Below are 61,220 nucleotides of genomic sequence, written 5' to 3' on the forward strand. Positions count from 1 at the left end.
CCTTTAAAATTTTTTTCCAGCCAGTAGTTAAAGAAAATAGCACGGAAACGTTTATGCCTGTTTTTTAAACTCCCAATTATGGGGTAAAACCTGTTTTTTGCCCAAAAGGGCACAATAGCGTTTCCCCTTTTGGTTTTAAACCCAATAAGTTTTTAAACCCACAGTATTCGAGATGCAGGAATGATATTTTTAAATTCAAAATGCATACTACGGGGCCCAACCGATTAAAGTGTCTGCCCGGGAAAACAACAAATGCCATCTCCCTTGTATAAGTTTCCCCAAAAGTTTCATTAAAATTCCACCCAGTAGTTGAGAGAAGTGGGCCGAGAAACAATTTTTTCTCATATGCTCGCATAACTAATTTAAAGGGGCCGTAACCGATTTTAAAGGTCTGGGAAAGGCCAATATGCGATCTCCTTTTGGTATTGAAGATTCCCCATAAATTTTTCATTGTAATTCCAGCCAGTAGGTGAGAAGAAGTTACGCAAAGAAAACAATTTTCTCTATAATGCAAACTGAATAACTAATCAAGGGCCGTAACTCTGAGTTAACAGTGGTCGTACCGGAACCAGGGCAACAATATGCGCCCCTTTGGTATTCGAAGGTCCCATACAGTTTCATGAATTTCCAGCCTTTTAGTTTGCAGAGAGTAGCGCTGAAAACATTTACTCTATATCATACTGCCTAACTTACAAGGCCGTAAATCGAGTTATAAGTGTCTGACCGGGCCCCCCAAGCTACAATTAGCCAATCTCCCTTGGTATTTGGAAGGTTCCCCCAAAAATTTTTGGGTTGAATTCTAGGCAGTAGTTGCAGAGAAAGTAGTGCGGAAACGTTTTTTACTTTATGCAACTACATGAACGAATCAAGTGCCATAACTTTCTGAGTTAAAGGGTCTGACCCTTAATTGATGATTCCCATAAAGTTTCGTTGAATTCCAGCCAGTAGTTGCAGAGAACTACTCCGGAAACGAAATTTGGACGGACGGATGGACAACGCCAAAACTATATCCCCCTCCCGATTCCATCGGTGGGGGATAATAAACATTTTTTTTGTTAAAATCAAGCACACTATGATTTATACATAAAAAATGTAGATTCTTTTTCAAAACCTAGTCAACTACACAAATCAGGTTTCTTGGCCTAAAATGCATGCTTCTTTATCTGTATGGCAATAAGGGGCAGAACATAAGGTTTTTAGACTTATTATACACTGCAAGTGAGCAAAATATCACATAGGCTCTTAATTATTTCTCTTGAGGTAAGTGGCCTTTATATATGGCCACAATAAGATTATTCCGGAAAGCAATTTAAAACCTTAAAAAAATTCCCATTTTGGTTTAAACATAAAACTATTCAAAATATGCAAAGTATTATTTTTAAAAAATAAAGCTTCAAACCGGGTAAAATAGCTAAGGGGCTCTCCTTTTTAATTTTTTTTAATGAAGTTTCATTTTTAAGTTTGCAGGCATTTACTTTTTTCAAGCCAAAAATGAAAACCATTTTATCCCACCCTTTAGAATTTAAAAGGGCAGTAACATATGGGCAATTTGCATATCTTTTTCCAAAAAAAGATGAGGAAAAAAAAAAAAAATAATAAAAAAAATTACCACAAACGGGAAATTTTTTCACTCCACAGTCTTCATTGTACACCCAACCAGTTATCCAACAGAGAATCCCCAAGATCACGGTAAACATGCCTACAATGTACATTACACAAGTAGACAGTACCCATTTTAAAGGGGCTCCCATGTTGGGACAAGTTTCAAAAAAGGAAATGAAATATTTAAATAAGATATACTCCAAAAAAACTTAATATATTTATAATGGTTACGTTTTACATGGCACCAACACAGTAAAGGTCATACTGCAACTTTTCAGCTTTACTGGTGGAGGAAGTCTGCAATGACCCTCTGTGTATAATTTTCGGCAGAAACCGGCACCTGAGTAGAACCACTGACATTCCGTAAGCTAGCTGGAAAGCTTCCTCACATGAAAGAATCCAAAGTTGCTGTCAGGATTTGAACGCACAGTGGTAAGAGGCAAGTGGTTTGAAGTAAACAACCTTAAACTATATGAACATAGATGCCTAAAACTTAATATAGCTTTACACTTACCAGAAAGGAGAAATAAAACATTGATATTTACTGGGTATATCAAATACATATGCTTAGGACTTTAAACACTGTGGGCACTGTAGTAATAGTTATCTAAAATTGTAAATTGTTTATGACCCATGTTTGTATTTTTTTCCCGCATAAGTACGAAAAATGTCTTCTATACTGAAAAATTTCAATGAAACCTAAACAGAATCGAACATCAAGAAGTAATTTGATATTTTCAATACAGAAAATAAAATTGTTAAGTAAAATACAACAAGAGGGCCATGATGGCCCTGAAATCGCTCACCTGTATATAGGCCCCCGGGGAGGGGCCAATTTTAACCCAGGGGCTTTTATTTGAACAAACTTGTTAGACACCCATTTGAAGATGATTCATGATAAATATCTAAGCTCTAGCTCTTAGAAGATTTTTTTAAGTTTTTGCTATACACATATAGGGAAAAAACAATGACCCCCCCCCCCTTTGGCGGGCCAATTTGTCCCCAAGGCTTTTATTTGAACAAACTTTGTAGACACTCACTAGAAGGAAATTCATGCTTGATACCCAAACTTCTAGCTTTTTTGAGTTTTTTTAACAGAACATTTTTTTAAAGTTTTTACTATATACATAAAGGAAAATCAATGATCCCTGGGGCGGGGCCAATTTTAACCCAAGGCCCTTATTTGAACAAAAATGGTAGACACCCATTAGAAGATGTTTCATGCTAAATATCTTAGCTCTAAAGTATTTTTAAAGAAGATTTTTTAAGTTTTTACTATATACATAAAGGGAAAACAATGACCCCCTGGGGGGTGGCCAAATTTGACCCCAGGGCTTTTATTTTGAACAAACTTGGTAGACACCCACTAGAAGGATGTTCTATGCTAAATAGCTAAGCTCGTAGCTATTTGGGTTTTTTAAAAGAAGATTTTTAAGTTTTTACTTTATACAAATAAGGAAAATCAATGACCCCCCCCCCCCTCGGGCAGGGCCAATTTTAACCCCAAGGCATTTACTTGAACAAACTTGGTAAACACTCACTAGAAGATGTTTCATGCCAAATATCTAAGCTCTAGCTCTTTGGGTTTTTAAAAAAAGATATTTTAAGTTTTTTCTTTTGGTTGTCATGGCAACCAGAGTTCTGCTTGGAATTAAATACTTTGAACAATTTTTTAAGTTAACTACCAAAGGAACATTCCTGTGAAATTGGCTTAGTGATTTATGAGGAGATGTTATTTAAAGTAAAAGTTTACGAACGGACGCCGGACGAAAAGCGATCACAAAAGCTCACCATGTCACTTTGCAACAGGTAAGCTAAAAAAAAAAACCCCAGAATTTTATGACTCACCACATGTAACACTGCCTTGAAGTTCCCACTCGCCATTATTTCCACAGGTTATTTCTGCTGTTCCACTGATGGAAGAGCCAAGGTTACATGTTACCGTAACAACTGTTACCTCATTGTCGGTGGAATATGTCACAGATCCATTATCAGGAATGTTGAATGTGTTGCATTGAACTGAAGATCATATGTAGCTCATAAAGTTTAATTACAATTATATGAAAACTAGGCTTCATATTCTACACATCACAAACTGTTTTACTTTAAATAAAATAAAATTGTGTCTGCTTAATAAATATAAAACAGTTAGGTTATAATCAATTATGTATTATAAGCACATTCTAGTATGTATTACTTAGAATTCTTACAATAAATGAAAAGGTAAATAACAAGAGCTGTCTTTAACACACTCAACTATTTTCTATGCTTGACAATAAGAAAAGGGCATAACTCATTATGTTTTAGACATTTTTTTAATTAAGAAAAACTGGCAACATATTGTAAAGACAAAGAAATCAAACATTTGATTAATGAAACTGGCCTTTCATATTTCACTCATAAGCACATATTACAATTTGGACTGCACAATTACGATTTTCTATGGCATAGTGCATTTTAATGTAACAAAATGACAATAACTTTAAATTACTTCTTTTAAGCTCCTGAAATAGGAAACATTTTCTTGAAATTCAGGAAAACAACACACATTTTGGCATTGGATACATGACCAAATATCAGCCATCAAAATGGGCCAGAAAAAACCTTGAATGATATATTTAAAGAGAATATAATTTCAGTTCTCACCACAAGAAGGTACAGTTCCATTCCATCCTGTCCCATCTGTATTACACACGAGAGTAGCACTGCCAACCATAGTAAAACCAACATCACAAGAGAAGATAACTCTATCCCCTTCTGCTGACACTACAGCAGATCCATTTCCAGGCACATCCAAAAGGTCACAAACTATAATAACATATATCAATGACTCTGAAAAGTTACATTTTTATTGCATAGGCTTTGGGAGGTCATATAAGTTAAGGGCAAACAGATCTACCAATGAATGCTAGAAATTTTTTTTATTAAAAAGGGCTATGGGAAGTCATAACAATACATGTAAATCATAAATAGATCTACCAATTAATGCCAGAAATTATATTTTCATTAAAAGCGCTATATTTAGAAGTGGAAGTTCACACACAAAACTTACAAATTACACATTACAAATCCTAAACAATATTTCCTTTCTTGATATTACTTTTGTTGATGTGAATATAATTATTCTTATTATAACAGCACATTCAATAATATTTACTGTGCATTATAGGTCCCATATGATAAAATACATTAATAGCCTCTTAAATTAGATAAATGATCCTTAAATGTTGTGAATAGCAAAATGATAACAATTAAAATCATCAGATATTAATAATATATTGTATTACTCACTGCAAACAGGTTTTGATCCTGACCAGATACCAGCAGTGTCACAAGTTCTATTACTATCACCTACTAAATGATATCCCACAGCACATGTATATTGCACATATGTAGATGTACCACTGGTATCTACTGACATATCGCCACTGTTCATGTTTTTTAACGCCTCGCACGGAACTGAAATACATATATCCCTTTTAACATCTTAATTTATACATAATTCTAGTTTGATTGTATCTGAAGCTAAAACCTTAAAGACACACTCTGTAGTCTGTTCCTGGAACAAACCAGCACTGAGCAATGGGTGTAAAGTTAGCTGCTAAAGGAAACAACAGCTTGCCCCTGACAGAGTTTGAACCAATACAACAAGCCATTCTTAAACTACTTATCTTTAGATTATTTGTCCGATGCACTAACCACTTGGCCATGCTGCCACACTTCTTATTCAATTATCAACTTCTTATTCTTATATTTTAATACATAGTAACTTCTATCATAAAATAATTTCACATATTTAACCATTTAACATTTATCTGATTTTGTGTAATGAACTTAATGTCATACCTTTACTTTTGGAGTAGCTTATTGAGGAATTTTAAATTAAAAGAACTGAAAATGGCAACAGCATATTCTATTAAGTCTGCTAAGGGCAGTACTTTACGATGGATCTTCAAATTGTTGGACAATGTGCTATCAGGGTTGCCAGCATCATAGATAAATAAAATTCCCTGACTTTTCACTGACCAAATTAGGTTTTTCACTGACCAAAACTACCCCAAACTTAAACGGTCTCCACCTCCCCTACAGCCGTCCAATTCATCCCAGGACTTTTTTTTCCTTCTATAGCAGGGGCCATTATAGGACTGTTTCCCCAAAAAGAAATTCTTTAAAATCATGCAGTTTTCCCACAAAATAGAATTTACATCAAGTTTTTTCTTCCCCTTTTGCAAAATATACCATTAATTTATCCCCAACCTGTGAAAAAAAAAGCCCTGCACCCATAAGTTTTTTTATTGTTTTTTTTTAATGCTTTTAACAATATGTCAATAAAACATGCTTTATACATATAAGTTTGGTAGTTTTCTGTTCAGTAAAATGTTTTTTGATAAGATCAAGTCTGAAGCAAAACAATTATCTTGAGCTACAGAATACTGCCATAGCCAATATAATTAATAACAAGAGGGTCATGATGGCCCTGAAATTACTCATCTGAATATATAAAAACTCTCCATGAACAAGAATAATTTTGACCCCAGGGCTTTTATTTGAACAAAGTTGGTTAAAAACCCATTGGAAAATGTTTCATGCCGAATTTTAAGCTCTAGCTCTTTTGTTTTTTAAAAGAAGACTTTTTAGTTTTTACTATATATACATATTAGGAAAATCAATGAACCCCATGACTGGACAAGTTTTGACCCCAGGGCTTTTATTTTAACAAACTTGGTAGACACTTACTAAAAGATGTTTCATGCCAAATATCACAGCTCTACCTCTTTGTGTTTTTCAAAGAAGATTTTTTTTTGTTTTTTACTATGTACATAAAAGGAAAATCAGTAACCCCTGGGGTGGGGCTTATTTTGACCCAAGGACTATTTGAACAAACTTGGTAGACACACACTAAAAAAGGTTTCATGCTTAATATCTAAACTCTAGCTCTTTTGGGTTTGTTACAAGAATTTTTAAGTTTATATAAACATAGAAGGAAAATCAATGACCCCCTTGACTGAGCAAATTTTGACCCAATGGCTTTTATTTGTACAAAATTGGTAGACACTCACTGAAGATGTTACATGCTTAATATCTAAGCTCTAGCTCTTAAAGAGGTGAACATTGTTTTTTTCCAGTTTTTACTTCATACATATAAGGAAAATTCTTCAAAATTATTTTTCCCTGACTTTTCCCTGACTTTTTAGGATTTTTATTCTTCACTGACCAATTTTCAAAATTCCCTGACAATTCCCTGACCTTGAAAAAATATCAGATTTCCCTGACTTTTCAAGTCTGCTGGCAACCCTGGCTATTGTAGGTGCTATTCTTAAATTAAAAAATATTTGATGTCATAAAAGTAGCAATGTATTACTGCCACCCTCAGTTTAAATACAGTTGACAGTAATTTTAGCCTTTTTGAAAACTCTTCAAAGTGGAGGTAATGCATTGGTGGGAGGGGGGGCGCATACCTTAATATGAAAAAGTACAAACCACAAGATGGCTCAGAGAAATCCCAACTTCCAGATGATCTACATGACAACTGTTGAAAACCTTTCAAAGTGTAACCAACATTACATTGAAAATTAGCATATGTTACACTATTCATTGAGCCTAGAGTTACAATGCCATTGTCAGGACTTGAAACTGTCGCACAGGACACTGAAATATTGAAGCAAAAAGTCAGGTACAGGTAATTCATGTAAGAAATTGTTTGCAAAAAAATTTCACAACTAATTTCATTTGCTGTGTTTGATATCCTATTAAGCCTTAAAAGAACTCCACTGAGATCCAAAAACCTAAACATAAAATTTGAATCTCTTGATAGATCAAATTTGACACTTAAAACAGAAAGATTTGCAAAAGTTACTTAAGAAATATGCTCAGAATAAATAAAAAAAATCATATTTTTGTGCTATTTAAGCCGGATTTTAGTGTAACAGCATTGAAAGGCATTTAAATTTTTGATTATTTTTCACAATATGAATAATCAATCATTCTGGAAAATCGGAGGGAGCAAATTATCTGAAATTTTGCACATAAGCTATTGGTCTATACATACATCGAATGGAACAATTATCTTGAAAAATTATATCCAGTTATGTCACGTCAAAAAACCTCAGTAGAGTCCCTTTAATTAATTCAGATAATACAATACAATACATTATAATACAATAATTGAATCTTGTAATTTGTCAAAAAATACCAACAATATAGATTCAAACTTCAGTAACCATAGCTTTTAGCATTTAAGCATAAATCATAAAACAAATATTTCATAAAAAGTAGAAGAAAAAAACAACAACAACAGACTTACATCAATACAACACATGAATATGCATGTATGAATTCTCATTTTTGTTTATAACTAATTATTTTTACCACAAACAGCTGTAGAAAAATCCCATGTTCCATCAGAGCGACATTTCACTGTTCTGGTACCACTGATGGTGTATCCTGTTTCACAAGAAATTACAGCACTTGTTGACAGTCCATCAGTTTCCATAGAAACGTTACCCCCTGGTGGTGAATTTAATGATTCACAAGTAACTGAAAAGTAACAAGAAACATGGCAATGTCATGAAACAGAGCCACTGCAAGCAGGGGTCAAGGGTCATAGCATTTTCTTATTAACAGAATACTTTATTAGATAAATGTTACAAAAGGTCAAGGCAATATATTGGAATTTCTCAATATGATGATGTTTTAGTAACAGTGACCTTGACTCTAGGGTCCAAAAAAGCAATCCAAAGCCAACTGTCTCTGTATAAACTTGCTATACATCAAGTATAACTTTAATATCTCAAAACTAACTAAACTTTAATTATATACTGGAAACCACTAGACCTTGACCCGGAGTCAAAAAGCACTTTACATGAGCTTGCTTTATACCAAGTATGATAAGAACATTTTTTTATAATTCATTTATTGCCCTTTTTTTCATCTGCTGATTGTCATAAATTTTCAGTAATACTACTTTTTATAAAAGGGAAATAAAAGTTTAAAACAAAAATGAGGCTCAGAATGGCTTACCAGTATAATTCTCATTTGAGTACAAAGGATATAGAAGTTTGCCTAAACTGAAAGTTCATTTGTGTTCAAAGGAAATACAAGTCTGTCATAACCAAAAGCTCATTTGAATAAATAGGAGGTAAAAACAGCAATAAATAAGAGCTTCATTCAGTATAAAGGAAGAATACATCTGTAGTAAACAAAAGCTCATTTACAAACAAAGGAATAAGAAATCATCATAACCAAAAGCTCATTTAAGTGCAATGTATAACAAATTGTTATAACCAAGAGCTCATTTCAGTTCAAAGGAAGTACAAGTCTTAAATATTGAAGAGCTCATTGGAGCACAAAGGAAGCAAAAGTCTTTTGTGTCCAAAAGGAAGTCAGGTCCGTAATATTCAAGAGCTCTATGAAGCACAAAATTTGCACAAGTCTGTCATAACAAAGAGCTCATTTGTGAAGGAAGTACATGTGTGCACTAAACTAAATAAGAAGCGTTTCAGCGCAATGTAATGCCTATCTTAGTACAAATACAATATCTCCTATTTATTTTTGTTTAACATACCACATGTAGGGGCAGTCCCATTCCATCCTGTACTGTCATTGTTACACACTCTGATATATTCCCCATACAAGGTATATCCAGTATCACATGTGTATGTTGCTAGGTAACCATTACTAATTACATTACCATCAACAAGATTTGTAGGATCAGCACATACTAAAATAAATCAAAACTGGTACTTTTATAAAATGTTCATATCCAAGTAAGCAGTAAGTTTATATGTAGTTCCTAGTATTTTTTATAGGATATGGATGTCCTCACATTCCATTGTTGTCAGTCCACAAACAGTGTTACATCTAGAGCGATGGACTGACAAGGGCGTTTCTATATTCCCCATCCCAGCATCAAGTTTTAAGAGGGGGCATAAATACCGTGAAATCCATAAAATTGTTTAATTTCTATGTTGGTTTTTACTTCATTTTGAGCTTTTTATCATTCATTTTGTGCTTTGTATCAAAAATGCTTAACACATTATTTCAAAAGTTCTTGATGGTTATATATAGATGTTTAATGAAACAACTATTGTGATGTAAGAGTTAATGGTAGGTAAGTGGCAACACTCACCACATTCAGGTGTATTTGACGTCCATTGACCACTAGAATTACAGCTTCTCACTCCCTCTCCAACAAGAATATAACCTGTATTACAACTATAGGTAACTGTACTTTCTGTACCATTTGAGGAAATGGCGAAACTTCCACTAGAAGGTGCACTGATCTCTTCACAAGAAACTTGAAAAAGAAAGAAAAATTCAATAGGTTTTATGTATAAATGTGTTAAAGATATAAAATTTCTTTTTTCTGCAGTCAAATACCTATTCTATGCAAAGATTACACAAAATCAAAACAGTAAATCTATAAGACCTGCTTTCATTTCCCTTATTAAAATAATATGAAACATTTTTTTGAAGTAAAGAAATACATATCAAAATAATTACAGTATTAAAATTCAACTAAACTTATAACTACCGTGCTCACTATGTATCAACTTTTTTCAGTAAAGTTGTGTATAAAACGTAGGAAAAAAATCTCAAATTTGTGTCTGCAGACAGTGCACTCCACTTTTCTCTTGGATAGTTAAATAAAATCGAATATAGAAAAGGGGGCATATTTTGCAAAAAAAATATTTTATCATATGGCAATAAACATGCATACCAAGTTTGAAGTGAATGACTTTGAGAGTTTCTGAGAAAATGGACCTAAATGAAAAGTTTTCAAAAGCCAATGCCGATGTGAGGTTCAATTTTTAACAATAGATTCATTTTTTTTATTGAAAAGTGGAGCTTAAAAGCAAAAAAGTGTAATGATTACGATACAAATTATTAATTACCACAGGTAGGAACATTATTGCTCCAAACTCCATTCTCATTACAAGTTATCTGACTGTCTCCATTTAACGTGAAACCTGTCCCACATGTAAAATCTACCTGCGATGTTGAACCATTAGTTGAAGAAGAACTATCTCCATCTATAATATTGTCTACATCAATGCATTTCACTAAAAAAAAAAGGACAAAGTTGAAAATACAAATAATGACATAAGCGCATTTCATTCAGGAAGGTTAACATTTTCAAATGGTATTAGACTTTCAAGTCAGAACAACCAACATTTAAAACAAGAGCCATGTCAACATGGCCATCCCCCGCCGAATGTGTTTGCTCATGAAGAATGTATATGTAGTAGAGCAGAATAATTCCATTTTAAGAGGTCTTTTGGAAATGAAAACTGATGGCTATAGTGATTACAGGTTTGAAACCTTTGTGAATACTGATGGCTGAAAATAACAAAAAAATAATGCAGGGTAGGTTATCATTCTTGTGTGCTGCATCCCTCCTCAGTAAAATCTATCCACCTATGAAGTTTCAAGTTGATACCTCAAATACTTTTTGAGAAAAAAATTGAATTGAAAAATTAAGTATGAAAAATAACAAAGGGCAATAACTAAAAAATTATAAAAGGTAGAGTTATCATTCTTGTGCACTGCACACCTCCTGATTTGGATCTATGCACCTATGAAGTTTCATGTTGATATCTCATAAACCTTTTGAAATATGCTCTGGACAAAAATTAATTTTGAAAAATAACAAAGGGCAGTAACTAAACAATTATGCAGGGTAGAGTTATCATTCTTGTGCACAGCACTCCTCCTCAATGAGATCCATCCACCTATGAAGTTTCAAGTTGATACCTAAAATACTTTTGAGATTAGCTTCTTACAAAATAGTATGAAAAAATAACAAAGAGCAATAACACAAAAATTGTATAGGGAAGAGTTATCATTCTTGTGCACAGCATTCCTCCTCAATAAGATCTATCTACCTATGACATTTCATGTTGACATCTCAAACACCTTTGAGTTATGCTCCAATCAGGTGAAAAATTAGGTATGAAAAATAATAAAGGGCAATAACTCAAAAATTATGATAGGTAGAGTTATCAATCTTGTGCACTGCACCCCTCAATGAGATCCATCCACCTATGAAGTTTCATTTTGATATCTCAAAGGCCTTTTGAGTTATGCTCTGGACAAAAATTAATTTTGAAAAATAACAAAGGGCAATAACTCAAAAATTATGCAGGGTAGAGTTATCATTCTTGTGCACTGCACTCTTCCTCAATGAGATCCATCCACCTATGAAGTTTCAAGTTGATACCTCAAATACTTTTTGAGATAAGCTCTGGACAAAATAGCATGAAAAAGAACAAAGGGCAATAACTCAAAAATTGAATAGGGAAGAGTTATCATTCTTGCGCACAACATTCCTCCTCAATAAAATCTATCCACCTATGACATTTCATGTTGATATCTCAAACACTTTTTGAGGTATGCTCAACTCAGGGCAATAACTCAAAAATTATGCAGGGTAGAGTTATCATTCTTGTGCACTGCACTCCTCCTCAATGAGGTCTATCCACCTATGAAGTTTCAAGTTGATAACTCAAATACTTTTAGAGATATGCTCCGGACAAAAATGTGGGACGGAAGGACGGATGGACGAAAGGACGGAAAGTCGGACGGACGGAGACTATTTCTATATCCCCCGCCACCTTTTCGGCGGGGGATAATAAGAGCTGTCAACAGGACAGCAGTCTCAACTATTCTTAGTGCTTTATAGTATATTCTAGCACAACCCTAATTTTTTCCCTATTGAATATAGAAGAACCCAAAGTGTGTCTCATTATGCAACAAAAACACTGTTGACTTTCTATATTAAGACATGTGATGTAATCATTACACATGTGACGTAACCACTGAAAATGTGAAGCACTGAAAAAAAGTGCGGAAACATATCAAGCGCAATTTAGCTTAAATTCAGGTACGGCTGCATTTATTTGTTGATGTTGTGTTAGAATCAAAATTAAATATATCCAAATTGGTGATATATTGCTTGATAAAATCACTGTTTGTCGATCGGATGCGCATCATTACATCACTCGGGCGAGGCTTTCCTGATATGATTCCTCGACTCCAAACTTCAAACAGTGATTTTATTGAGCGATCAAATCACTGTTTGGAATATATTATTTCTTAAACAAGAGCATTGCAATAAATTATGTATAATTTTTTTAGTTCAAAAAGGGCAATAATTCTGTCAAAATCCATGTTAGATTTATGGGCCTTGGACAGTGAGTTTTTTATTATACTTTCGAAAAAGTCTGTGAAGTTTCAACCTATTCCCTTTCAGTAGTTACAGAGATACCAACTTGCATGCACAATCTTAACCAAAGTGATGCCAATGCAGGGTTCAGTTCAATAGCTATCACAATTCTTTGATTAATCGAGCTACCAAAATTGCTGCTCAAAGAATATATAACAAACTGCATAACAGCGTAAAATGGAAGTTTTACCACAAGATGGTTCAGTTCCCAGCCACCCTTGCCCAGTGTTACTACACTGTCTAGATATTTCTCCATCCAGGGAATATCCTACTGAACAGCTATATGTCACAACGGTACCATCAGAGGAAAATGACAGTGCTGCATTCACAGGTGTTGCTGGTGAATCACAAACTAAAAATAATAAAAATATTTGTTTGAATTCTGGAAAGGATAGGTATAAGACTACTGCCAATTGTGTACTTTACTTAATCAAAAGTAATAAAACAAATTTACAATTGATTGTGTTCTGTTTTCAGAATTTGTCTTGAACTGCATTCAATGTTATATTGTTCATTTTGGTCTTATTGACTAATGAAAAGTTTTATACATATTTGTTAGAACAATAATCTTCACAAAATTTACTGATTTTATAATACTGCACACTTTTAAATCACATTATGCCTCACATAAAAATATTATTTTCTTTCCTTCTTTAAAGGCAGATTATGCCTCAGATATGAATATTATTTTCTTTCCTTCTTTAAAGGCACATTATGCCTCAGGTACAAATATTATTTTCTTTCCTTCTATAAAGGCACAAGAATATTATTTTCCTCTTTAAAACTAGAACTATCACTAAATGTGATTAATACCCCCACAAGACTGCTTCGGAAATGAGGATGTTACTAGTAACAGAATACCTTGTAAAAGAATTGAAATATAGAGTTATGGTTGTGGGCAATTAAAGATAGTTGTGGTTCTTGTATATTGCATTTCCTTTCAATGTGGTTGACCATTGAAGAAGTTTTATTGATTTACTCTGTAATAAGTCCAGAAATACAAAGAAAAGGAACAAAGGGCAAAAACTCTATAAATACTGAAGATGGAGTTATAGTTCTTGTGCACTGCACTTCCTCCCTCTTTTTGTGCTTGACCATTGTATGAAGTTGTTTTGAATTTCAACCAGTACGTTTAAAGTTATGCTCCAGACAAGGAAAAGTATCAAAGGGCAGTAACTCTATATTTTGTAAAAATGGAGTTATGGCTCTTATGCACTGCACTTCCTTTTAATGTCCTTGACAACTGTATGAAGTTGAATTGAATTCCAAACAGTAGTTTTCAAGTTATGCTCTGGAAAAGGAAAAGTAACAAAGGGCAATAACTCTGTAATTTGTCAAGATGGAGTTATGGTTCTTGTGCACTCCACTTCCTCTCAATGTGCTTGACCATTGTATGAAGTTATATTGAATTCCAACCCATTAGTCTTCAAGTTATGCTCCGGACAAAAAAAAGCAATGGAAAAGTAACAAAGGGCAGTAACTCTGTAATTAGTCAAGATGGAGTTATGGTTCTTGTGCACTGCACTTCCTCTCAATGTGCTTGACCATTGTATGAAGTTATAATGAATTCCAACAATTAGTCTTCAAGTTATACTCCGGACAAAAGAAAGCAATGGAAAAGTAACAAAGGGCAATAACTCTGTAATTACTTTAGATAGAAATATGGTTCTTATGCACTGCACTTCCCCTTACTGTGTTTGACAATTGTATGAAGTTGTTTTGAATTCCAACCAGTAATTTTCAAGTTATGCCCCGGACAAGGAAAAGTAACAAAGGGCAATAACTCTGTAATTAGTCAAGACAGAGTTATGGTTCTTGTGCACTGCACTTCCTCTCAATGTGCTTGACCATTGTATGTAGTTATATTGAATTCCAACCATTAGTCTTCAAGTTATGGTCCGGACAAAAGAAAGCAATGGAAAAGTAACAAAGGGCAATAACTCTGTAATTACTTTAGATAGAGTTATTGTTCTTGTGCACTGCACTTCCCCTTATTGTGTTTGACAATTGTATGAAGTTGTTTTGAATTCCAACCAGTAGTGTTCAAGTTATGCCCCGGACAAGGAAAAGTAATAAAGGGCAATAACTCTGTAATTAGTCAAGATAGAGTTATGGTTCTTGTGCACTGCACTTCCTCTCAATGTGCTTGACCATTGTATGTAGTTATATTGAATTCCAACCATTAGTCTTCAAGTTATGGTCCGGACAAAAGAAAGCAATGGAAAAGTAACAAAGGGCAATAACTCTGTAATTACTTTAGATAGAGTTATGGTTCTTGTGCACTGCACTTCCCCTTATTGTGTTTGACAATTGTATGAAGTTGTTTTGAATTCCAACCAGTAGTTTTCAAGTTATGCCCCGGACAAGGAAAAGTAACAAAGGGCAATAACTCTGTAATTAGTCAAGATAAAGTTATGGTTCTTGTGCACTGCACTTCCTCTCAATGTGCTTGACCATTGTATGTAGTTATATTGAATTCCAACCATTAGTTTTCAAGTTATGGTCCGGACAAAAGAAAGCAATGGAAAAGTAACAAAGGGCAATAACTCTGTAATTACTTTAGATAGAGTTATGGTTCTTGTGCACAGCACTTCCCCTTATTGTGTTTGACAATTGTATGAAGTTGTTTTGAATTCCAACCAGTAGTGTTCAAGTTATGCCCCGGACAAGGAAAAGTAACAAAGGGCAATAGCTCTGTAATTAGTCAAGATAGAGTTATGGTTCTTGTGCACTGCACTTCCTCTCAATGTGCTTGACCATTGTATGTAGTTATATTGAATTCCAACCATTAGTCTTCAAGTTATGGTCCGGACAAAAGAAAGCAATGGAAAAGTAACAAAGGGCAATAACTCTGTAATTACTTTAGATAGAGTTATGGTTCTTGTGCACTGCACTTCCCCTTATTGTGTTTGACAATTGTATGAAGTTGTTTTGAATTCCAACCAGTAGTTTTCAAGTTATGCCCCGGACAAGGAAAAGTAACAAAGGGCAATAACTCTGTAATTAGTCAAGATAGAGTTATGGTTCTTGTGCACTGCACTTCCTCTCAATGTGCTTGACCATTGTATGTAGTTATATTGAATTCCAACCATTAGTCTTCAAGTTATGGTCCGGACAAGGAAAATGCAACGGACGTCTGGACCGACCGACCGACCGCCCGACCGACCAACCGACCACCGGGTGACTCCTATATACCCCCCCAAACTTCGTTTTTGGGGGTATAAAAAGTAAACATGAGTTTTATAATGTTCAAATAATGGTTTAAGACTAGATGCATATCACCTGGAGAAGAGCTCTAGATGGGAATTTATTTGTCATAAAAGTAGCAAAATGTAAACATAGTAAAATTTTGACTTCCATACAAAATACTACACAACTACATAACTATAATGGTGTTAATTGCTTAAAAGCAACAGAAGCAAAATACCGGTTCCAGTATTTGACCAATGAATATTTTTTTTGAAACTTTAACAGGACACTAAAAACCAATTGATTTTCTAATAAAATGAAAGCATTTCTGGGACAAGATGGGCCTTTAAAATAATAATTATAAAGTTATGTTAATAGTAAACTTAATATTTATGTAAATTTATTATAATTAGTTTTTGTATTTATGTAAATTTATTATAATTATTTCATAACTTACCACATGCTGGCAAAGACCCATTCCAACTTCCATCAGACTGGCACTGAATGACAGAGTTGCCTACAAGATGATAGCCACTGATGCATGAAAACACAACATATGAAAATAATCCATCTGTAAAATTGTGCCTGTTTCCATTAGCTGGTGTCAACACCTCTTCACATGTGACTGAAATAAAGGATACGTCAATAAATATCACTTTATTATTCTTACAATATGCTTGGAATAAAACAGCAATAAACCATCTAGAAATATACAAATATCTGCCAGAAGCGTATTTCAATGTCATTATATTTAAATTCTCACAAGATTTGTTTTCACTGACTTCAATAAACTAAGCTTGAATTAATTTAGTCTGTATAAAATCCGGTTTCTATAAATCATTAGATGAATTAAGGTTAAGGTTATGTCTTAAATTGGGAGCTCTTATCTGGGTTTGAAAACTTTAAAATCTTATAATTATAATAGTATTCATGTTTATATTGTATAAAGGTAACTCAATTAAATATTGCCACATCCTTGCAGTTATAGTATTATGGTGGAGGAAGACCTCAGTTGCCCTTCCGTGCATTATTTCAGGCTTGAACGGGTACCTGCGTAGAACCACCGAAGTTCCGTAAGGTAGCTGGATACTTCCTCACATGAAAGAATTCAAAGTTCCTGTCAGGATTTGAACCCACAGCAGTGAGCGGCATAAATTAATTGTTAAAGCATTATTCATGTTTCTATTGTAAAAAGGTAACCAACTTGATTGAATATTGCCACATCATTGCAGTTAAAGTATAATTCATGTTAAGTGTACCACAGTCTGGTGGGCTTGAACTCCAGCTTCCATCCTCTTGGCATGTCACCTCATTCTGACCACTTAAACTGTAGCCTAGATCACACTCATATGCTTTACTGGTTGTATGTCCATCTGTGCTTGTTGTTGTTGTTCCATTTGCAATATCTGCTATATTTTCACAGGTTACTAAAAATGTATAAAATATTAGGAACTATGAGGACTGTGCAATTGATTACAACAAAATTACCATACAGTGAAACATATCTAACATTATAACTGAATATTATTTCACAAGATATCAACTCAATTTTTTGAAGGGGTTAAAAAATTTGATCAGAACAGAGGAATAAGAGAATTGCTTTGCTGAAGAACTGGTTGAGATCTTCTAGGGACCAATATTCTAAGAAATCGAGTTTTGATAAAATATTGCTGTTTTGAAAACCAGTTATCTTTTACAAGCTGGATCTACCAGATTCTTAAAAGGTGTAGGTTTTGATAAAAGATGTGTTTGCATTTGAAACTTGTTACCATCTCCTAACTTACCACATTCTGGAAATGTAGATAACCATACTCCATCACTACCACACTGGACAGATGTATCTCCCTTAATACTGTATCCAGAATCACATGTAAACTCAACTGTTGATGTGACTCCATCAGTTTCCATAGAAACAGATCCATCTGCAACTGGTGGAACTGAGCCACAACTGACTGCAACACAAAAACAAGAGCTGTCGGTAGGACAGCAACGCTTGACTATTCTTAGTGCTTGATAGTAAAAAAATGCTTGATACAGTTACCACCTCCTGTTTACAGGTTGGGGTCATGATGATGAACAAGTGTGCAAAGTTTCAAAGCCATATGTCAATGGACTTTGAAAATATTTGAACTAGTACAAAAACTTTAACGTAAATTCTATGTCGAAAAAGGGGGATAATTCTGTCAAAATGCAAAGCCATATGTCTATGGACTTTGAAAATATTTATACTATTACAAAAACTTGAACGTAAATTCTAAGTTGATAAAGGGGCATAATTCTGTCAAAATGCTTGATAGAGTTACCTCCTCCTGTCTACAGGTTGGGGTCATGATGGTGAACAAGTGTGCAAAGTTTCAAAGCCATATGTCAATGGACTTTGAAAATATTTGAACTATTACAAAAACTTTAACGTAAATTCTAAGTCGAAAAAGGGGGATAATTCTGTCAAAATTCAAAGCCATATGTCAATGGACTTTGAAAATATTTGAACTATTACAAAAACTTTAACGTAAATTCTAAGTTGATAAAGGGGCATAATTCTGTCAAAATGCTTGATAGAGTTACCTCCTCCTGTCTACAGGTTGGGGTCATGATGGTGAACAAGTGTGCAAAGTTTCAAAGCCATATGTCAATGGACTTTGAAAATATTTGAACTATTACAAAAACTTTAACATAAGTGGTTACGCCGACGCCGACGCTCGGGTGACTACAATAGCTCTACTTATTCTTATCGAATAGTCGAGCTAATAACATTTCATGATGTATAGCAAATGTAATAAAATGGTTTTATATTTTAAAATTCAATACTAGACTCAAATTAAACTATCAAAATTTTAACAAAAGCCACTCCAAGCTTGGGCCACACTCTTTCTTATGTCTAAAGTCCAATACATCGGACCTAAAATATTGTAGTAAAGAACTTATAGAAAACATAATTTTATTGTACAAAATATAACTCAAATTTTATATTTGACCTTGATAATCAAGGTCAAAATTAAATACAATAAGCCAAGTAAGTACATGTACTAAGGAAGCAAGGAGAGGCTTTATTAATCAATGGTTCATATTTTGTTTCCCTATCTTCCATGTGGGCCTCTCAGAAAAAAACAAACATTATTTACAATCTGTAGTAACATAGCCTTGCTGTAGGACAAAGTAGAAAAATGGGTCAAAGACAGAAAAGGCCGGGTTGCATTTGTACACCAAATATCATGAGGCTGTGATGTTACGAAAAAAAATTTCCACTGACCCATTAATGTCGAAAATATAATTCAGTAGGTTAAAAGGAAGTGGATTAGCTACACACCTAAAATCGAATCCCACAGTATGGGACCATGTGTCAATGCTGCATGCCAAATATCAAGAGGCTGTGTTAAGTAGTTGCTGAGAAAACTGTTACGAAAATTTCCTACCATTGACCATTAATGTCGAAAAATCTAACTAATTTAACTAAGTGGATAACAGGAAGTGGATGAGCGACAGACCTGAAATCAAATCCCACAGTATGGGACCATGTGTCAATGCTGTATGCCAAATATCAAGAGGCTGTGATAAGTAGTTGCTGAGGAAACTGTTACGAAAATTTCCTAGCATGGACCATTAATGTCGAAAAATCTAACTAATTGAACTAAGTGGATAAACAGGAAGTGGATGAGCAACAGACCTGAAATCAAATCCCACAGTATGGGACCATGTGTCAATGCTGTATGCCAAATATCAAGAGGCTGTGATAAGTAGTTGCTGAGAAAACTGTTACGAAAATTTCCTACCATTGACCATTAATGTTAAAAATCTAACTAATTTAACTAAGTGGATAAACAAGAAGTGGAATGAGCGACAGACCTGAAATCAAATCCCACAGTATGGGACCATGTGTCAATGCTGTATGCCAAATATCAAGAGGCTGTGATAAGTAGTTGCTGAGGAAACTGTTACGAAAATTTCCTAGCATGGACCATTAATGTCGAAAAATCTAACTAATTGAACTAAGTTGATAAACAGGAAGTGGATGAGCGACAGACCTGAAATCCAATCCCACGGTATGGGACCATGTGTCAATGCTGTATGCCAAATATCAAGAGGCTGTGATAAGTAGTTGCTGAGAAAACTGTTACGAAAATTTCCAAGCATTGACCATTAATGTCAAAAAATCTAACTAATTTAACTAAGTGGATAAACAGGAAGTGGATGAGCGACAGACCTGAAATCAAATCCCACAGTATGGGACCATGTGTCAATGCAGTATGCCAAATATCGAGAGGCTGTGATAAGTAATTGCTGAGAAAACTGTTACGAAAATTTCCTACCATTGACCATTAATGTTGAAAAATCTAACTAATTTAACTAAGTGGATAAACAGGAAGTGGATGAGCGACAGACCTGAAATCAAATCCCACAGTATGGGACCATCTGTCAATGCTGTATGCCAAATATCAAGAGGCTGTGATAAGTAGTTGCTGAGAAAACTGTTACGAAAATTTCCTACCATTGACCATTAATGTCGAAAAATCTAACTAATTTAACTAAGTTGATAAACAGGAAGTGGATGAGCGACAGACCTGAAATCAAATCCCACAGTATGGGACCATCTGTCAATGCTGTATGCCAAATATCAAGAGGCTGTGATAAGTAGTTGCTGAGAAAACTGTTACGAAAATTTCCAAGCATTGACCAAAAATGTTTAAAAATCTAACTAATTGAACTAAGTGGATAAACAGGAAGTGGATGAGCGACAGACCTGAAATCCAATCCCACAGTATGGGACCATGTGTCAATGCTGTATGCCAAATATCAAGAGGCTGTGATAAGTAGTTGCTGAGAAAACTGTTACGAAAATTTCCAAGCATTGACCATTAATGTCAAAAAATCTAACTAATTTAACTAAGTGGATAAACAGGAAGTGGATGAGCGACAGACCTGAAATCGAATACCAGGGTATGGGACCATGTGTCAATGCTGTTTGCCAAATATCAAGAGGCTGTGATAAGTAGTTGCTGAGAAAACTGTTACGAAAGTTTTTCCGCCGCCCGCCCGGACGCCCGCCCGCCGCCCAACATTCACCATCAGGGTTTTACATCTCTTTGAAATTTTAGGGGTCCAGTGGATGCACAGCCTAGAAAAGTAGGGGTCCAGGCCTGAATTTTAGGGGTCCAAAATTATATTCACTATAAAAGACTATGAAGACCTCTCTATTTAGCTTAAAATCATTTATTTACCCTGTGAGAAATATGCATGTATATTGTACTGTTTTCATAAGAAGTATATGATTTCAATATCTTTTATCACTAGGTTTTTTTTAGAGCCCTTTACAAATAATATCATGTGCTATTTCCAAGGCTTATTAGTCTTTGTGTGCTGGAATGTCAAGTTTTAGTGCATATTTTGTTATTGATAAGGTGATTACACCAACAGACTGAAAATTTGCATTGATCTATTTGTAAATATTTTAGCTGAACTAGTGAACACACAATAGGTATCTTTACAGACCAGTCAGCTAAATATGTTGCGTTTTTAAAAAATATCATATAACAAAAGGGCCGACGAAACCGCTTTTGCACCTCCTCATAAGTTAAGTTCGCCAAAACAATTATATTTATAACACCAATGATAATAACATACCCAGTGACTTAATTTCTTTAACACTGATAAAGTTTGCAAAAAACACTGCTTTTTTTTCATTATTGCCGTTCATGTACAAAATACATTCGCCGAACTGGTAGATCGACATTGGATACGCTAACCAATAGTAATTGCTTGTTATAAATAGTCCGTCTAAATAAAGCAACAGAAAAACCAAAAACAGCTACCTAAAATAGATTTTACGGTAAACGTCATCAGTTACTGTTAGCTTGCACGATAAACGTCATTAGTTTCCTGCAGCGGGCACTTGCAAAGAGCATGCGCAGTAGATTTCAATTATGTTAAACTTCCGAAATAAACAAATGCAAGCATTTTCTGCATGCTGTATTAGATTTTAAATGGAATTTTGTGATCTTCGAGAAGAAAGAGATAAAATCATGTCGGGTCAGAAACAATAATTTCTATTGTCTGAGGATTATTTTTGTGCGTACACTTGGACGCAATTGGATAACGTATATGCGTACATGTCAAAATTTATGCGTATAGGGACGCAGAATTCTGCGTCCCGTAAAACCCTGCACCATACTATAACCCGGGTTTGCACCAGTGCAACCCGGCCAAAAATGGGTCAAAGACAGAAAAGGCCAGGTTGCATTTGTACACCAAATATCATGAGGCTGTGATGTTACGAAAAAAAATTTTCCATTGACCCATTAATGTCGAAAATTTCATTCAGTAGGTAAACAGAAAGTGGATTAGCTACACACCTAAAATCAAATCCACAGTATGGGACCATGTGTCAATGCTGTATGCCAAATATCAAGAGGCTGTGATTAGTAGTTTCTGGGAAAAATGTTAACGAAAATTTCCTACCATTGACCATTAATGTGAACAGGAAGTGGATGAGCTGCAGACTTGAAATTCGAATCCCACAGTATGGGACCATGTGTCAATGCTGCATGCCAAATATCAAAGGCTGTGATAAGTAGTTGCTGAGAAAACTGTTACGAAAATTTCCTACCATTGACCATTAATGTCAAAAAATCTAACTAATTTAACTAAGTGGATAAACAGGAAGTGGATGAGCGACAGACTTGAAATCGAATCACACAGTATGGGACCATGTGTCAATGCTGCATGCCAAATATCAAGAGGCTGTGATAAGTAGTTGCTGAGAAAACTGTTACAAAAACTTCCTACCATTGACCATTAATGTCAAAAATTCTAACTAATTTAACTAAGTTGATAAACAGGAAGTGGATAGGCGACAGACCTGAAATCAAATCCCACAGTATGGGACCATGTGTCAATGCTGTATGCCAAATATCAAGAGGCTGTGATAAGTAGTTGCTGAGAAAACTGTTACGAAAGTTTTTTTCCCCGCCCGCCCACCGCCCGCCCGCCGCCCAACATTCACCATACAAACCCGGGTTTGCACCAGTGCAACCCGGCCAAAAATCTATTTTAGCCCTCAGGGACCTTGCCTTCAACAAATCAACCTAAACACAAACATCTTTCCTTCAATGATAGAAAACCATGCAAGATACCAAACACTCAAAAACAGGAAGTACACATGTTTATGGCAACAGAGCAGATTGAAGGAAAACAAAGCAACTGAGTGATCCTTGAAAACATTTTTTGGGGAAGCATTATTACTTACCACAAGTTGTGTCATTAATTTGACCAGCCTTTATAGTCATTTTGACAGGTGATATTGGCTGTACCATACAAATGTATAACCTGGGGAGCATGTGTACATTCCATCATACCATCAACCAGACAACAAGAACATCACCATCACTTGATTGAAGCGGGAAAATTTGCAAACTGTAAATGCGGATATTCAAATAATTACAACGAACTTCAATGTAATCCCTGTGAAGAAAAAACGTCCCTGTGGATTAAATAGGCCTGGGTTTTTTTAAACATCGTTTCAGACCCCCTTGTTTTTCATTTTCAATTACATTAACATTAGTTATGGGTTTGAGCTTTAAATAACTAACAATAGGTAACTTAAATACTGGTAACAATATGGCAAACTTAAATAACTAAAAAAAGGTAAGCTTAAATATGATTACATATATGGGGAAAGGCTTAAACACTGAACAATATTGGTAAGCTTAAATAACTGAACAAAGAACTTTAAATACGATATAATAAAGGTAAGCTTAAAATACTGGTACAAAATATGGAAAGCTTAAAAAAACTAATACAATAGGGTTTTCTTAAACACGGGTCAAAATGGTAAAAAAACGAATCAATGGGAAAATTAAAAAACTATATAATATGGTATGCTTTAATACTGATACAATATGGTAAGATTAAATGCTGATACAATATGATAAGCTTAAATACTGATACAATATGGAAAGCTTAAACACTGATACAATATGGAAACCTTAAACACTGAAACAATATGGTAAGCTTAAACACTTATACAATATGGTAAGATTAAATGCTGATACAATATGGTAAGCTTAAATACTGATACAATATGGTAAGCTTAAATACTGATACAATATGGGAAGCTTAAACACTGATACAATATGGTAAGCTTAAACACTTATACAATATGGTAAGATTAAATGCTGATACAATATGGTAAGCTTAAATGCTGATACAATATGGTAAGCTTAAATACTGATACAATATGGAAACCTTAAACACTGAAACAATATGGTAAGCTTAAACACTTATACAATATGGTAAGATTAAATGCTGATACAATATGGGAAGTTAAACACTGATACAATATGGTAAGCTTAAACACTTATACAATATGGTAAAGATTAAATGCTGATACAATATGGTAAGCTTAAATACTGATACAATATGGTAAGCTTAAATACTCATACAAGCTTGTCATAATTTCTTATTTTAGCATTCAATTTCTTTTGTTAGCAATCAACAATTTTTCTTGCAGTTTCCAAATTTATGACATATATGTTGCTGAAGAAAAAGAGTAAAAAAATATTGTTCATACTACAAATAGGTACTGGATTACTCCATGCCCCAAATGAACTGCAAGCTGATGAGCTAGACCCGTCTAAGTAATAGTCTGTGTGGCATGAAAATGTGGCACTACTTGTTGATCCATCAGATGTTATGGTAAACATATCCATTTGTTGGTGAAGTTATAACCCCGCATTGCACTGAAATATGATAATTGTTACATTACCCAACAAATGTTTTCATTTAAGAGAAGTCATGTAAAAATAATTTCCATGTGGGCACATGATCAAGTGGTTCAAGCGTCAGACTTGTCGTCTAAGAATCGCTAGCCGTGTGGGTTTAAAACCCAATCAGGGGCAAGTCGTTGTTCCCTTGAGCAAGAAACTTTTCAAGCATTGCTTAGTACTGGTTGGTCCAGTAAAAAGTTCTATAGCGCGAATGAAGAATAATTTTAAATATTTATCACTAACAAATAATAACCTATTTTCCTCTATTAATTATGAGAAGTACAAAAGTCTCACCACAAGTTGGTTCTAAGAAATCCCATGACCCGTCACTTCTACAGGTTAACTGTGATGGTCCATTAAGCGTGTAATTTGTGTAACACTCATACACAGCTGTAGTAGTTGATCCATCTGACTGTACAGTCACATGACCACCGGTTGGTGAACCAAGAGCTGAGCATGGAACTTGTAAAAACAAAAAGACAAAAGGTAAGAAAACAGAAATCACCACAAAGTACTTTTTTACCTCAATTTTGAATTACCTCAATTTTGAATATCAAAAATCCTTCAGAAACAAGTTTACCAACTGCATTGGTGACAAGGGAAAATTTTACACATAAAGCCATATTGGATATAGCCATAGATGTTCATATTTTGAGTATAAAATAAATAAAACTGAAGACTATGTAATAATGCAACCATGAGCAAAATACCTAAAAATTACATTTTTTTACAGGCAGATACAACAATAACCAGTGCAGCTGTTGTATTCAAAAGCATACATTTAAATTCTCTAAACGATTTGGCTGTACCATTTTTTAAACCAGTCTTACAAATGATATAAAAACAACAAATTCTTGAACTTTTTAATACAATGCTAAAATGACCATCCTTACCTCCACAAGAGGGTGTTTGTATATCCCAAGAGCCATCAGAACCACATGTTAATGTAGATATCCCAGACATTGTGTATCCAGTCATACACGAGATTGAGGCTTTAGTGACAGAACCATCAGTTGATATTGTTACATTACCACCAGTTGGTACTGACAACAAATCACATTTTTCTGAAACAATAAACAAAATTAATGTATTGTTGTTTAAAAATAAAGTTAACACTTAAAAAAATAAAGTTAATGCTGTTAAAAATCACATTTTTCTGAAACAACAAAAAGTTTGTTTTCAAAATAAAGTTTTCACGATTTTATCATCAGTGCAACTGAACCCTACCTGTACCAGTTTAAAAGCTTGTACACAATGGATTGCAGACAAATACTAGAAACAAAAATACTAGAAACAAATCAAATGATTAAAAGCACATATTGTTGGGCAAATATTCTCAGAAACAAAGTGTTCTACAGGATAATGGTAGTAATTGTATCATGTTTCTGTGTATATTATCAAAACTCTTCTGGTGCTATAAATGACATTTAAAAAAACAAGAACTTGTTTGTTAAACACAAATGCCCCACGGCTCCGATTCTTGTCAGTAGCAATATTTCAAAAAATGTTTACCCATTCACTCAGTTATGGACAGAAACATTGCCAAAAAATTGTAAACACAAGTTATATACCTTGACAGAGTCATGGCATTTTGTAATTGTGAAATGTATAAGTTGCCAAGTCATTGCTATGACTTATGAAGTGATAAATATTCAACTTTATCAAATATATATAAATGTAAAAAATCTATACTTGGCACCCTTGACCTTGACCCACTGACACCTATAGAATATCATGCAAGTTATCTTCCTACCAAATATGAAATACACCTGTCAATAAATAAAGGCTGTATGGGTAAAAATGTTAAAATCTATTTTGAGCATTGATGACCTTGACCAAACTGACCCCTAACTTCCATCCAATGGAAGAATACCATGCAAGTTATCTTCCAACCAAATATGAAATATATCTGTCAATAAATAAAGGCTGTATGGGCAAAAGTGAAAAAATCTATTTTTTGCACTTGTGACCTTGACCCAACTGACCCCTAACTCCATCCAAAGTAAGAATAACATGCAAGTTATCCTCCTACCAAATATGAAATATATCTGTCAATAAAAAAAGGTGTATGGGCAAAAGTGTAAAAATCTATTTTTAGCACAAGTGACCTTGACCCACTGATCCCTACCCCAATCAAAAGGATGAATACCATGCAAGTTATCTTCCTACCAAATACAGAATATAGAATATGGTTAATACACCTGTAAAAATGTAAACATCTATTTTTAATATTGGTGACCTTGACATTGGTGACATTGACCTTGACACAAATGACCCCTTACTATACCCAAAGAAGGAGGACCTCCCTTGGCATGTTTGTATTAAACATGAAAGACATCAACCAAAAAATAAAGACTGGGAAATATGGATGACACAGTTATATAACTTGGCAATATCATGTACTTTGTATTGATTTATTCATTTTCTAAGTGCTGAAAAGGGCAATTACTTGGTAAATATGGAAGCCATAGTTATGTCACTTGACCAGATCATGTACTTTGTATTGATTAGTAAGTGTGTAAACTATGAAGCCATTGGTACAGGTAGAACTTAAGAAAAATCCAACTTGCCGTTCTAGGTTAACCTCGTACGGACAGATGGACGGACGGACGTTCCAACATTTTGGCTTTAAGGGCTATTTTCTTTGTTATTTTCTTTGTTTTCTTAAGGGCTACTAGCCCCTAAACCCTTTGATCATGGAATGAACCTATTGTTCTCTTTACTGTTATATAGCCCCTAAGCCCAAAATGTTTGCTCGGACAGACAGACGGACCGACGGTTCAATTACTATATGCCCGGGGGCATAAAAACATATGACCATACTATGCACAAATAGAGGAAAATCTACAGTTCACAAAATCACTTTATAAATAACACCAACCAAAGAAAGTACACCAAGGTTTTATAAATGATACAAAAATAAGTATACCACATGATGGCTCAGTTAAACTCCAGCCAAGTCCATTATCTTGACAAACTCTTTCTGTTGCACCATTTAGAGAATAGCCAGAATCACATGTGTATGATATAACAGAACCGTTTGACTGTGCCACTCCATTTGCAAAGAACAATGATGATGAACATACTAGAAAAAGTAAATACAGTCTATATTTAACAAAGGGTTGTGAAACATAAAAATATTCATTTATTAATAGTAAATATATATTTTTTCACAGCCTGATTGAAGTATTTGTGATTGGTTGGGAAAGTTACATTGAATTTGTTAAATTCATACAGGCCTTTTTTCAGGTTAGCTGCCTGAATAAAAAACATCAAATGCCAGTTCAGTATGCAATATGCAACATATATTTAATCCCTGAACATGCCTATAGTTGAATAAATCATAGAGAATTGTCATCAAAAGTAAGAAAATTAACTGGACTTGATAATACACATACAGCAAACTGGTGCTGCTCCACTCCATGTTCCATCTTTACATTGTCGTATAGTATCACCAACAATATAATAGTCAGTTAGACATTCATACACTGCTGTAGTTACTGTACCATTAGTAGATTCACTCACAATCCCACTCTGTATAGATTCAATAGAGGGGCACTGCACTGTAAATATATATATACTCTTGAAATTAAAACAAAGAATGAAGACGAAAGTGTTTCATTTGTACCCAGTTCTTACTATTCCATTTTGATGTAAACATGAAATCCTAAAAATTCTTTATCAACTTGGATATTACAATATAATAAGTAAAAGCATATGATTTTTTTTTAATTTAATACCAAGAAAAACAAACAAATTTTTTTGCATTCTAAAAGGCTCACAAAAAATGTTAAACTAAAATTGTTTAAATCACAATGGCAAAGACCTCTGATTTACTTCACACCCTTTAAAGCATTAAGTTTCATACATGAAACTGAACATGTTAATATTCCCATCTTAATACTGTACATATTTCTTATATTTATAAACTATCTATATGCTGAAGCATATTTAATAAGGAGATAATTAGGGTTACAAATAAAATCTCAAGATGTTAATAAATGCAATAATAATAATAATGCTTACAACATGTGGGCGCAGAGATATCCCAATGTCCATCCTCATCACAGGTAGCAGAGTAATCACTGGAGACACTGTAACCAAGGTAACAAGTGTAAGTTACTGAGGAAGTACTTCCATTTGTTGTGATCAACACATCACCATCAGCAATTGATGAAATATCCTCACATTTATCTGAAGTGAAAAATAATTATGTTTGTTTTGTCCATCTGTTGTGTTTTTGTTTTGTTTTTGCTGATTTTAACATATTTTTTTGGTTTACTTATTGGCAACTTCACTACCTTACAAGCTTTCCTGGATAACAAATCAAGAAAGTAGCAGCACATATAAAATACCTAAGCTTTAACAGGAAATGACTTTGTCTGTGACAAAAAAAAATTGAAATATTTTATTTTCAGCCCCTTCTTATGCATCAAATTTGAACATTTATAATGTATAACTTTTATGGAGGGCCATTTAAAAATCATTCCTTAAATGTCTGGTTAAATCCTACCATGTGGATAAAAAAAAGATGTTGTTTAAAGTGAATTGTTCCATAATGGAAGATCTATCATACCATAAATTAAATCATGTTGATAGTATTTAGTATCATACAAACAACAAACCATGAATTAAATTACATATGAATGCTGTTGGTACGTACAAGATAGATAATCTTATATACTAATTATTGCCAATATCATGGAATTAATTCCATATAATAAATTTTTCTTGAACAAAATATTATAATTCATCATATAAATAATCATACTAAATCACTTAGAACTCCATCCACATTTTTGCTCTCTCAAGTATTGTTTTTATCAATATTTAAAATACTTATTGAAAATATGTTCAATGTAGACCAATCCACATTAAAGGGATATTCAGGCAAAATAATGACAAAAATATTAAAATGATCTTATGTACTCAAATGACATTTCTTGAAGTCTCAGCATGAATTTCTGTTTGAATTCTATATATTTTGGGGTTGAAATGTAAATATTTATATGTTGAACAAAATTTAGACGCAAATAGAATCACCAAATAGTTTTAGAACAAGTCAGGTGTTTTAGATATTGTATGATTGAAACAGGTCTATGTCATTCATTTGAAATGTTTTAACGTTTCCAGAGTTCACTTTGACAAATATTGCGAAAACAAAGCACTCTAACCTGACCCACGCGGGTCAAGTTAGGAAACCACCATTTTATTCTTTATATGGAGAAAAGTTTTGGTCCATGGACTGCCTAATATATTCATTTTGAGGGCATTTACAGAATTATGAATGAAAAATTCACAACTAAGAAATGAAAATTTTGCCTGTGTCTCCCTTTAACGATATTACGCATAACAATAAACACAACAAAAGCTTGAGTCAGTTCAGGTGAGCTAAATAAATCATATCAAACTTACTGCAAGTAGGAGGGAATCCAGACCAACCAGAGGAGTCTGTAGCACATGTTCGAACATTTGAGCCGACCATTGAAAAACCCACATCACATCTATATGTCAATGTCATACCATCGGCACTTATTGTGTAGTTGCCATCAACCAATGACAGTGGTGGGTCACAAACTGCCAAAAAGGTATTACATGAGCAAAAACAAATACTTTACAATACAAGATGACAGCATGCGGTGTTAACGTTAAATTGTCTGTTACAAAAAATCTAAGTAAAAAAGGGTCATAACTCCTAAATTATTGTTTTCAGAATAACGCCCCTTGTCATGAAAATCAAGTTTGAAATATTAATAACTTTTGAAATGTTTGAAAAATAGGCTACATCAAAGTTTTTGACTGTTTCCTTCTTAGATTGGGAAACACATATGTAAAGAAGATAATGTCAAGACAATCAACAGCTTTGCAAACGCTGCGTAAACTATTTGAACAAAAATCAGAAAGTTAAGTATATAATCATTTTAAGTATAACACATATTAACATGAAACTGTTTTAAAATAACATACCACATGTTGGTATTGAATCATTCCAGCTTCCATCTGATCTACAGACCAATAATTCAGATCCTTTTATGATGTAGTTAGAATGACATGTGTATAGAATAGATGTTGACAGTCCATCAGACGTAGCTGAAACATCGCCATTGTCAACGTCACCCACTGTAGGACATTTTACTTTAAAAGAAAAATATACAAACGCTTCAACAGTAACAGACAGAAACATGACAGATGAAAAATAAAACAACAGAAAAGAACAGAGCAGAAATAATATTAAATACTCATTTAACCTAAAATCATATAGCATTTCAACATCTCAGTGCTATGTTGTTCATGTTTTATTAATATTGGTTTAGAAAAAGTATGGATATCGTCTGGAACTTAATATAAATCCTTAAACAACATGTGGTTAAAAGCAATTGGTTTAAGTATACAATAATTTTGTTTCTTTAAACCTTCCTATGTATAAAGCAAAAAGAATCCGATATTAAATAACTATATTCTGACAATATGTTGTTCACATTTTTATAAACACAATGTATTCACTATTGGTTAAAAAAAAAGAATGAACAAATTTTCAACCAGAATATAAAAGTTTTAACATTATGTAGTGATTTGCAGTAAACATTTATAATTATATAACTAGAACTGCCACTATCATGGCGTAAATACCCCCGCATACCACTTTGTCAGAATCAACAGTGGCCATTTAGTGCTCAAGGACAACCTCCCTGCCAAATCTGAGGTTACTAAGCCAGTGCATTGCTAAGTTATGTATTCTACATGCTTCAAATGTGAAAATGTCAAAATCAATACATTGCGAACAGGACATTCTTTAGCAATTGAGAAGAAAAGTTGTTTTTTTGTCAAGGTCCCTGTGACCTTGACCTTTGACCCAGTGACCTCAAAATCAATAGGGGTCACCTTATAGTCATGATCAACATCCATGCCAAATATGAAGACTGTGGGTCAAAGGAATCTTAAGTTAATGGGTGGACAAACTTTTTGAAGTCAAAGTCCCTATGACCTTGACCTTTGATCCAGTGACCTCAAAATCAAAAGGGGTCATCTACTAATCATGATCAACATCCATGCCAAATATGAAGACTGTGGGTCAAAGGAATCTAAAGTTATTGGGCAGACAAACTTTTTGAAGTCAAAGTCCCTGTGACCCTGACCTTTGACCTGGTGACCTCAAAAACAATAGGGGTCATCTACTAATCATGACTAACCTCTATTCCAAATATGAAGACTGTGGGTCAAAGGAATCTTAAGTTATTGGGCAGACAAGCTTTTTGAAGTCAAGGCCCCTGTGACCTTGACCTTTGACCTGGTGACCTCAAAATCAATAGGGGTCATCTACTAATCATGACTAACCTCCATGCCAAATATGAAGACTGTGGGTCAAAGAAATCTTAAGTTATTGGGCAGACAAGCTTTTTGAAGTCAAGGCCCCTGTGACCTTGACCTTTGACCTGGTGACCTCAAAGTCAATAGGGGTCATCTACTAATCATGACTAGCCTCCATGCCAAATATGAAGACTGTGGGTCAAAGGAATCTTAAGTTATTGGGCGGACAAGCTTTTTGAAGTCAAGGCCCCTGTGACCTTGACCTTTGACCTGGTGACCTCAAAATCAATAGGGGTCATCTACTAATCATGACTAACCTCCATGCCAAATATGAAGACTGTGGGTCAAAGGAATCTTAAGTTATTGGGCGGACAAGCTTTTTGAAGTCAAGGCCCCTGTGACCTTGACCTTTGACCTGGTGACCTCAAAATCAATAGGGGTCATCTACTAATCATGACTAACCTCCATGCCAAATATGAAGACTGTGGGTCAAAGGAATCTTAAGTTATTGGGCGGACAAGCTTTTTGAAGGCAAGGCCCCTGTGACCTTGACCTTTGACTTAGTGACCTCAAAATCAATAGGGGTCATCTACTAATCATGACTAACCTCCATGCTAAATATGAAGACAAAGGGTCAAAGGAATCTTAAGTTATTGGGCGGACAAGCTTTTTGAAGTCAAGGCCCCTGTGACCTTGACCTTTGACCTAGTGACCTCAAAATCAATAGGGGTCATCTACTAATCATGACTAACCTCCATGCCAAATATGAAGACTAAGGGTCAAAGGAATCTTAAGTTATTGGGCGGACAAGCTTTTTGAAGTCAAGGCCCCTGTGACCTTGACCTTTGACCTAGTGACCTCAAAATCAATAGGGGTCATCTACTAATCATGACTAACCTCCATGCCAAATATGAAGACTAAGGGTCAAAGGAATCTTAAGTTATTGGGCGGACAAGAAAAAACCGACGGACGGACGGCCGGACGTACCAAAATTTGATGTTTATGAGGCAATTGAGCTCATAAACACCACCTGGACCAACGTCCATAAGCAAAATAAGCTCATAAAAACAAAAAATAGCTCTTAATTTTAAATTTTATGAGTTTATGTTCTTTATTTAACTACGGAATGAAGCTCATAATAATCAAATGTTGGCTCGGACAGCCGGACGGACGGGACAGACGGACGGACAAGCTGATTCCAGTATACCCCCCTTACAACTTTGTTGTGCGGGGGTATAAAAAGTTTATTAATGTAGCTTTTATCAAATTACCACAATTTGGCGGAGAAGAGGACCATGTTCCGTCCAAGTTACATGTTGAAACTTCGCTTCCAGAAAGTGTATAACCTGTATTGCATTGGAAATTTGCCACAGACATTGTACCATTTGTACTGATGGCAATATTACCATTCTCTGGGGCTGATATATCCTCACAGGTTTCTGGAGAAATAAAAGACTAAATAAAATTCTGGAACTAAAATAATTAAATTATCAAATTGCAGTTAATTCAGTATAATTTCCGAAATTCATTCCTTAAAACTTGATGTTTGCAACAGTTTGATTTTACTATTATATTATCTCTATGACATTTGTAAATTCAATGAAAGCCATACATACTCCGGTAAGAATTTACAATATAATTACATAACATTAAATATACACTTACCACAAGTAAAGGCAGACACTGACCAGATGCCTGTATCTGTGCATTCAATGTTTGGTTCCCCAACAAGTGAAGTTCCCACAGCACAGGATACCTCGGCAGACGTTACGGAACCATCAGATGATAACTCTATAGAACCATTCTCAGGAGAATTCAAACTGCCGCACTCAACTGTAACAAAAATTGAAACTCTTATACAACTGGTAGGTATTTAAGCTATTAAGAAATGGTCAACATTTAATTGTCTCAAAGGAGCTCAAATGAGGTCAAAAGGCCTAAAACATAAAATTTGAATTTCTTACATAGATTAAGTGAAGCACTAAAATGGACTTTTAGCATGATTTGTGTGAGAAGCGTTTTTTCATTTTTGGGTCATTTTGCACAATGAAAAATTAATGATGATTCTTGCAAAATGGGTTAAGAAAATGATCTGGAACAATCTCAGTAGAGTCTCTTTAAATATTCCAAATTAACAAAAAATTAGTGTTTTGAAGGAAAATACACTGTATAATAATGAGGCTGGAACAGGGCTACAGTTTGATCATTAAAATGAAGAATAGGAGTAAATTTTAGGCTTTTCAACATAAAAATGTGGTGATCTGAAGCAACCACCAACTACATAATACCTGGTCAGAATGCAGGGAAGTCTGACTCTGCAAAGGTGGAACTTGCCTATCATTCAAACACCTTTATAGTTTAGATAGCATATGATTCAATTCCCAAACCAGCTGGAAAAAAACCCAACAACCTTAAAACATTCATTAAAATTCTACTATACCACATAACGGCTGAACTGAATCCCAGCCAAGTCCATTGCTTTGGCACACTTGGTTTTTCTCTCCATTTATTGTAAACCCTTCCAGACATGTATATGTAATATCAGATCCATTAGAACTTATATTGTAGTAACCATTTGTAATAGATGGAGGCAGATCACATCCTTCAATATGAAAATAGAACAAATTTTATAAACATTTTATTCATAGTTGGCAAGGTTAAGTTTTATTGGTAAAATATATTTACAAAGATAAAAGCTATTTTGCCAAAGGACAAACACATCCCTGAAAATCAAGTTAAAATCAATCCACCTTGTTGGTTTAGGTTAACCTCGGATGTTCTCACAAATTGATACTTATGTGGCTATGCTATTGTTCTCTCCATTGTTCTTTTAGCCACGTATGAGAATATTTTAGCCACATAAAAGACTAAATAAATAGAATTTACAGTTATATATTGTCCTCCTAACCACAAAAGTATCCAAATGTGTGCTCATACAAATGGATGGACAGATCAATTACAATATGCTAGAGGACATAAAAATAGTTATGTAGAAAACTTTAAGAACCAAATTTATGGTAATGCTTCAAACATGTATTTTTATCTGTTGACATTCATCCTCTTTGAATAAGGACATAAAAAAAATTTGTCACAAATATTTCAATTGGTATTCAAACAAAACAAACAAGAGGGCCATGATGGCCCTGAAGTCGCTCACCTGTGTATAGGCCCCGGAGCGGGGCCAGTTTAATCACCAGGGCTTTTATTTGAACAAACTTGGTAGACACCCATTAGAAGATATTTCATGCTAAACATCTAAGGTCTAGGTCGTTGGGTATTTTAAAAGAAGATTTTTTAAAGTTTTTTCTTTACACATACATTCAAAAACAATAACATACCTGGGGCAGGGCCAGTTTTGACCCCAGGGCTTTTATTTGAACAAACTTTGTAGACACTTACTAGAAAATGTTTCATGCTTAATAGCTAAACTCTAGCTATTTGGGTTTTTTCAAAGAAGATTTTTAAAATTTTGCTATACACATATAAAGAAAATCAATGTCCCCCGGGGCAGGGCCAATTTTGACCCCAGGGCTTTTATTTGAACAAAATTTGCAGACACTCACTAGAAGACGCTTTGTGCGTAATATCCAGTGCTTAATATCCAAACTATAACTATTTGAGTTTTTTCAAAGAAGATTTTTTAAGTCTTTGCTATACACATATAAAGAAAATGAATGACCCCTGGGGAGGGACCAACTTTGACCCCAGGGCTTTTATTTGAACATACTTTGTAGACACTAACTAGAAGATGTTTCATGCTTAGTATCTAAACTCTAGCTATTTGTTTTTTTTTTTCAAAGAATATTTTTTAAGTTTTTGCTATACACATATAAGGAAAATCAATGACCCCCTGGGGCGGGGCCAATTTTGACCCCAGGGCTCTTATTTGAACAAACTTTGTAGACATCCATTAGAAGATGTTTCATGCTAAATATCTTAGCTCTAGCTCTTTGGGTTCTTTAAAAGAAGATTTTTTAAAGTTTTTACTATATGCATATAGGAAAATCAATGACCCCCTGGGGCGGGGCCAATTTTGACCCCAGGGCTTTTATTTGAACAAACTTGGTAGACACTCACTAGAAGATGTTTCATGCCAAATATCTAAGCTCTAGCTCTTTGGGTTTTTTAGAAGAAGATATTTAAAGTTTGTTTTTTTTGGTTGCCATGGCAACCAGAGTGCTGCATGGAATTAAATTCTTTGAACAATTTTTAAAGGTGACCACCAAAGAAACATTCCTGTGAAGTTTGGATGAAATTGGCTTTTGTGGTTTATGAGGAATGTCTTTTAAAGAAAAATTTTAGGGGACGCCGGCCACCCGGAATAAATTTTCACAAAAGCTCCCCTGTCATTTTACGGGTGAGCAAAAATAATTTAATTCTCCATGTTATTGTTTTTTTTAAAACTTTAAATAAAATTTTCTTATAGTGTCTTTGTAAACAATATTCCACTATCTATCAAGACCTTTGAGTCATTACTAGATTATATATAAACATCTGATAAAAAATTTCCTGGTTATTTGATATAAAGTCACATTTACATGCAAATGGAACAATTTAGATATCACAAAGTCATGATTTTGTGACTTTGCTCAGGTGAGCTATAAGAACAAAACATTCTTCAATTGTATCATTGGTACTATAAAGTGACAGCATTGCTTAAATTAAATTATACAACTGATATAATAAACAAGAGGGCCATGATGGCCCAAAGTCGCTCACCTGTATATAAGGCCCCTGGAGCGGAGCCAGTTTAAAACCCAGGGGCTTTTATTTGAACAAACTTGGTTTGTAATATGTATGCATGCATATATATATATATATATATATATATATATATATATATATATATATATATATATATATATATATATATATATATCATATGTATATATATATGTATATATATATATCTATATATATATATATATATATATATATATAATATTATACATTTATATATATATATTTATATATATATATTTATATATATATAAATATTAAATATATAGTGTATATATATATATATATATATATATATATATATATATATATATATATATATATATATATATATATATAATTTTTTTTATATATATATATATTATATATTAATATATATGTGTATATATATAATATGTATATATCTAAAAAAAAAGTCAAGCTAATGAATGACCCCCGGGGCGGGCCAATTTTGACCCCAGGGCTTTTATTTGAACAAACTTGGTAAGATCACCATGAGAACATGTTTCATGCTAAATATCTTAGCTCTAGCTCTTTGAGTTCTCTTTAAAAGAAGATTTTTTAAGTTTTTACTCATATGCACATAGGGAAAATCAATGACCCCGGGGGCGGGGCCAATTTTTGACCCCAGGGCTTTTATTTGAACAAACTTTTGTAGACACTCATTAGAAGATGTTTCATGCTAAATATCTTAGCTCTAGCTCTTTGGGTTCTTTAAAAGAAGATTTTTTAAGTTTTAAACTATATGCATATAGGGAAAATCAAAGACACCCTGGGGCGGGGCCAATTTGACCCTAGGCTTTTATTTGAACAAACTTGGTAGACACTCACTAGAAGATGTTTCTATGCTTTATATCTAAACACTAGCTATCTGGGTTTTTTCAAAGAAGATTTTTAAGTTTTTGCTATACACAGTCATATAAGGAAAATCAATGACCCCCCGGGGCGGGGCCCAATTTTGACCCTAGGGCTTTTGATTTGAACAAACTTTGTAGACACTCAACTAGAAGATGTTTCATGGCTTAATAGCTAAACTCCAGCTATTTGGGGTTTTTTTAAAGAAGATTTTTAAAGTTTTTGCTATACACATATAAGGAAAATCAATGACCCCGGGCGGAGCCAATTTTGACCCCAGGGCTTTTATTTGAACAAACTTGGTAGACACCCATTAGAACATGTTTCATGCTAAATATCTTAGCTCTAGCTCTTTGAGTTTCTTTAAAAGAAGATTTTTTAAGTTTTTACTATATGCATATAGGGAAAATAATCAATGACCCCCTGGGGCGGGGCCAATTTTGACCCTAGGGCTTTGATTTGAACAAACTTGGTAGGCACTCATTAGAAGATGTTTTCATGCCAAATATCTAAGCTCTAGCTCTTACGGTTTTTTTAGAAGAAGATTTTTAAAGTTTTTCTTAATGGTTGCCATGGCAACCAGAGTTTTTTTAATGGAATTTAAATTTTTGAACAACTTTGAAAGGGGTCCACCTAAGGATCATTTCTGTAAAGTTTTGGTTGCCAATTGGCCATGTAGTTTAGGAGGAGATGTTGTTTGAAAAGTTTGACGCCATTTTTTGAAGGACGCACGACGCACGACGCACGACGCACGACGGACGCAGAGTGATGACAAAAGCTCACCTTTGAGCACTTCGTGCTCAGGTGAGCTAAAAATAACGTATTGACAATAAAGTACAAAAATGCAAATAAGATAATGATAACTAGAATTATCGCTGAATGGGATTCATAACCCTACCAATGTCCTTGACAGAAGACGACTTGGAAAGGTGGTTAAGAGAATAACTTAAGTGGCACAAATACATATACATAAAAAAAATTATCTCTGGTGAAAAAAGACTAACTGTACAGGTATTAGTATAAATATATATTGTCAAATCATGTTCGAAACAGTTACAAATAACCTTTCATTTTCCCAATGTACTAGAGATTTTCTAAGTCAATTTTTTACCTTCAAGCGTGGCCTTGACCTTAAGCTGGCACAAGGGTAAGATGGGTTCTGCACATTGCCCAGTTGGGGTGAACATTTGAGTAAAGTTTGAAGAAAATCCTTCCATTAGTATAGAATTTATAGAGTGGACATAACATATTGTCTAATATTGATTGTATGTAAATTTAAAGACTTAAAAAGGGGCATAATTTTGTCAAAATGCAATACAGAGTTATGAAACTTGACCAGCATATCTTATTTGTGACACCTCATATATCCTTTAAGTTTCAAACAAATACCTGTGCTAGTTTCAGAAATATTCAAGTACATGTTAAAATTTAAGTCAACTTTTGACCTTCAAGAGTGACCTTGACCATCAGTCAGCACAAAGGTAACATGGATTCTGCACATAATAGCCTAAGAGCCAAGGGCCATTTAATCAAAATTTTTGTCCAAATCTGAAACTTACACCAGAGTAAGTATAAAGTCTCTCCTTTACAAAAAACTAAATCTTACAAAATTTTGCTTTCACAACGCTTCAGAATCCAAGATGGCGTCCAATATGGCCGCCGATTTTATGCAAAACGAGTATATATCTTATTACGGTAAATTTTACAGCAAAAATTATGCCGTTTTCAATAAAAAGAAGTGCAAACATTTCAGAAGTAATCAAGTTATGATTAAATGACATGAAATATATAGCTTTTTAGGTTTTTGTCTTAAATTTTTCAAAATATCAAAGAAAAATGCCTATTTTTGGCAGATTTTTGTAATATGGTTACCTAAAAATAAGAAAAATATTCCATATAGACTCTAAATTTCTAACATTGTTTTGTTTTTCATAAATACTATGTGTGTATTAAATTGTTATTACAAAAAATGCAAGAAATTGCATAATTTGTAAATTTTATAGTTGATTAAAGTGGGTGGGGTAATTTCACCCCAAAATTGGAAAAATACAAAATTCGCCAAAATATGTTAATTTTTTTTTTGCCTTCTTTTTATTATACTTTTTATGTCATTTAATGCAATTACTCTCTTTTTTCATGTTTTTTTATTGTTTTCAAGTACTTTTTTCAAAGTTCTTTAGAGACGGTGGGTGGGGTTAAATAAAAAAACTGCACGTGTGTATCTACTGCAAATCTTGAAATATACTTATTATAATAAATTCTATTTAGTTAAAGTTAAAAGAAATTAATTAGTTATTTTCAGCAAATTAATATCATAAACCATTTTTGAATACTTAGGTATATTTTGTTGCATACATTTGGACCTTAATTAATATTTTTTGCTACACTTCAATACGAATATTAGCATGATTGTTTGTGTTTCAAAGTGACAATCTAAATTATTGCAAGTTTTTCACTTGTATAAACTTCGTGCATCATTATATTTTAAGTGAAACATAATTTCTTCAAGTTAATGGTGAATGAAATATTTCAATACGGCTTGAATGTCATTTGTTTTTTCACAGAAAAAGACAAAACTGCACAAGTATGTAAATTGGAAATGACCATTTTTTTGCTTTTATAATATTCTAAGGCATAGGGTGTTATATTTACTTTAATAATGCTACAATTTGTATGGCAGTGCAATAATGAATACAAATATAGTGTCTACTTTTGAAAATTTTCAACTTTCTTTTGTATGAAAACATAATTTTATTTCTGATAGCCTAACAGGCATTCACTTTTCAACATTTAAAGTATCAATAAAACCAAAGAACCATGCAAATAGAATTATAACAACACTAAATGTAAGGTAAAGGAGGCCACCAAAATGTGTCGCTTTAAAAAAATCAGTTTGAACAAAAAGGTTATTGTTTCAATATGATGATTAAACAGAACATCTAATTTTATTTAAGAAAAATATGAGACTGAGAGGCCTGAATGATGGAATTTTCTGGTTTTGCATGATATAAACAAGTCAACATTAATTACGGCATTTTAGTAATGAACATATTGATATGCCGTTGATTAAAATAGGTGAACAAATGGCAGGCATGATTTTAATGTTATAATTTGATGTTTGAAAAAAGAAAATGATATACAAGACATTTCCTGTTTACAGCAAACTTCAAACAGTTGCCAGATTCATTGTGAATACGCAAATGAGAAATATCTTCTGATAATTAGATAAATATTTTATATAATAACCTTATTCCATGATTTTCCAGACATTTCACTTGTGATCCATATGGTGACACGAAGGTTCATTGGAAAGGGTGTGTTGATTTTGTTTATACCAATTTGACAGATGGCATGATTTCTCAAAACCCACTGAAGGCTTCAGTTTTGTTCATTGTCAAAATAGAGAAAATAAGAATCCCTAAAGAATGCCCAACACGGCAAAATTGAAAATATTGCAGGCACGGTTTGATTGAGCCTGTTCATGGACGGTACTGTAAAGTGCAAACTACCGTCCACGCCCCCTAGCACCGGCTTAAGCAGAATTCAACATTTAAACATGAAATGGTAAAGTTTTGAATTTAGAAACATCCGCAGATGTGTTCATACGGGGGTTATCATGGAACCTTCAATGTGACACTTCCGTGCCATTCCATGAAAAGCGGCGTATGGTCCCAAAGTAATGGTGCCCTTAACGAGGAAACAATGGGCGGAACTAAATAAAATAGAATTTTGAAAGGGGATCTGAGGTTATGAAGCCTGCATATCACAGATAAGACGTCAAAAGAAAAGTTACAAAGCAGGCAACATTTCCTAAGGGTGATTCAACATTATTCAAGTAGGAATATTGGAACCTGTGACCCAACAAAATAATGTTTATTTAACAATACATATTCGCAATTTAAAGATATAAACAATTATTTTAGGTAAATTCATAACATTATTCTGTAAACGTGTGGCTTGAAATAACAAATGTTATTTTACATTTTATGTTTGAGACATGTGAAAGAGTAAAATGTTACCTAGCTATAAATCTTATAACATGTGCAGTTTTATACAGTATATCAGCCTGCTCCTTTGCTTTATGTAATACATACTTTAGCTGAGAAAACATAAGAATTGATGGTCCATCAGTATCAGGCCAAGTCAGTCATACTTTAACCTGTCCACAATCTATTTGTTCATATCACTTAAATTACCAGAGGACAGTGCTATATTCAAAACAAGGCAAGTCCATTTAAACAAATAACTTGATAAATGTCAAATCTTGATTTAAAGAATAATGGTGCATATGAATACATTACTAAGTTTTTCATTTTTTACTTGTTTTAAAGTTTTGTTGGTAAACTTGAATAAGAAAAGTAAACTAACTAAAGTAATTGCTGATTTTAAAAGTTTTACGTTCCTTTAAAAAGCTGTTTTAATTTTAATCTTTATATGAAATACACTAATTCTTGCAATGACCATGATAAAATTAGTTTCAAGAATAGGCATAATTATCTTTATTAGTGAGTAAATAATGGTAATAAAAATATGGTTAAATTTTAACTAAATTTCATCAAATTGAATTCAAGATTTAATATAGATCCACTTATTATTATACACCACCACCAACCTCAAAATGCGTTTTCTCTGAGAACGATAAGTGCAAAGAACAACAATGACAGTACGGCTGCAAAACGCGACATTACGACAGTACGATGGTCTTCCACCATGGTACTGTCGTGCTTCACCATCCTACTGTCGTATTGTCACTATCGTACTGCCGCACTTCACCATTTTACTGCCTTCTTCTTGTCAAGAATACGCAACCATCACTCAGCAAGGCGTCAGATGAAGAAACATGCCTTTAAATCTATTATGTTCTTATGACAAAGTCAACGTTTTCCTTCGTGTTCATATTTTATTTTGGCATGCTAAAGGGAAGGTGACAGTACGATGTTGACAATACAACAGTACAATAATGACAATATAATAGTATGATTGTGATAGTACGATGATGACAGTATAATGGTGATAGTACTATAGTGGCAGTATGATTGTGACAGTACGATGGTGACCGTATGATGTTGACAGTACGATTGTTAAAGTATGATGGTATGATAGTGACAATAGGACAGTACGATTCTGAGAGTACGGTAATGGCAATACGATGGTGACAGGACTATAGTGACAGTATGATTGTGACAGTAAGATGGTGACAGTATGATTGTGACAGTATGATTGTGACAGTACGATTGTGACAGTATGATTGTGACAGTATGATGGTGACAGTACGCTGGTGACAGTACGATTGTGACAGTACGGTGGTGGCAATACGATGGTAACAGTATGATGGTGACAGTTTGATTGTGACAGTATAATGGTGACAGTACGATCGTGGTAGTACAACAGTACGATAGTGCCAATATGAAAGTACAGTTGTGATAGTTAAATTGTGATAGTACTATAGTGGCAGTACGATTTGACAATATGACAGTACAATAAACATCACCATCGTAATGTGGTCACATACTGTCATACTGCCACCATCGTACTGTTGTATTGTCATCATCGTCAAACTCTATCATTGTACTGTTATCATCATACTGTCTTGCTTTGCGCATATCATTCTCAGGGGAAACGCGCTGGCCATAACGGAAAACTGTAACTGTCCTAAAATACTTAACCCTTAAAACTTGGCTAAAATATGAATCTATCTCAGCAAGGCAATGCATATAACCCATGCCGTCGCTGTACTGACTAAAGGTAACAAGAGCTGTCGGTAGGACACCAACGCTCGATTATTCTTAGTGCTTGATAGTAAAAGAGGCTTGATATTTTAAATTTCCTAAGTTTACAAAAGGGCAATTTTTTTCTTTAAATCCATGTTACAGTTAAAGGCCCTGGAAAGAGTTCTACTATGCTCTCAATGAAGAGTATAACATTTCAACTTGTTTCAAAGCCAGATGTCAATAGAATATGAAAATATCTGAGGTGGTATGCAAACTTGAATGTAAATTCTAAGTTGAAAAAGGGGCATAATTCTGTCAAAATGCTTGATATAGTTATCTCCTCCTGTCTACAGGTTGGGGTTATGATTTTGAACAAAAGTGCAAAGTTTCAAAGCCATATGTCAAAGGACTTTGAAAATATTTGAGGTATTACAAACACTTTAACATAAGTGGTTACGCCGACACTCGGGTGACTACAATAGCTCTACTTATTCTTATCGAATAGTCGAGCTAAAAAGGTAACTGTCACATCTGAAGGTCAGATGTTAGACAATTTCGTGTCTGCTCTATAAATAAGAAATAAGTTCAATCATGGCTCAAATGTTTACATCAACAATATGATTTAGCATATGTCACCACTGTGCTGCTTCAAGGCCAAGAGCACTCTTAAAGGTTAAATATCGGACAATTTTGTGTCAAACCCTAATCCTGGTAAGTTTTTCATCAAATTTGGCTCAAATATTCACACCAGCAAGGTGATGTGTAGTGCAGAACTTATGCTACTCCGCTCATTTTCTGTTATCTTCATCAGTTTAAAAGTCAAATGTCAGACAATTTGTGCCCGCAATATAGATTCTTTACTTCATCTAAGACGTCCTTCTAAACCGGACTTAAAAAGTGACCAATGTGCACTGACATCAAATCATACGACATAGAGACGTCAAAAGATACTGATAATATAAATGGTCTGAATATTTTTTAGAACATTAAATTATTTAATATTTTATGTGTCATTAATATATTCATTCGTTTGGAATATTAAAATTTATCTGTCTAAAGAGTTCTAGCTTGTGACAGTTATATGAATGTTTTATCTTCACACTTAAATCTGTCTGATACAATGTTCTATTATTTGTACTGTTTTGCTTTCATCTTAGCTTTATACCATAAATACCATTTATATGATATATTATTTACTTGGACTGGAATATGCTAATAAAAACAAATAGTAGGCTTGTTTCAATTACCGTTTGTTTTATACATGCAATTCCGTAGTATAACATAATTATAAACTGTTTTACGGATAACGTATGCAGCAGTCCTATAAATAGAAACCTTTAAAATATGAAACATTCAAATAACAAAAATAATTTGGATATTGTTAAGATGATTAAACTAAAATTATTTTTATATTATGCCTCGATTTTTCTTTCTTCTTTCTGTCAATAAAAATAATTATTTCAGTTGTGTCATTAAAAGCAGCATATATAAGGCTTCTCAAAGAATACATTAACACTTACTGTACGAATACGTACATCTTTATTCTTGTCCAAGCAATATATCATTTTTAAATCTTGATGTCAAAGGTAGTTAAAGGCACAAAAATACCCCTTGGTATGGACATTTGGATTTATGTCATCTTTGTTTGATATAAATGACTTATATCTTCATGTTTTTAAGGCAACATAAGATAATTTGGGTTTAGTTAGGTATTTCTCGATAGCTTTCAGTATTTTGATACATATATTTAAATGTGCATTCTTCTCTTCTTTTTTGTTTTACCTAGACCATTATACTTTAAGAAAGACAAAAACAACTTAAGAACAAGAAATGCATACAAATGAGAATTAGTGCATAAAACACTTTTTTTCAAATCGAATTTAATTATAAACAGTCAAAACACATGCATGCCTGCATCTATGTTGAACAAAAAGTGTGGTCAGGAAAAATAGTTTGAAGTTGAAAATTACATAACAAAATATATACCTTAATTTCCAAAAAATGGTTTATATCATTTCCATTGCTTTAGATAACTAATTTATTTCTTTATTAAGTCAACTTAAGAAATTTAAGTACCTTTCGATATTCCGGTAGCTTTCAGAAATTCGATACACATATTTATATGTGCATTTTTGTTATTTTACACCACCCACCGTAAAATAAGTATTAGAAAAACTTAAAAACAATAAAAATGCATGAAAAAAGAGAAAAATTGTATGAAATCACATATAAAGTAAAATAAAAAAGCAGAGAAATGAAATTAACATATTTCGGCGAATTTTGTATTTTCCGATTTTGGGGTGAAATTACCCCCACTAACTTTAATCAAGTATAAAACTTACAAATTATGCAATTCCTTGCGTTTTTTATGATTACAACTTAAAACGCACATAGTATTTATGAAAAACAAAACAATATTAGAATTTAAGGAGCTACTTGGAATATTTTTCTTATTTCTAGGTAACCATAATAGAAAAATCTGCCAAAAATAGGCATTTTTCTTTCATATTTTGAAAAATTTAAGACAAAAACCTAAAAAGCTATATATTTCATGTCATTTAATCATAACTTGATTACTTCTGAAATGTTTGCACTTCTTTTTATTGAAAACGGCATAATTTTTGCTGTAAAATTTACCGTAATAAGATATATACTCGTTTTGCATAAAATCGGCGGCCATATTGGACGCCATCTTGGATTCTGAAGCGTTGTGAAAGCAAAATTTTGTAAGATTTGGATTTTTGTAAAGGAGAGACTTTATACTTACTCTGGTGTAAGTTTTAGATTTGGACAAAAATTTTGATTAAATGGCCCTTGGCTCTTAGGCTATAACCTTGTGAAGGTGAACATTTGAGTAAAGTTTGAAGGAAATTTTTCCATTATTATAGGATTTATAGAGCGGACATGACATATCATCTAATACTTGATTAATGTAAATTTGAATACTTAAAAAGGGGCATTACTTTGTTTAAATGCAATACAGAGTTATGAAACTTGACCTGCATATCTTAATTGTGACACTTCATATATATTTTAAGTTTCAAGCAAATACCTTTTCTAGTTTCAGAAATATTCAAATACATGTTAAACTTTAAGAACATTTTCAGTCAATTTTTGACCTTCGAGTGTGACCTTGACCTTTAGCCGGCAAAAGGGTAACATGGGGTCTGCACATTACCTTGTTGAGGTGAACATTTGAGCCAAGATTGAAGAAAATCCTTCAATTAGTGTAGGACTTACAGAGCGGACATGACATTCTGTCTAATATTTGATTGTTTGATGTTTAACCTTTAATTGTGACCTTGACCTTGAGCTGACACATGGGCAACATGGGTTCTGCACATTCCCTTGTTGAGGTGAATATTTGAGCCAAGTTTAAAGAAAATCTCTCAATTAGTGTAGGAGTTACAAAGCAGACACGACATACTGTCTAATATTTGATTGTTTGATATTTGACCTTCAATTGTGACCTTGACCTTGAGCTGACACATGGGCAACATTGGTTCTGCACATTCACTTGTTGAGGTGAACATTTGAGCCAAGTTTGAAGAAAATCTTTCAATTAGTGTAGGACTTACAGAGCGGACACGACATACTGTCTAATATTTGACTGTTTGATATTTGACCTTCAATTGTGACCTTGACCATGAGCTGACACATGAGCAACATGGGTTCAGCACATCCCTTTGTTGAGGTGAATATTTGAGCCAAGTTTGAAAAAAATCCTTCAATTGGTATAGATTTATAGAGCGGACACCAAAATGGAGACGGACGGACCAACGGACGTGACAAAGCGAATCCATTATAGCCCCCCCCCCCACATTTTGTGGTCGGGTATAATAATCAAACAAGTTTTAAAAGTTATTATCCAAAACAAAATACTACAAACTTACAGCTATAACTCAAGTCCTTATAAAATCAAACAAGCAGATTGTTTTTGAAAATGATAACCTCGGCAGGTTTTTAAAGAAATTTGACAAGCAGGACCTATCAATACAGTGCCTTTGACTATTCTCAGTGCTTTCAGACTGGACACACAATGTACAAATATTCACAAAGGCTCTGGGCCTTAGTGAACTTATAACTATACCTTAAGTGAGTATTTTCAGAAATTGTCAAGACAGATATTGCACACAGAAACATGAACTGTTGTTGTTTTTTCAATTTCACAAAGGGATATTTAATCAAGGGTTAAGGAAACAGATCTTTAATTATGATTCTTAGGTAGTGATTTTCAGCGCTGATCAAACATACATAAAAAGTTTCAAGTAAATACAAAGATTGATCTTGCATGCACAAATTTAACCAGTAATTTGAAATGATAGCCTTCAAAATATTAAAAACAACACCAGTTTAGTATCAACATGAATAATAATGACATTGATAATATACTCATCTGCTTTTGATTTTGAAAAACATTCAACAATGTAAAAATATAACAACTTTATGTTTATTTTATGATATGCATACCTTTGAAGAACAAACAATGAGCAAATAACGAATCTTACTGACACTTTTTTTCTAATTACTTGCTTCTTTGAAAATCTAACAATAAACCTTATTTTATATACAGTTAAACTTCGTTCGCTTGAACTTGGATCGCTCGAATACCTCCCTTCGCTCGAACTCATCATCCAGACCCAGCAAAATTCCTTTATAATATATATTGTTCTACCTCGGATCGCTCCAACACCGATCACTCGAACTCTCAAACCTGATCTCTAGTCCCTTCGGCAGAAATATAGTGAAAATCACACCTTTTCGGTCAAACACAAAAAGACAAGTCGGTATGTCCTAAATAAATGACAGTCGGCGACACATGTTTTTAACACCTCGTGATTGTGACAAAGGTAATTAAGGATAATTGATACAAAAAAAGAGGTGTTGTAACCGATTTATTTGTATGATAATATTGTTGATTTGCCGTTTATGGTAACGATAAAAACAAAATAACTTGTGAAATAAGTGAAATATGCATGCCAATAAAGAATGATGTTTACCCGGACGGCTTTAATTACAACCGTGGTTCATGTAAAGTGAATCGTAACAGTGATATCTATTAATAGAATGATACTTGTATGTGTGTTTATTTTAGTAAACGACTACAAATAGATGCTGCTGTAAATGTTTTTAATAAATATTTCATTAATTTATTTTTTAAAATTAAATTCATCCCATTATAAACATATAAATATATTTTATACATTGTTCAACAAGTTTGGTGTGATTGCCCAATCAAACTCAACCAATTACAATATGCATGAATATAGATTAACACAGCGTACCGTTAATACTTAATTCAATCACTGGGATAATAATTCTGAATATGAAATATTTGACGAACAGATATACTAACAAACAATTATATTGACGCATTTATCATTACCGATGTAAGCTAGGAAAACCTTTAGGCATATGATCAATGTAATGATAGTTCAACCTCGGTTGGCTCCAACTACCGATCTCTCGAACAAATTTGCACAGGCCCTCCGAGTTCGAGCGAACGAAGTTCGACTGTATTACACAAAAAGCAGATATCGATATATCAACCTCCTTTAAAACAACATCAAATTTAAAAAATAACAAAAAAATAAAACAACTATGATATTCAACGTAAACTTCAATTTCAGTAACACAAAATATTATGAGATTTCAGTGTTTTAAGTATTATTTTGTTTTTTTTACAATGTACTATAAATTAGACAAACAAAAAATGTTCTACTTAAATACATGATTGTATATATACAATACAAAATATAAAGTTGAATTTGTTGTCACTTCATTTGAATATCAGACAAGCATTAAAGTTTTAATTAAATTCATATCTGCAGCAGCATGTGTTAAAAGAAATAATACAATAAGTATCATCTGATGCAATATAATGAATATATTTAGTGTGTGCTATCATCATTCCCACTGTTCTGAGTTTACTACAATACATAAGTTAATGAAAACAGTTGAAACAAAAGAAATCAGATACCCAATAAAAAGTTTGACAATGTACCCTTTTAACCAAAAAATTAATATCAATTAGATTTAAAAATCTTTATTCCTCGAAAGACCTGCACCTATAATACTGTATATAAAACACATACAGTTTTTGATATGATTAACAAAACAAATATTGGAAATTTATTTCAAATCTCTTTTTTGTAAACAATAATAACAATTCTATAGTGTTAAAAAGTTATGACCATAATTTAGATTAAACAGTCTGACCAAATATCTTTACATTGGGATCAAATTAATACCACACAAGGGCGTCTAAACGAACAGTCATTAATGATGCGCAACATGGCTTTATTTGTATTTTCACACCTTTTCTTTGATGTCAACAAGGTGACACTGACTGCTTTTTTATTCAAAATGGCCACAGGGAAGCTTATTCTAGTGGCCGTTGGCAGCAAGTGACCACAATTTGTGGCCATTTATATAAGGATTTCATCAGGAGGAAATAAACATAACTGTTAGTGCTCCAAAGTGACCAAAAAAGCTCAAGTTAAACTGTATTTGCAACAGGAGATAATTGAACATAACGACTTCATTTTGAAAAAAAAAAATCAATGCAAGGTTGCAGTAAGCTGAGAAAGTCAAATTTGACTTTTGTTTTGATATTACATGCTTGAGTGCAAAATATGAACATATTCAGTGAAATATACTTGAAGTTATTCTGTTTAAACCAATAATTTAACAGAAAATTTGCTGAACAAGTGGGCCACGATGGCCCTTAAATTGCTCAATTAATTATTAAGGTTTTTAATGACAAGGAACAATCAATATTGTTAACTGTTAGTGATCTTAAACCTATATCATAACCTATATGATATAGGTTTAAGATCACTAACAGTTAACAATATTGATTGTTCCTTGTTTTCGTGCATAAAAAAGGACATAATTACATATCTGTTTTGATTCTGTCATAAATGATTAAAATTGAACATGGACATGTACCACCAATATGTATCTTTTGATTACGGCTATGAATTTTAAATATCTGTTGATATATATAATTATCTCAGTATCCCATGTATGAATATGAAGGATTAATGTATTCCTGTTGTCTAGAATAGACTGGATAAGAGGAATGTTGGCGGTTTCCATGTTGTCTGCTGTCTCCATGGTAATCTGGTCTGTACTGATATTGGCTTGTATGTGATGGGTAAACATGCCCTCTTGTATATCCTGACCAGTAGTCATCATACCTTGGTAACAAGTCATTGTAATATAATCTGCCGAGATTTCTATCACCCTTGTACACAGGGTTTTGTTTGACCCAACTTCCCCAGTGATACCCATCATACAAATTATACCCATCATCATTATGTAATGATCGTGACCTTTTGGTCTCTTTGTGGTTTGGTTCCCCTGTATGATCTCTGCCATATAATATATAAGGCCGTTGCTGAAGTTGCTGGACTGATCTCATGTATCCTTTGTAATGTTTTCCATGTTTATGTCTTTTATGACTTTTTCCCCTTCTTGGACGATAAAACAAATAAAAAAAGATGACTATCCCGACAACAGCTATTACACCAACAGGTACAACAACAATAACTATGATCATTTCATCACTTAAAATTGTGGTTGTTGTTGCAGTGGTAGGTGTGGTCATTGGTGTAGTGGTAGGTGTGGTCATTGGTGTAGTGGTAGGTGTGGTCATTGGTGTAGTGGTAGGTGTTGTTGTTGGTGTAGTGGTAGGTGTGGTCGTTGGTGTAGTTGTAGGTGTGGTCGTCGGTGTAGTGGTAGGTGTGGTCGTCGGTGTAGTGGTAGGTGTGTTGTTGGTGTAGTGGTAGTGTGTGGTCATTGGTGTATGTAGTGGTAGGTGTGGTCATTGGTGTAGTGGTAGGTGTTGTTGTTGGTGTAGTGGTAGGTGTGGTCTTGGTGTAGTTGTAGGTGTGGTCGTAGGTGTAGTGGTAGGTGTGGTCGTCGGTGTAGTGGTAGGTGTGGTTGTTGGTGTAGTAGGTGTGGTCGTCGGTGTAGTGGTAGTTGTAGTTGTTGATGTGGTAGATGTAGTCGTTGTTGCAGCTAAATAGAAAATGATACCTCATTTACCTCTTTACATCAAAAGAACTCAACCTTGTTACGGAATGTATTATTATAACTAGAAATGTGTCCATAGGCCACGGGTGCCCCCACCGCGCCACTGTTCTGTCAATCTTATGACTCTAGGTCAAATATTTTTTGAAAACTAAAAATCTTTTACCAAGTAAAGAGCAAGAACTTTACAAATACTGAATAAATCCACAAGCAAACCCCAAGGTGCATAAGTACACATGCTGACCAACATTCTTGTAAACTTTCAGGCCTACAAGTGAAATACTTTTTGAGCTATGCATGAACAAGTTGAAAATTGCAAATTTATACTTCTGAAAGTCAAGGGCAATAACTCTTACAAAACTGAAAACAAGAGGGCCATGATGGCCCTGAGGTCACTCACCTGTATATAGGCCCCCTGAGCGAGGCTAGTTTAAACCCCAGGGCTTTTATTTGAACAAACTTGGAAGACACCCATTAGAAGATGTTTCATGATGTTAAGTTTTTACTACACACATATAATGAAAAACAATGACCTCCTGTCTTCCCCCCCCCCCCCCCCGGCAGGACCAAAGGCTTTTATTTGAACAAACTTGGTAGTAACCTTTTAGATGATGTTTCATGCTTAACATCTAAGCTCTAGCTCATTTGTTTTTTTAAAGAAGTTTTTTAAATTTTTAAGTTTAAGTTTTAGTTAAAAACAATGAAACCCCTGGGGCAGGGCCAGTTTTGACCCCAGGGCTTTTATTTGAACAAACTTTGTAGACACTTACTAGAAGATGTTTCATGCTTAATATCTAAACTGTAGCAATCTGGGTTTTTTCAAAGAAGATTTTTAAGTTTTTTGCTATACACATATAAGGAAAATCAATGACCCCCGGGGAGGGGCCAATTTTGACCCCAGGTCTTTTATTTGAACAAACTTTGTAGACACTCACTAGAAGATGTTTCATGCCAAATATCTAAACTCTAGCTCTTTGGATTTTTTCAAAGAAGATTTTTTTTTAAGTTTCTGCCATACACATATTAGGAAAATCAATGACCCCCGGGGCGGGGCCAGTATTGACCCCAGGGCTTTTATTTTAACAAACTTGGTAGACACTGTGAAATCAATGACCCCGGGGCGGGGCCAATTTTGACCCCAGGGCTTTTATTTGAACAAACTTGGTAGACACTCATGAGAAGATATTTCATGCCAAATATCTTAGCTCTAGCTTTTTGGGTTCTTTAAAAGAAGATTTTTAAGGTTTTATTATATGCATATAGGGAAAATCAATGACACCCTGGGGCAGGGCCAATTTTGACACCAGGGCTTTTATTTGAACAAACTTGGTAGACACTCACTAGAAGATGTTTCATGCTTAATATCTTAGCTCTAGCTCTTATGGTTCTTTAAAAGAAGATTTTATAAGTTTTTACTTTATGCATATAGGGAAAATCAATGACCCCCTGGGGCGGGGCCAATTTTGACCCCAGGGCTTTTATTTGAACAAACTTGGTAGACACCCATTAGAGGATGTTTCATGCTAAATATCTTAGCTCTAGCTCTTTGGGTTCTCTAAAAGAAGATTTTTTAAGTTTTTACTATATGTATATAGGGAAAATCAATGACCCCCTGGGGCGGGGCCAATTTTGACCCCAGGGCTTTTATTTGAACAAACTTGGTAGACACTCACTAGAAGATGTTTCATGCCAAATATTAAAGCTCTAGCTCTTTGGGTTTTTTAGAAGAAGATATTTAAAGTTTTTTTCTTTTGGTTGCCATGGCAACCAGAGTTCTGCATGGAATTAAATTCTTTGAACAATTTTCAAAGGTGACCACCAAAGGAACATTCCTGTGAAGTTTGGATGAAATTGGCTTAGTGGTTTATGAGAAGATGTCATTTAAAGTAAAAGTTTACGGACGCCGGACGAAAAGCGATCACAAAAGCTCACCCTGTCACTTTGTGACAGGTGAGCTAAAAAGTCCATAACATTTTTAAAGGCACTTACGGCATTCTGGTTCTGACCCATTCCAAGTTCCGTCTGTGCCACAACTAAGACTAGAATCTCCATGGAGATGGTATCCTGAACTACAGTCAAAGGTTACCACAGTAATAGTACCATTTGTTGATGTTGTCATGGTACCAGATTCTGGTTGAATCAGAATATCACATTGTGCTGGAGAGTAGATAATTCACATGTGCATTTGACTTCTTATATATATTAAAAATTGATATACATGTATATGACTCTCAACTCCAAAGACTAATTTAAATGTAACATATTTTCTTACATAAAACCCATCTTTCATATTTTCAAAGTTATGGTACATGAGTCTAATGGTAATTTGTTACTTGCATATCAGACTGGTGTTTCCGTGAGTTTTACCCATGCCGGAAATTTCATCTGGCATGGGGGGGTTCCAGATGAGTCATGTGCTGTACAATGGCACGGTTAGGATGACATCATTTTACCGTTATGAATGAAGTTTTAATTCATACGCTGTTGTAAGAAAGTAGTTACAGTTGTAATGATATAAATTTTCATTGAAAATAAAGATAAAGAATTTAAAATATAATGGAATATGGTAGAATATGCAAGAAAAAACATCTGACATAATTATGTTTGCGGTTCGGATAGGAATATCCGTCCCTCAGTAACCCGCCCATGGGTGGTAACTCAGCAAGCCTCGTTACCTCCCAACGGGCTGGTCACCTTGGGACGGATATTCCGATCCGAACCGCAAAATATGACAGATATTATTATTCTCATTGCTGATTTACAAATCTTGTAAGAATAAGTAGTCGGTCACTTGCAGAGAAATAGATGATTACTGGTTAGTTATCAAGAAAAGACCAAAATGTGTTGAAAACAGTTTAATGACAGAGTTAGCAAGAATGAAACCATTTCTATTTACATATTCTTATTGTAAGGTTATGAAGGGGTCACACAAAGTCTGTATTGGTCATAAGGCAATTTTTTAGGTATACTGTTTATATAAATGATATCTAAAACATGCGCAGGAAACTTAGTAAAATCTTTCACTTGGCTGAATAGTTTTCTCGCATTCCAGTTTTCTCACATTTATGTTATCAGAAGTACACAAGCTACAAAACATCATTTATTCCACTATATCTGTCATCATGCATATAAGTGATCATTTTCATTCAAGAACTTGTGCATATAACCTAACCATGTTGTATGTTAGGATGTTCGATAAAATACTGACTGAAAATCTAATAGTAATACAGAGTGTAAACATGTGCGGTTTTACAGAACTATTTTATTCATAGTTATGGCATGCTAGGAATGTCATGTATGACAGCTGATCTACTTTAAAGTACAATGTTTAAAAATACTTATATTAGCCAATTTGCGCTCCTGAATACTGCTCACAATAGACATATCAAAACTTAAACTCAATGAAAGCTTACAGCAAGTTGGCTCAGAAGCTTCGTATTTCCCTGATACAGCACATGTCACATCACTTGTTCCTTTTAAAGTGAATCCCTCATCGCACGTAAAGACTACAGTTGAAGTTTCTCCATCTGTGACTGACGTGAAAGCACCATTTTGTGGTGTGATAACATTGTCACAGAGAACTGAAATTATATTGTGAAAATGTAAAAGCATTCTATTCCTTTAACCAGTTTGCATTCTTTTGTAATTGAAAATTCTACTTGAATATAATCATCAATGAGGTTAAGAAATACGGCAGAAATAAAATCCGAAGTCTGAAGTTTTTCTTTAGAAATTTAAGACGATGTTTATGACAAAAACTTCAGACACAGTTTTATAAAAGAAATACTTAAACAAACTACTTCACAGATCTTTGGAATATTCAGGAAACGTTATGAACAAAATATTCAACAAAAAACAACTTGAAAAAAAAACATTCTTTTTAAAACAAATATTCAAATCAGAATTTCATATTCGAATATTCCGTTGTGTTTCGAAAAATCGAACATTCCAATATTGGTTATCATCCCTATCCTATTAAAAATCAAAGCCAAGTGTAACTAGAACTGCCACTATCATGGCGTGAATACCCCCGCATACCACTTTGTCAGAATCAACAGTGGCCATTTAGAGCTCAAGGACAACCTCCCTGCCAAATCTGAGGTTACTAAGCCAGTGCATTGCTAAGTTATGTATTCTACATGCTTCAAATGTGAAAAGTCAAAATCAATACATTGCGGACAGGACATTCTTTAACAATTAAGAAGAAAAGCTTTTTTTTGTCAAGGTCCCTGTGACCTTGACCTTTGACCCAGTGACCTCAAAATCAATAGGGGTCACCTTATAGTCATGATCAACATCCATGCCAAATATGAAGACTGTGGGTCATAAATGGGTGGACAAACTTTTTGAAGTCAAAGTCCCTGTGACCTTGACCTTTGACCTGGTGACCTCAAAATCAATAGGGGTCATCTACAAATCATGACTAACCTCCATTCCAAATATGAAGACTGTGGGTCAAAGGAATCTTAAGTTATTGGGCGGACAAGCTTTTTGAAGTCAAGACCCCTGTGACCTTGACCTTTGACCTGGTGACCTCAAAATCAAAAGGGGTCATCTACTAATCATGACTAACCTCCATGCCAAATATGAAGACAGTGGGTCAAAGGAATCTTAAGTTATAGGGCTAAGGAGCTTTTTGAAGTCAAGGCCACTGTGACCTTGACCTTTGACCTGGTGACCTCAAAATCAATAGGGGTCATCTACTAATCATGACTAACCATCATGCCAAATATGAAGACAGTGGGTCATAGGAATCTTAAGTTATTGGGCAGACAAGGTTTTTGAAGTCAAGGCCCCTGTGACCTTGACCTTTGACCTGGTGACCTCAAAATCAATAGGGGCCATCTACTAATCATGACTAACTACCATGCCAAATATGAAGACAGTTGGTCATAGGAATCTTAAGTTATTGGGCGGACAAGGTTTTAGAAGTCAAGGCCCCTGTGACCTTGACCTTTGACCTGGTGACCTCAAAATCAATAGGGTCATCTACTAATCATGACTAACCACCATGCCAAATATGAAGACAATGGGTCAAAGGAATCTTAAGTTATTGGGCGGACAAGGTTTTTGAAGTCAAGGACCCTGTGACCTTGACCTTTGACCTGGTGACCTCAAAATCAATAGGGGTCAACTACTAATCATGACTAACCATCATGCCAAATATGAAGACAGTTGGTCATAGGAATCTTAAGTTATTGGGCGGACAAGGTTTTTGAAGTCAAGGCCCCTGTGACCTTGACCTTTGACCTGGTGACCTAAAAATCAATAGGGGTCATCTACTAATCATGACTAACTACCATGCCAAATATGAAGACAGTGGGTCATAGGAATCTTAAGTTATTGGGCGGACAAGGTTTTTGAAGTCAAGGCCCCTGTGACCTTGACCTTTGACCTGGTGACCTCAAAATCAATAGGCGTCATCTACTAATCATGAGTAACCATCATGCCAAATATGAAGGCTGTGGGTCATAGGAATCTTAAGTTATTGGGCGGACAAGAAAAAACCGACGGACGGCCGGACGCCGGACGGCCAGACGGCCGGACGTGTTCACGCTCTGATACTTATGTGGCTATAATTAAGCTTGTATGACATTAATGTGGCTAAAATCTTTTAAGTGGCTAACCCCATAAAAGATTTCTATAGACATCATTTTCTAACTTTAAGTGGCTTGATATCAACATTTTATTCTTCTAGCCACTCAAAAATTGGTATGTAAATTTCCATGCTATGGACGTCCAATATCAGTCCATAGCGTGGTATGTAGCATTAGCCTCCCTTAGATAATTTCGCCGATTTCGGTAATTTCGCGTCTTTCCGGTAATCATCGTGTATTTTTTTGGTGCGCATGCGCAGTAAAAAGCACATTTCTCGCCGAAATGGGAAGGAAACGTAAATTGGTGGACAAAAAGTAAGTTCACATAATGTGATGGATATCTATATTTTGTTTTACAATCACTTAATATTTTAGCTTCCAAAAGTACTTGAAATTGTGTAATGCAGTATAGATAGATACAGTCATAGTGAATTGTCACATATTTTCGCGTGGACGAATTTGCGCGGAAACATGCCTTCCATGTTTGCATTTTTTGTCCCACCATATTTCATATCGGACATCAAGCATGTACATAGATTTGATAACGGATTTCTTATTTGCTACGATAACTGGGGTGTTTTTACGTTAGTAAATCTGATGATGGAAGACTCTCATGATTTTTTTCAGATGTTTTGGGATCGTTGTCGGTAGGTGTTAAAATTATGGACAGCAGTAAAAATTTCATAAATATTTTAGAGACGAGAATATGTTTGAGATTTCAACATAATATTATTGACATGGACCTGCTGTAATTTTTTGATAATCTAGATTTAGAAAATATTTTTTCAAGCATGAATTTAGGTTATAAATTTACAGACATGGGATGTGAAATGTGCAGTTCTGAATCAAAATCATCAAAAAGGTTGGCCATTCATTGATGTTGCTGATAAAAGTATTCAGACAAATAAAAGAACTTTTGATCTCGAAAGGACCAAATATAATTTCAAACAGTCACAAAAAAAAAATGAAATAAGTTAGAAAGTCGAGACCATCATCGGGAAAGCATTAAAAAAGCACAGAAAATACGTAGATCCCGCAGTTAGTTTCCCACAAGTTGCATACTTTTCTCAACTTTTTCAATGCCATTTTTCTCGACAATCTTCAATAGTAAACCTGTTATTTTGTTTGACTTTATAATAGATTAATGTTTAAAACTGTTGTGTTTTAAAATTGTTTCAATGACGAAAAATATAGATTTTAACCGTGTTAAAGTAAACTCGTGAAAACCTTCTCCAGGGAAATGGCCGCACACGTCAATTACCGTCAGTATGAAGTAATGGGTAGACCTGGTAAAATATATCTGCATGAAGTAATGCGTAGACACGGCAAAACATGTCTCTATGAAGTAAAAGGTTAATTGAACAGTATTATTTTTTAATGTGAAACAATGACATTTGACAAAAAATTCTTGGAAGGGTACTACAGGAAAAACCTTGAAATTAAATGTTTTCTTTTTTCAGCTCCTCCACAAATTTGGATAAAATACCAAAGGATGTTAGAATTACAGGTGAATCCTTTGTATGGGCAAAAGTAGGTGGTGTCCCCAAAGGTGTGCTGTGGCCAGTCATGATTAAAAAGAGGATATCAGTGTATCATTTTCATGTCTACATCAGAAGTGACAATGCCATGTAAGTTTAGTACAATTAATTTTTGCATTTATGTATAGATTCTACAGAATGTTTGAGAGGATTTTTTTTTTTTGGTAAACCGTAATATCAAAACATTTCCTTCTGGTTGATCATAGATTAAAGTTAAAAGTGACCTGTGAGCAGTCATGTCCACATAGGTAAAAGTTTTCAGGTATTTTCCAAATTTGCAGGTAGCTCTTTCTACATAAAACTGAAGAAAATAATACTTTATTCAGGATTTTAGATATATAAGTATCTTTACCGAAAAAGACTGTTTGTTTTATAGTCTTTAGAATGATAAACGTTTAACTTAACATTAATATTTGAAGGTGGTATATAGAAAATCTTCAATTTTTCATGCTTTTAGTTAGTCATTTATTAAAAAAAAAAATTTATTTTTACCATTTGTCAACAGATGAGATAATCTTAATTTTTCAGATTGACAGTGGAATGTAAAGATGTAGTTCCTTTTCAGGATAACACTAGTGAAATTAAACAAGCTACCATTGGTACAATTTGTTTCAACAGTTGCTTTTGAAACTTTGTTTTTCTGTTGTTCCCATAGTTTTTGTTTTCTCGTTTTTTTTTGACAGCCACACCATTTTATTTTTATTAAAAATACCTTCTCATGTCACCACAGGGCCTTTTGCAGATTTTTTGGGAAAGGGCCCCTGACTTAAATTGGGAAAAAAATTACATTTGAAGAAATTTTTGGAAAATTTGTGAAACAATAAAAAAGTAAAAAACACTACAATCATGACTTTTGTTCATGTGTTTGAAGCCTATCTAAAGCCAAAACTTCGATTTATTTTTCTTGCATCCTTTCTCATCACTTTTTCTTATTTTTTTTGTGAAGTATTTGCTGTTATGTGACTTTTTTAAAATCGTGAAATCCAATGATGTTATTGCAAAATAAGTGCACAGCGAAAAAGTCCCAGTGTGCCTGAACATTACAAAAGGTCACAATTATAGTGCGACACAATATAATATTTCTGCGGGATTTATTGATGAAATAATTGCTTTTATTGTGTCGCCTCTACTAAGTAGTGGCGACATATAGGGATCACTTCTCCGTCGTCTGTCTGTCTGTCCGTCCGTCCGTCACAAAACTTGTCCGGACTACTCCTCATAAACTACTGGTGCAATTTCATCCAAACTTTACAGGAATGATCAGTACCAAGTCTAGTTGTGCATATTGTCAGGATTTTCCGGTTCAATGATTTTTGTCAGAGTTATGGCCCTTTAATAATTTTTAATTTTAAAGTTTGTCCGGACTTCTTCTCTTATACCACTAATGCAATTTCAATGAAACTTTACAGGATTGATCTGTAGCTCAAGTCCTTGCGCATATTGCACGGGTTTCCCGGTTGAATGATTTTTGGCCGAGTTATGGCCCTTTGATAAAAAGGTTTCTTTTTCTGTGTGTTGCCAGATACACAAAAGCTTGTCCGGACTACTCCTCATAAACTACTGGTGCAATTTCATCCAAACTTTACAGGAATGATCAGTACCATGTCTAGTTGTGCATATTGTCAGCATTTTCCGGTTCAATGATTTTTGTTTGAGTTATGGCCCTTTAATAATTTTTATTTTTAAAGTTTGTCCAGACTACTTCTCTTATACCACTTATGCAATTTCAATGAAACTTTACAGGATTGATCTGTAGCTCAAGTCCTTGCGCATATTGCACGGGTTTCCCGGTTGAATGATTTTTGGCCGAGTTATGGCCCTTTGATAAAAAGGTGTTTTTTTCTGTGTGTTGCCAGATACGCAAAAGCTTGTCTGGACTACTCCTCATAAACTACTGGTGCAATTTTATCCAAATTTTACAGGAATGATCAGTACAACGTGGTTAGTCTAGTTGTGCACTGTCCGTCTGTCTGTCCGTCTGTCACAAAATTTGTCCTAACATGAAATTGGCCATCATGAGGCGACACATGTGATTACTGATCGCTCTTGTTACAACTTTTTATGGACACCAAGATTTTTTCTTAACAATTGGGGAAAAAGGAGGCTATTCTGTATTGGGAATTGGGCTGATTATTGGCCCCTGGTGATAGGTTGAAAATCCCCTGCACCAGATTGGAAAACTAAATTGCTTGTCTTGTTTACTGGAAAAAATCCTATTGAATACTACAAGGTGTTGGAAGTACAGATGACAGAAAAAGTTTTTGTATAATTTGCTTGCAAATTTCTTTTAATATGGTGATAAAAAATAAGTTAGATTCATGCATTTTGAATGACATGTTTACCAATCTGAAATCTTAGTAATTTTTTGTATGAAACCTAAATAAAGGTGCAAAAAGAAAGAGTAAAAAGCTAGGTTGATGGAAGCAGCCCCAGTTAAATGCAGCCATATGGGACCACTCCCTTTGTTGGCATTTGTTCTGTTGTTGTGACAGGAGAAGGGTTTGGGAAAAGTTGGGGAAGTCAAAATGCTGATCTGATGTTTTAAGTCTTGGCAACAGCTTTTTTTATTTCATTTTGTGATGTCTGTCATTTTGAAAACAAAATATCTTGTTCTTATCCAGACATTAGCTTTAAAGTGGATGGATGTATCCCCTGTAAAT

At 34.1% G+C, this 61,220-nt stretch overlaps 2 protein-coding genes across 2 annotated transcripts; both read right to left on the bottom strand.

Moving 5' to 3' along the window:
* Positions 1–3,450: 3,450 nt before the first annotated feature.
* On the bottom strand, positions 3,451–23,349 carry LOC132721956 (CUB and sushi domain-containing protein 3-like; the record flags this gene model as incomplete). The annotated part of the gene is made up of 13 exons (XM_060706343.1): positions 23,256–23,349; positions 17,800–17,967; positions 17,275–17,442; positions 16,473–16,640; positions 13,017–13,178; positions 10,497–10,664; positions 9,731–9,898; positions 9,167–9,322; positions 7,972–8,139; positions 7,084–7,251; positions 4,894–5,061; positions 4,249–4,410; positions 3,451–3,621 (listed from the first exon to the last, which is right to left on the bottom strand). Coding segments are annotated over exons 1-13 (2,086 nt in total), but the record flags the coding sequence as incomplete, so codon positions are not given.
* Positions 23,350–24,584: 1,235 nt separating this feature from the next.
* LOC132721955 (sushi, von Willebrand factor type A, EGF and pentraxin domain-containing protein 1-like) lies at positions 24,585–55,037 on the bottom strand. The gene is made up of 13 exons (XM_060706342.1): positions 54,839–55,037; positions 53,415–53,582; positions 34,523–34,684; positions 33,748–33,915; positions 33,354–33,521; positions 30,742–30,909; positions 30,190–30,351; positions 28,801–28,968; positions 28,173–28,337; positions 27,704–27,859; positions 25,668–25,838; positions 25,069–25,236; positions 24,585–24,747 (listed from the first exon to the last, which is right to left on the bottom strand). Exons 1-13 carry the CDS (start codon positions 55,035–55,037, stop codon positions 24,692–24,694), a joined length of 2,079 nt encoding a protein of 692 aa, XP_060562325.1. The 3' UTR covers positions 24,585–24,691.
* Positions 55,038–61,220: the final 6,183 nt, after the last annotated feature.

This window comes from Ruditapes philippinarum, unplaced genomic scaffold (assembly GCF_026571515.1).
Source record: "Ruditapes philippinarum isolate M1 unplaced genomic scaffold, ASM2657151v2 ctg10480_1_1_1_1, whole genome shotgun sequence".
Lineage (NCBI taxonomy): Eukaryota > Metazoa > Mollusca > Bivalvia > Venerida > Veneridae > Ruditapes > Ruditapes philippinarum.

What these genes read in the sequence shown, in the direction of transcription:
- LOC132721955 (XM_060706342.1), bottom strand. Translation starts at nt 55,037, where the DNA reads ATGCTTTTACATTTTCACAATATAATTTCAGTTCTCTGTGACAATGTT. An exon ending in TGGGTCAGAACCAGAATGCC is followed by an intron (nt 34,685 to 53,414) that starts GTAAGTGCCTTT and finishes TTCATATTGAAG; the next exon opens with GATGTGATCTGCCTCCATCT. An exon ending in ACAAACACCCTCTTGTGGAG is followed by an intron (nt 25,237 to 25,667) that starts GTAAGGATGGTC and finishes TGTTTTTACAAG; the next exon opens with TTCCATGCTCAGCTCTTGGT.